Genomic DNA, 70,621 nt, shown 5'->3' with positions numbered 1-70,621 from the left:
ATATATATGACAAAATGAGATACTAACCAAAGTTTGCTCAACTAAATGGACCATACTCCCATTCACTTAAACAATTAAAACCCTAGAATTCTCGCTCATCATTATGTCAATACTCTTTCTTCTATAACTTGGCCCAAATTTTCATCCTTTTGAAGTTTATTTCACATAACTCAGTCTCTGGAAAATGATAATACTACATTTCTACATCCTTTCCACAGACTTTCTTTAATGACTTTGCATCATATTTGATCTAGTATTAATTAACTGTTAGAGCTCAGCATTCATGGTTGAGAGGTGGCAATTTTTGGCCAAGATCTAGTAAGAAGAGCATAACAGTACCTGCAATCTGATCATGTGAAACCAGTCATTAAATACAAGCAGTAACTCCAAATTGACAGAAAGTCACTTGTAATGAAATCAAAGCCCAAAAATACAATTCATCTCACAAAATCAACACAGTCAGGACAGTCTATAATGAGTGAACAAGAATTTTTTTCACCAGCTATTCTAACATTAACAATATTCATAAAGTACTGGTAGTTATGCCCACATAGAATAGCTTAAACCAACAATGACTAGACCTACATAGTACTAATACCCATTTTCTAAATCTGCCTAGCCATGTAATGCAACCTAATATTGTAATATTAAAAGCTTAAATGAGATGCAGCATTCTGGTCTTTAAACATCATGCTGGTCTTTAAATGTTCTCAGTAAACAGGCTACTGTTTACATGGACATCTAAAATTAGGCCTATCTGCTATGTAATCAACATAGGTTTCAAGCTATGACTGACTGAGGTTTTCTTATCAACAATCCTGTTTCTTCCACTCACAGGAAAATCAGAAAATTTGGGAAGATTTCATATTTAAAGTACCCACGACCATTTAATAAAATTTAAAGGGCACAAACACAAAGCAGACTTGCAAAAACAATGAAATAGCTCTAAGAGTGCCACCGAGTCTTCCTTCTATGATCAAAACAATGAAAACTTTCAGAAACTGATGACTGGAGCCACATATGTTCCTTCCTAAATACTCATCTTTGACATAAATTCCTGAGTTAAGTGAGACAAGTGGGTCGGAGGAGGAGGCTCACTGTGTTTACTCACCGAGGATGGCGGTGAGCTGCTCACGCTGGGCGATCTTTGCACAGTCACCAGCGCCATTATACTCTAGTTCACCTGTATACTCCACCACAAGTCTTGTATTTACTCTGCCTAGTTCATTATACCGACGGGAATCTATGCCAGGGGAGTTCTAAGCAGTGCCATATTTACAATAACAAACTCCAACAATATGACTAATGCATAACGAAACTTTACAAGAAATTAATAAAAATGTAAACATCATCCCCAAAATAGCCAGTTTCCTAATACAATGTAAATGCAAACTTCGAACAAACATGAAACATCCTTGTTATTGTAAATTTCGGATTTCTTATGATCGTTTCAGAAGAACTTGTCGTTGCATCATGAGCTCAAGTTTAGGAGAGCGCGGGGTTATTAAGAATATGTAGATAAATACACAGCTTTCTTTGTAGCAGTTGCATGTAACATCGACAGATATTCACTGAATCACTGGAAAATATTAGTAATTCTTTACTTTAGAAAAATTTTGCCATAGGATAAATTTATAGTGCCACCAAAAATTGACATTTAAGGGCACATTAATCACATTTCGGGAAATATGTGAGTGATAAGTAAAATAAAAGATTTTTTTTTTTCCTGACTCCTATGTAATTGAACTCACTAGTTTGTAAGAACGGAGACAGAAGTCCCTGAAAGTATTGCTCTCATTTTTACAATATACTCATTACTGAGAATATATTCCAAAAAGTCAAGTTTTCCATATCCTACTGTATTGACATATCAAAGAGATACTGGTATTGCATAGGGCACTATTACATTCTCAAAATACACAGTTTTCTATTGTTTGATATATCTTAAGTTGCTGTGGTCCATTATTATACCGTACTTACAAGGTACTGCACTTCCTATAAAATGGATGCTGTTTAATATTTACTCTGGCTTTCATCATTTAATTTTATTCATGTATGGCTTGAGATCCTCCATTTCAATTACAAAAGCATAAAAATAGCTGCAAAAGTTTATACTGTAATATCTAAAAATGTTGGCTTCAAAGTGTTCTGTGGAATTCTGGACCATTATTCTGATTAGACTATTATATACATATGAGGAATCTAAAATGGCATGTGTATGGAAATATTTATTAAAATGAAATAATTAGCTACAAATTATATGTAATACACTGTATTAAATTCTCTCAAGATAATGTACTCCTCAACAGCCAAACTCTGCCATTCTGCTGGTATTTAGCAAACTCCTACGGACTTAATCTACTTATTAATAACATTCTGTCTTTACTATTCACTGAAGAGTACTGAAAACCTCTACCTTTGAAAGTGCAGGTATCCCTGTTAACCATGTTATTATCTTGATTTAACATTAGCTAACAGCTTTTTGACATCCTTCTGAGTTGGAAGAAATGTGTTCTTTGACGCAGTAAAGAGAAAATGAGATAGTTATGTGCATAAAACAGCATCAATGGTGGAAGCATCTTAGCCTGGGAACTCATTACTGTCACATAATCTGAAGTCTATTGCCTGGTTTCCTTGCTTCCATTTTGCTTTATGATATTCATTAACAGCGGTCTATAGTGGTTGTATTACAAATGGTTTTTAGGTGATGTTGAACTCTTTGATTGGCTTTAGAAATGCTAAATAAAAATATCCCCCAGGAGGGCCAACCTTAGGACCTCTAGCAATATGCCCCCCACTGAACCAATATTATAAAGTTAACTGAAACCTCCAGAAGCATATGCCCACACAACCCAAGTTAATTACATCTCTGGTTCCTGTCAAATTGCATGACATTGAATATATGAGCAACAGAACTCCACCGAGAGGGATAGTTTTAGCTATTCCTGGTAAAGCAGCAATATACACTGATCTGCATACAGTTTTGCACCATCTCATCTTTACTATGGGGAAAGTTGAATGCAAGTTGCAACCAAGATCACCTCTGCAGATCAAGTGAATGTTACATTTGTCCTTGAACATGATTTCATTCCTTATCCTCTCAACTTTTAATTGTAGCTAAATCATCATCATCATCATTATCCGGACTCCTTTCCCACCCTAGGGCAGGGTGAGGAGTAGCAACATCTAGACAGCCCAAATTTGCCCAGTCCAATGGGTCATGCTTCCATTCACTCACCATACAAGCCTCCAGATTCCTGGCTCAATCTGATATGCCAAAAACATTCACCACGTACTGTAGCTTCATGTAAACATATCCAATACAACTACTTTCTTGGTAATCTCCTCCAACGGGGTTTAACAAGAATCTTTGAACAGAATATTCTGTGGTCATTTTTTTTCTTTTACCTAACACTGTAATAAAACTCCTGTGTACAGAATATTTGACAAATATAGTCATATTTTGAGTCATACTTTCTGATTTAGCACTTTAACTACACTATAAAGAACAAGGAACCACTGAACAACAAACAGCGTTCTAGCACTAAAACTAAACTACACATAACTTAAACAAAACCACTACAACATGCAGTACTAAATCAATATATAACTGTGAGTGAGAGGAACTACCAAATCAGCTTTATAGGTAGCAATGGAACTATGATAGAGCTTTTCTGCAATTTATGGTGGACTCAGAAGTGAAGCAAAGAATTAAAAAGACATGACAAGATTTTTTTCAAACAGTATCTAAAATATTACCAAATTAATGGTCAAGTGGAATGAAACATCAATGTCCTTACGAAAAATATTTTTATTGTCATGTATAATTAAAGTTACCTAAAAGTGCCTTCGTCGTCATCAGCGTCACCCTCCATTAATTTCAGTAGTTCCCTGATGTAACCCTCTTCTTCCTGTGGACAAGCAAGTTGGTCCAAGATTAATATTCTCTCTTAACAGCAATGTCAGGACCAACTGTCTAGCCCCGGGCTCCTACGCTCCTCATGGGGCAACGTAGGATTGGATGATGGATGGATGGATTTAGCAGCTAAATATGCATGGTTCGTAAGTACAGTATGCACAGTTAGAATACATACTTAAATACTAACCATGATTAACATACTGTTAAACGTAACAATGGATGCTTGGTGGTCTAGTGAGCTGAGGAAATCCAACCAGAACTGGGCACTTAAAGGTTTAGTTCAAAAGAAAGTTTGGAGCTTATTGCTAATACACTGTAATGCTGTTCAGAGTAAAGAAAAGGGTACCAGTAACTCTCTCATCTATGCCCCTACACTCTTGACGGGGATATAAAGGGCTGGATGATGGATGGGTTGATGGACAAGCACTGACAGACCAGACTTGTCAGAATCATTTATACTACTGTGTTGAAGAAGATCCTTCAGCACCTTCTGCTTCTGTAACAGGTCAACTGGACATTTTCAGTTATTATTTTTGTGTACTGCCTATGATTACTGTATTAATCATCTCAACCATGATCATCATCATCATCATCAAAAGTCTTGTAAAACATACTTACAGCTCTCGATATTTTAGCATAGTATTTCCACTATGTAACTGCAGTATTCTATTCCAGAACAAGGAAAAGACATCATCATACAATAATAGCTCTTACCCGCAGCCACACTAAGAGCAACTATGAAACCCAAATCTAAAAGGGAAAGCTAGTACGAATGAGTTCCAAAACATTAACTTTTCCCTAAATCTGCTACTGTAAATTAGCAGAAACTTGCAAATTGGCTTTATAAGTACCGGTACTGTAGCAAGGGAACTTTGTTCAGTAATGTTTCTGTAACATACTATGTACCTGGTGTGTGAGAGGGTTGCCTTATGTGGTGGCACCTCAACTTCATACCTATCCTCCAAGAGAGGGATGGTGGACTGAAGGAAGGTGGCAACTGCAGCTTGCAGTCCACCGGGTTCATATTCATACAACCCTATTGCCACAACAGTGGACTTCCATGGGAGAAAAATTTTGACTTTGTGAGCAAGTAAGGCTTATCCAATTTAAAGACACCACAGCTTAATAATAAAAAAATGGAAGTGGCAGACTCCATTATATGAAAACAAACAGACAAAAGTTTGAGTTGGAGCCAACTGCAGCAACCATGATACCAGCCCTGAATCTTCTATAACATCAAAAAGATTTCTTTAATATAAAGGAAGGAGACTGCTCACCTGCATTTCCTCTTTGCCTGTAACCTCCTGTAGTCTGTTGTTAAGCAGATGCGCAAAACCAAGCTCTGGCCTTAGACACTCAGCCAGGGCAGGTGGATGTGACGAAGCGAGGGTGAGCAGCGCCGCCGTACAATGCTCTCGGGTGCTGGGGTTGCTGTCTTCACTGCCCAGGATCGTTACTAACTGCTCTATGTACCCCATTGACACCAACAGAGCTGAGGAATGCAAATATCAAATTATCAATGTGTGTGTGGCCGAATGATCGTTCATAATGTGTAGTTATTTTAAACAATTCAGTTCTAATGCTACCCATGTTTCCTCTTAAAGCATCCCCATATTGAGGTTAGCCATAGTATAGCTGATGCCTTCTATGGACTGGAAGGTAAACTAAATGCCAAATCCAGCTAATTACTTCAACAGATGATGGAGGCAACTGAGAAAAAATGTGTCAGATGTGTAACAATGAGCCATTTCTGTAACAATTTTAGTCAGATCACTGTGTGTGTGTGTGTGTGTGTGTGTGTGTGTGTGTGTGTGTGTGTGTGTGTGTGTGTGTGTGTGTGTGTGTGTGTGTGTGTGTGTGTGTGTGTGTGTGTCAGCTCCTACCTAAAAATGATGGCTGTGTGGCTTTGTACCATACCTGTAGCCACATTTTACTCTTATGATGGTACATTCACCTCCACTTAATATGCACACACGATCAAAAAAGTATCGGTGCACAATTGGCCCCAAACAATTTGACGCCACAGACAATGGAGTCTGGAAATGTTTGATTTTGTCCCCCATGTTGTCAAACATGCTTACCTAAGTATGTCATAGACAGATTTCATATGACAATTTATAGTTGATATTGTTACTGAATGTATATTCAGATAATAATTAATTTACTTTCCAGGGACTACACAAGCTATATTGATCATTTCAGATATCATCGTACCCCTCCTGCGCGATACTTTTTTGATCGTGTACAGTACTACAGAAGGTGGTGTTCTGGGGGGATCTTTGTGCCACCAGAGTACAGTACAGTATTTGTTTATGTCTGTTGTCTACTGTGATCTGACCAATGCAAAAGAGTTCTTCCAACATGGTAGATGCAAGACATAAACTAATTCACCATACAGTACTGTTCTCACTTCTCCTTAACTTGGCCATCCTTTTGCAGCACATATCATGTAGCATTGTTGTAGTGTAAGACAATACCATGGCTCTACATTCTTTGCATAGCACTTCTTCGTGACTGGCATAATTTTCTAGTGTTAATCTACATTTACAACTCAGCATTCAAGATGGGAAGACAACATGCCACTCCCTGTAGTACTTATGAGTGGAGGCAGTTATGCCTTCCAGGGATGATGGTAATCAACCATACTACCTTAACATTTAATCAGATATTTAAGATACATACCTCTATGTGCTTCACTCTCTCGAACAAGGCTACTAAGGAGGAATGAAGCCTTAACTACAAGCTTCTCCACTCCTGACTGCATCACACGCATCAAGCATGAAAAACCATTGGCTTTAATGAACTCCTCTTCTCCCTTAGAGTAGTCCCGAACTAAGCCTGGAAAAGGCGCCAAAAAAAATTACTAGGAATCAATATACCGGTCCATTCACTTCAGTTATTACAATTTATTTTTGCTATTCACACAGTGTATTTAGCATATATAATCCCTTAAAATCTGGGGATGTACCGCTATCTGTTAAATATTTGCTGCCATTAAATTCTATTGCCTTATGATATGTTCCTTCAACTACAGGGGCTACAAACAGCCTTCTTTGGCCCTTTTACTAAAATGAACTAAATAAAACTGGAAGTAGCTACAGTACCAAGAATACAATCATTAAAGGCCTAATCACAATGAAGCAGTTATGGAAAAACTCCTATTTTGAAAGGGCTAAAGGAAACTGTCTTGAGTCCTGTGTTGAAAGACAATATGTGCTTTAGGAAAGATGGATTAGACACACAGAACACAGTACAGTATTTTAACCTTGCCTTTGTCCTGATTTTCGTTCTTTTGCAGTTTATTTCATGAAGCTCAGGGGAAGAAAAAACAGTGTTGTGGATCTACAGCTTTTTCACAGCACTTCTTCATGACTAGCATCAAAATCTAGTGGTAATCTAATTTCTATACCTCAGCAATCAAGACAGACAACAATTTTCTGCTACGGTATGTTAAAGTGAAAGGAGTATAATTCATTAAGGCACACAACTTACAAGAGAGAGCATAAAGGGCCTTAACTCTGGCCTGCATATCTTCATCTGTGTCAATCATATGAAGCAACATAGGGACAGTGTTCAAGGTCAACATGTGTTCCTGGCAGGCAGGATTATTCTGGCATACATCTCCTATAAGGCTGGCAGCTCCGACACGCAGGGAGATGTGTGGGGAATCCAGGCACCGTACTAACACAGGAAAGCCACCCATTTTCTGTAAATCTGGAACAAACACAAATATCAGTATACAGTAGGTGGATAGATGCAATATATGAGTAACAGTCACACGAGCTGGAGGGAAGGCAAAATGATGACAGAGGACTGGGTAACATGAAGGCAAATGTTTTTGGCCACCCATTCTGAGATTACAGTACAGTACATGGTTACAGACAGTCAGTATTAAACAAGGGAACACTGTCCCTTTTCTTTAAACCTGGAGGAAGAAAAAAATGCTCATGTGCAACAATAACTTCTATGTAGCTAAACCTCAAGCACAGTCCCTCTTTGATGAATGATCAATGTATTACAGTACGGTACCTTTATAGGTAATGATGATGATGATATAGGTGTGCAGCAGTCTTCATGCTATTCAAAAACTTTTTATACAGTACCATATATCACTCATTCATGCATGTATTATCCAGCCCATTACTTCCCCATCAGGAGTACAGGAATCCAGGTCCTGACTGCTTGGTTCAGTCATACAAGGTGAGACTGAACTGTTGCTGGCATGAGCGGTTTTATGTAACCCCAACCAACTCTCAGATATAAACTTGAATAAGATACACACCTGCCTGCGGTGCCTTAACCTGTTAGATCACCAGGTGAAGTAAATCCTACCACAGTATGGGAAGTTTTTTTAAAGTACAGAATTCCATTTTAACATGGGTGGTGATGTGTAAAAATTTCACAATGAAATATACTAACAAACAGCTGACACCCACCTTATCCCCAGCATCTTAAAATCACATGAGGGCAACATAACAATGTATTATGTAGTTATACATCAGTATATAGCACTAAGGCTACCCTTGATCTCCCTGTCCTATAAAGGAAGAAGTACCCAAGTGTAACAGGGGAAAGGTATTAAAACCTTACCTATTGCATGGTTTATATCATCCACATGTTCTTCAATGGCTTCTATTGCATTCTCCTGTTCTGTCACATCCTCCCCTGGCATGGTGACAGCTTCACTACAAAGAGTCTGCACACTTTCTGCCAGCTTTTTGGCAACATTTACTGTTAGGGAGTTAAGTGCTTGCTCTAAGAAAGCTCGTCTCTGTTGGGAAAAGACAGGATATCATACCTGAAATCATCTTAATACATAAATACATACAACTCATCAACCTTATAAAACAAAAGAAAAATGTGCCTACAAAAAAATGTTGCATCTGATATGTAATGTGAAACACACTCACACACACACACAAAAAGCAGATGGTTATGCCATGAGGCACAGTCAGAATTCTGGTGCTGCAATAGTGAATGAATTAATGTGTTGTTCATTTCACTGTGTATGCTACTGAGTGTTCACCTTCTATTAAGCATTCTCTTTTCATGCTTTCAGGACCCTGCATCACCTGACTTTAAATGGTAAAAAAAAAAGAAGTCAGGATGATAATGTACAGTTTTTCTTGGTATTGCCAGGTATTTCCATCCATCACAAGTGAGACCTCTCAGTATAGTGTTTGAAACAATATCTGTTAACCTATTCATTCTGCCAACATTTTCCACATTCAAGATGTAGTTTGATTATTTTACGGTATTGTTTTATATGCTGCCCATAATCTCTGGTGCCAGTGCTACTGCCTAATGGTCTTCCTAGGACTTGATGAGATTTTGAGGATCCACTACATGCTCCTGCTCAATGAGATTAGATCAGATTAGACAGGGTTAGGTTATGTCATGCTTAATTTAATTAGGTTTTGATTAAGGTCAGGATGCTTTAGGATACTTCTGGGCTATTAATATTGTTACAAACGATATGACACAACAGTAAATAAAAAAATCAAAATCAAATGAATCACATCCCCCACAGAACAAGTTTTATATACTGGTATTAAAAAAAAAAAGGTCATAGGCAACTTGCAAAAATTTACCCATTTAATTCTGTCTTAGAGACCTCTACAAGGTTATCGTACCTCTGGGTCAAGAACTCTGGTGGCTGTGGCTGTGGTGGGGTCTTCCCGAGCAGTTATTTCCGTGCAGAAGTTTAGGAGCCCTTGCAGGTTCCGTGGGGGTCTGCGCTCATTTCCATCCGGCTGATCAGACATACTGCTGGCTTATTGACCTGGGAAATGTTCAGAGACAATTAGTGAAAGTAAAAAGATGTAAGGATCGCTGGATATGTTATGTGGCTAAGCAACAATGTGAAGAACAAACTCTGAGGAAAAATAACACATGAAGGTCAGAATAATAAAAATAATAATAATAGTGGGTGACTCTACACTGAATGACAAGCCAAATGGTTTCCTGTGCACCAAGAAACCATTTGCTACAATGGGTGCTAACCATTTAACCAAATTTTGGCACTTGGTGGTTTAGTGGGTAATTACGGCACTCCAATCGGTCTGAGCCAGTGAAGGTTTATATCCGAGGGATGGTTGGGGTTTACTGCTCATGTGGTGCCACTCAGGGATGAGTGAGGCTGGTCACTTTCATCTCAAATGTCAGGACCAACTTGCCTAGCCCCGGGCTCCTATGCTTCTCATGGGGCAATGTAGGATTAGATGATGAATGAATGAATGAATAATACATAATTATAATAATCCATCCATCATCCAATCGTATGTTGCCCCATGAGGAACGTTGGGGCCCGGGGCTAGGCAACTTGGTCCTGACATTTAATAATAATAACTTTGTGAGAAACAGGGGGCATCATATGAATTAAGACAATGAGCCCTGGAACAACATATGCACAGAAATTATTATTATTATTATTTTTTTAAGCAAATACTGTACTGTTACATTTCCTGTCCTAACTACTATGTTCCCTCGTTAAAGTTACGATAACATGCAGCAAACATCTAAGGCAGCAAACTATTCATCAAGTTCGTCAAAGAGCCAGCGTATTTTTTAAAGAGCAACCTAAAACAGTTATAGAATGACGTCTATGAGGCACTAGCTTCAAACGACTGACATTACGCCCGTCAAAACTGTCATCCAGCCCCCCTTTACCTTGAACACTAAGTCAATTCACGCAGACCACTGTATCCTCGTTAGTTTCTCTTGATTATAAGTTAGAACTGGTTGTCTAGAGGTAACTAACAAAAAGTACTTGTTGCAATTAGTATACACTCTCCCCTCTCCGCAGCTTTGGCGATACAAGAACCGCTGGCTAACGTGAGCTCGTTGTGAGGTAATATATAAAAACAACACCCACTGGTCGGCAGCACTCGGGAACTTTCGACTCTTTCGAGCTGCTTCTACAACCATCTGGAAGTATGAACCGTAAATTGTCTCATCTGGCTTCCAATACATTTTATGAGGTAACTGTACTCTATTTAATATTGAATGATAGCCTTAAATTGGGCAAGTAGACTCTTATATTCAATATAAAGGCATTAATAACAGAGTTTTGTGAGCCCGTAAAATACTGTAATGCCTTCAGATGTAAATAAATGGTTTTGTTTTATTCATTTCGGCTAATAACTTTTACTGTTGATTCTAGACCAGTAAAGGGATAAAAATAAACACAACATACTTATGTTATTTTCAAACTAAAGTCTGGGATGCCTGCAGACTGCAACAGCATGTTCACAGACGGTCTCCCGGCCTCTGGAACCGGTTGGAGGTGTACGTTAAACATACTCGAATATGCACAATTTAAATGCACAGACGTGGCAAGTGCACCTGTGTTGTGTTTCTGTGCCGCCCTGTGTTGCTTCTCTCTCCTGTATGTGATATATCTCATGAATTCTTTCACATTTGAGAGCATATACTATACTATTTGCTAAAGGTTGTGTGATTACACTCACGAATCTATAACCATTGACTGTGTAAGTTGCTGAAGATGTGTGGCAAGACCCACCATCTTCTTTTGTTGTATAAGTACTCTGTACACCTTTACAACAATGTGTTTCAATCAGTCAATACACCCACGAATTTTTAACCAGTGACTGCAGGTGACCGCCTGGGAACACCAGATGCTGTTGGCATCCCTACGCATCAAGTGGGGTTGGTGGAGGATTAGTGCCCCTCCCTGTAAAACAATTAACTCTAAGCCCTTGGCCACCCCGTTTGGGATACATGGCGTCTGGCAATGAATGGATGGATGGATGGACTGCAGGTGTGTGCAGCCTCCGTTTGCTCTGAGTTCTGTTAGTTGATGATTTGGTCATCAGATGTCACAATCTTATGGGGAAAAGCCTTCCGTCACTGATATTGGTTGAAGATTTGCACCAAGATATACCCTTGCAGGAACAAGTTTTCCGTCAGTAGCTGATGAACTTGATTTGACCACCTGTCAGCCCCTTTTGGGTAAAAAAGCCTTCTGTGACTGGCGTTAACTGAGACTGAGTCATTGGATGACGCATCCTTAGGGGAAAATATATGGTCTTTTTTTTTTTTCCATAAAGGTGTGATCATCAGTCAAAATTACCTCACGGGAGACGCTGGGGACAAAATGCTATCGCTTCATGCGGTGCAGAAGGGGGAAGAACAAGAATCTGAAGCTGTTCGATTTTATTTGCCTTTTCACGGCTGTGAATTCGACTGTTGGTTTAACAACATGCATCCTTCTAACGTAATCTGTAACATGGTCAGATTATTTGAAAGGCGCGCCAAAACTAAAACTTGCGTTAGAAGCGTTTAGAAGTAAGCTGTTGCGAATTTTTTCACAGACGAAGTTGTAAAAGAGTATCGACAAAATAAACAATGGGTGACGGTACGTAAAATAGTTGAATTATTTTGCTTATTGTACCTTAATATCCTAATAGGTTCCCATGATACAGTATCAGCATTAGAATAGGGTAAATAGCTTACAGAGTAAGGTGTAATACGTAAAGTAAATGGCTTAAGGTAGGAGGAAGTGCTACGATGCCTTCTATGCCAAAGAGAATATTGGAAGGGTAAAAGATCAAAGGGAGTGAAACAGTATGGGAAAAATTACTGACAAAAAGTATGAGGAGTGCATGTGCATGGAAGAGAGAGAGAGAGGGGAGGGAAATAAGATTATATCAGATGGTAGTGTGAAACATCTCATTTTGTAGTTTTCAAGGTTTCAGTGTCGTGATACAGATGCACCTTTTATCATCTCATGGACTTCACTTTTAGTGATCCCCCTAAGTATATAGTGTTTTCCATCCTGCTCACCCCCTGGAAGCAAACATTGGCTGATTTTTTAAAAATTAACTAACCTAACCTAAATACCGCATTGCAGAGGAAATCATCAGACGGAGGTTGATGATTGATGGAGATGGCACAGGAGATGCCCGGGTGATGATGATGTTCATGAAGCAGTTCATTAAGTGGTGCTCCACAGATGATACTCCTCAAGAAAGGTACAGTAAATGGGATGGTTATTCCTCATCTTAATTACCCGATATGGTGAGTTGCAGTGGCAGCTCAGTTAGTGGTAGCAGCATCTACCCTACAAAATTTGTACTTCCTATAATCCATTTCATTGTTTATACAGTAATGTCAGTTTCATTACATTCCCTGACTGCATCATTGGTAAGTAATTTCACAGGGTGGTGTAAATGTCTGTGTTCCTGACACAGAATGAGCCATCCCTGCATTACATCAGTGGTACTTAAGATTGGATGGCACAATTATAGGCTGCCCTGTACATTAATGTACGGAGCTTTGGGATGTCTTTCATTTTATTGTGTGCATTTCCTGACAGTATTATTCAGCTTAGGATGGACTTTCTGAGTACCTTCAGTATAAAGGGGCTTTCCCAAGTTGAATAAAATCAGATGGGAGTAACAGGACTTTAATACAAATGAAGGATGAGGGGATGACCAAGGATGGGGTGGAGAAGTATATGAGGAAGAGAGATGTGAGTTAGAGGGAGGGAAGCCTGATGGTAGAGGACAGGGTGACATGGAGGCATTTGTCTGTGGCTTCTTCCAATAGTAAGGCATCTGGCTGTAGATAGATAGATTGATATCACCAAGATTCAGGGGGTTAATACTGACCGCTGTGCTGTTTACAACTAACTCTGTGTATATGCATCATCTCAGTTTTGTTCTTGCTATTACCAGACAGTTTTGCACAACTTAGGATAGAACTCTTGGACTGAAAGGGTAATTGGAGGCTGTATCTAACTCATCCAGTTGGTAAAGCCTATCCATTGTTGAATTCAGTCATCAGGAGATAGCAGGAAGAAGATGAAAAAGACATCCCTGGGTGTTGATTAATTAATCACGGAGGTTTAGCACACTGGAATATTACAGAAACCTTCGATGTGAGTCTTTGGTATTATGTATTTGTAGCCAGTGTTACTTGAAATTTTATTGTACATTGCTATGATGTGTACTGTATTATACTGCACTCTTTAAGTATTGGTAGCTATGCAAAGTATTGATAATTTTTTGCCCTTCCACATTACAGTCAAAATCAGTATGATCGTCTCCAGACTCAGCTTGCTGCCATAGAACATTCTTCTCTCAAGTGGAAATCTATTGTGGATATGAACAATGAAGAAATCAAGAATTATGAAATTCTGAGGTAATATTGACACACTGTAGTGTCTGAGCTTCTGACAGTCTTCCAGAAGTAGTTATTTTTTTCTGATAACCTTATACTCTATAATTATATACAGCTCTGTACATTTTTATTTCATAGGTTTAGTTCCATTGTGTTTTGCCAAGCTCTGATATATGTTAGTATAGCAACATAATATTAAAAATCTGTAGTGATATACCAGCATTGGTGTATAGTTTGTGCTCTTGTTATTTAAACTGTAAGTCATGGAAGCCTCAATGTGTCATAAACTATACAACTACTATATTGTCATTTTCCCATAAAGAGATGAGACAAGCAACAACGTAGATAAGGCATGTGTGGCTATCGAGGCAGCCAAGCAGGAGCTGGAGGAGGCACGGCAGGTGCGACGCAACCGTCTTGAGTATGATGCCCTGGCCAGACTTATCAAGGAGCATCCACCTCGCTCAGACACTGCAAATAAGCTAGCCCACCTCACACACCAGCTACATTCACTGAAGGTACAGGCAGTCATCATAATGGGTAGCCCTTTATAATGCCTTATTGTGTCTTCTCACACAGCAGCTACACTGTCTCACCCCCCCCCCCCCTTTTTTTTATATAATGTCTATAAATTAAAGAAAATACCTCTCATAGCATCTGTGCTCCTTCAGTGTTACCTGAATCACATTATTTGCTATCCTTGTTGGGATAGGTGGCCCTTTTTATTTCATTATTTATTTGTCGCCTCACACAGTAGGTACAGTACACTGCATCAAGGTAACCTGAATCACAGCATAGGGAGTCAGTTGCTGTAGTTTATTTCATTCATTCATTCTGAAATGAAGTACAGTATTACAGCATATCATTTAATTTTGCTATTGAAAAAATAAAAATATCCATGTAGGCTACTAATAATGAAAGGTAGACACCCTTTTTGTAACATGATACCTGGTGGTTGACAAATGAACTCTTTGGCAGGTAATGTGAAGCTTATCTATAAATAAAATACCCCCCCTCCTCCCCCAAAGAAAAGTATGCTAAAGTTGTTAGTTAGGTTTGTGAGGTAGTCAGGTTTCTGTGGGCTGGAGTGATGAATGAAAAAAATGGGTGTTTGATCCATTTCACTGCATATGTTGTTGATTAGTTCGTCCTCTGACAAGTTTTTTTTTTCCTTCCTTGCTGGATTGTATCTCACCTCAACCGTAGTTGCCTGTGTAATCCTCATAATCATGATGAGGAGCTCATTTATGCCCCTTACATAATAATGAACATCTTCAATTGTTTACTGTTAGGCCTATATATCTTCCAGCTATCAGTTGTTGTTTGTGGTCCCAGAGAGATCAGTTGGTTGAAAAACAGCCTACAGTGGAAACATCTTAACATGTTGAGGACTTCACTGATACTGATTATCCATATATTCACCCTATTGTACATATTTGTATCACTCTTGTATGGAAGGCAGCTCGTTTCATTGGCCGTACTGTTGCTTATTTCTCTCTTTCTTGTGTTTTCCTTTTCTGTGCTTTCTGACCCTGCCTTTCCCCATCCTTAAGTGGGAAAAGGTGATGATAATGGCAGTGATGAATACGTTTATGTCCTTTACACAGTAATGAACATTGATAATATCTTCACCTTATCATAAATCTTATTACTGTACCATCATGTGTTGTTCTTTTCAGTCCAAGAGAGATCAGTTGGATGAAAAGCTCAGCCTGCGACGCAAACAGCTTCATGTGTTGGTGACGTCACTACACCAACTGAGGCAGACGCTACAGCACGATGCCTCGCTCCCTCGTGCCGACCAGCCTGTTATTTTGGATGAGCTTATTGACCTCACCGCATCTGTACCCACCATTGACCTCACTAACTCTGCCATGGACACAACATAATGCCTTCACTGCCATGTTTTTTATTTTTTATTTTTTTTTATTTATTTTTATTTTTTTAAGATAATTCCTGCTACCTTTAGTTGATGGTATTTTTAGGTTGTTATATTTTCATTGTACTACATTATTATGATGTTATTGTATTTTATATGATAACCCATTCAGTGAAGAGGCATCTTTTTCATTTAATTCTTGCAGTCTTCTGATGATTTTCTTCAGGTCAGGATGGATTTTTCAAACAGGGAGGTTGAGGAGAACGGAGAATGAGATTGACTGTGAGAATGTATGTGAATGAAGAGGAGGGTAATAATGAGGATGAAATGGAAGGATTGGGTGGAGAGGTATTTGAGGGGAAGGGGTATGAGTTGGAGCTCTAGAGGACATCTTAATGGCAGAGGACAGGGTGACATGGAGTAAGTTCATGTGAGGCCAATCCTTTTGGAGTGAAAGTACTTGTCTTGAGGTAAATTATAATTGTCTGGTAGCAGTAAGATTAAAGGATAATGGATATCACTTGGGTTAAATGGATTGATTTTGTCAGTGCAGTACTGGTATGAGATATTCTTTTGCTTAAGTTAAGTGATATGATGGATATACAGTAAATCTCTTTCACCCTGCATTGGCATGATGGGTATACAGTAAATCTCTTTCACTCTGCATTTTTTCGCCAGGGATGACGACCTGCACATAAGGAAATTAGCCCCTTTGTTTTGATAACTTTTTTTATCGTTATTATTGCTGTTTACAGATAATTTTGTCCAACCTAGGACCACCCTGTAGTAGTGAAGAGTTAATGAAGGCAGTTTGTAACCCCTGCACTTCAAAATGTCAATCCTGAGCTGAATCATATCACAGTTACATGAAAGTAATAAGGGACTGGAGGGGTTAAGGTTTGTGTGTTATATGAGGAGTTAGATTTACAAACTTATGATCAAACCCCAGTCATAAATCTGACTTTTGCAGGAAAGGCAAGGAGAGGAGAGTACAAAGTCTTCTCATTACTCTTGTACTTCCTGGAAAATAAACTCAGACTTACAACACAGAGCTGAGCAAAAGCTTTTTGTGAATCCTGGCCATGGAATACAAGGTGGCTGTAAGGTTTGGAAATAGAAAAGTAGGCTTCAAAAATGTCATGTATGCCAGTATGTACAATAAGTGTTGTATTTTGATGTAGACACTGACACAGTTATCTTCTGTGCAGGATGAAATCAATGTGTTTAGTTGCTTCATTTTGTAATATTTAATGTTTTGTATTATATACAGTGCATGAAGTACATGGAAATTACCTAATGTTTTTAATAATTGGTTATTAGAGTCCAGTAGAGGATTTTGTTCCTGTGGGAGAGGAGACACTTGATGATGAGTGTAGTTGTTTTGGATCCATACTCGTCTGGATGTGAACCTGGTGGACTCCTGGCTCAAATTGCCCTTTTGCAGTCCACCATCCTTCTTTCAGAGGATAGGGAGGGAGGTGAGGGATGATGTCATTACAGGAAGACATCCCTCTCCAGCACTGTGGTGGAGTGAAGATAGTGAAGTGCTGTAACTTCACATTCATTCACAGATTCATTCAAGCAGTTCAGCTACTGTACTTCATCAGTTTCACTTTTGTATTGACTGAGAAATGTAGCACAGGGCTCCTGTGCTTCTGATGCATAAATAAAAGAGTGAATAATTATTGGATGGTTATTTGTTTTGCATGATTGACTACAAGACAGTTGGCTTCATCAGGGACTTCATTAGCTCCTTGTCTATGCTGATTCCCTTTTTATGTATATTTGTCATCTCTTCAGCTTTGGAGAGACCTGTTGTAGTGAAAGGATTACTGGAAATAAGTTCAGACTTGCTTTCAAAGGGCCCTCCATTATTGTCTAATGGTGGCAAGAAACTAAAAAAAAAAAAAAAAAAAAGTACTGGAATTGGAAACTGATCTGCCAAAAGACCATGACACTTGCTATTGAACCCAGCAAGTATTCTTAGACTATTAATTCCAGTTCTAACAATTTCTCTCTCTCTCTCTCTCTCTCTCTCTCTCTCTCTCTCTCTCTCATCTTGGGTGGTGATAACCCACATCCTATAATACGTTCCTGTGCATATGCAGGAACCGAATTCTGGCAGTCGTCCATATTTCTCCGGATATGTTCTTTTTCTTGATATATCCGTCCAAGGGGAATGCCTGAATAATTAAAATCATCCGTGATTTTGCCCAGTGACAAAATGAACATCAGAGAGAGAGAATTTATATGTTCAGTTTTCGTCCTGTATGAATTTATTCCTTTCTTAATATGTATATATATCCAGTATCAAAGACAAATAAAGAATATCAGACAGTAATGTTCCATACATTATGACTGTACTATACTCCATTTCGGGAATAAAGTGCAGTCCTATTAGTTTATTTTGTGGAGGAAGAAATTAATTATAGTTCAATTAATTACCTTTCCTACATCTAATATTAATTTATAAATATAATGGTTACAAATTTTCTGATACGTTGCCTTAGGTATGAGTTTAATGATTTGTAGGTGTTATACTTTCTCGACTGAATCACATCCAGCAGCGGTAGTGGAGGTAACAGCTGGGAGAGATAGTCCACTACTTACTCTACCTGTTGATGGCAAATACCCATGGCCTAGACCTCAGACTCGAACAGAAAGCCCAAAGGGTCACGCAACAAAGCACCATGACTTAAGGGATACCCGTCTCTCTGGAGTTTGTGAATGTTAGTGTAAGAAAAAGCGAGACATCTGTGCGGGTGGCGTAGTGAGTGAGGCTGTGACGCTGAAGTGAACCTTGGTAGAGGCTGCTGTACCCCGGGGTCCTTGTATGCCACACTTTCTCTGGTACTTATCACCCTGTTTTAGGTTAAGGCAGCACGGGAGTAATATGCTTAGCGCCAATACTTCTTGTTTGAACGCAAGGATATTATATCGTCCACCATGGATTTTGTATTTGGGTATCACGGCAATATAGTTGAACCTCTTATTTCAGACATGTTAGCATTCAGTATATTGCATTTTCAAGACCAAAATACCACGATAGTGTTGATTCACGTGGTTAATTCAGTGATACAGAAGGTGTTTTTATTGTTAGCATGTACCACTAGATGACTAAGGGTTGTAGAAGGCTAGAAGCTATGTTAACGTTTCCGTAGGTATAGTAAATAGTGTAATGGATTTTGAGTTTTATGCCATTATTAATATTCTGGAGATTTTTGAGTGGTGATTTAAATGCAATGGATGGCAAATATTTTATTTGGAACTGTTCCAAGTCGGTAGAGATGTGGAGAATAAGGCTATAACTGTAGGATTTGTAGTTGCAAACCCAGACTCATATGTGTGCAAACCCATTGGACTGTAGACTTAAGTTGTCCCCCTCCAGCAGTCCACCATTCTTTTGGAGGGACAGGGAGTGAGTTGATGGATGTGTGTATGACAGGGCAGCTCCACTGCCCAGTTAATATCGGTATCACTGCATGAAATCATCCCCCTCCCAGCACCAGAATATAGATATAATGCCACCTAGTTATTTTTGTGTTTTAATTATTGTTCATAATCAGCAATGATGACTTCAGTATATCAGTTGAAGAAGTCCTTGTCGTTTTGTTTTATGTCGGTGATACAGTACTATAGTTCTTTTACGCAGTCTTCCCTCAGGTTATAATCCTATTGCAGTCTACAGTACATCATGTAACCAGTGGCAGAATGAAACAATGCTGTGGCTCTACCCTCTTTCCTGAACACCTTGGTGATTAGCACCATGCTCTAGTGTTAATCTTTGTTACAACTCATCATTGAAGATTGCAAAGTTAGAATAAACATAATTACAACCCCAGGCTCATCTAGATGTGAATCTGGTGGACTGCAGGTTGAAGTTGCTCATCTGCTGAAACCCACCCTTCCCCCCTCCCCCCCCACTTTCTTTTTTATGCAAGGAAGAAGGAACCAAAGGCCAGAAGCCCGTAAGATTGTTGTCTCCAAGAAAAAACAAAAACAAGATAACAGAGAGCCAAATTCAAGATCTGTTCATTTTGAGAGAGAGAGATAGGCTAGGGAAGTATTACTGATGAGGATATATGATTTAATAACTTCTGATAATGCATTTCAGGAAGGTTTTAAGTATTTGATATATTACAGTATTTAGGTTATATTTGATAAAGGAAAAATACAGTACAGGTACCTTAGGGCATTATATGAAAAGAAGGTGCCTTAGATTTTCAGTTCATATGGTGGTTTATAGTATCTCTTTTTTATTGCAGTTGACCATGGCAGACAAGCTTGGGCTGGATGGGCAGGTGAAAGAACTGAGACTGGGAGAAACATTCAACAAGAACTACAAGGATGGAGCCTTTCACACAATCCGGTGTAAGTAACATAATGCTTAGTCATTGTTGGTGTGGCCTCAGGCTTATCTAAATGTAAAACCAGTGGACTGCAGGGTGAAGTTGTCTTTTTGCTGCAGTTCACCATCTTCCTCTTGGTGATATGAAGGGAATTTAAAGACATTTGTATAACTGGTAGTGGAGCCACCTGCTTATATCAATGGCACCACATGAAGGCATCCTTCTCCAGCACTGTACCTTACAGTAAGCTCTCATTATGCCTGTATGCAGTAATCTCTTGATTATCTGGAGGGTGATTACCAGGACACTGTGATCTGGCTGTTCGAAACCATTGTTCTTACATTTTTTCTCAATATCCGGACAAAATGCACACGTCTAGGTGGAAATTATGGCTGCGAGAACATTTTTGCATCCGGCCGGGTGGGAATAGCCTGGTGGCACCGCCCTGTCTGGCTAGGTAGTTCACTCAGTGTCTTTTAGAGACCCCTTCAGTCATTCCCAGTTCCCACCTGGCAACAGTATGGTATAGTAAACAGTGCCTCTGAAAGTTGTTATGGCAGTGCACATGGTAGTTTTTGAGGTTGTTCCCTACTTTCATCAGGCCATACTATTCCTTACATGCCTCTTCCTAGGATGTTTGATAATAGCCCCACCACCAGGGAAAAGGAAGAGGGTAATGCTGACTCTTTAGAAGTGGGAAATCCTGGGTAAGATTGATGTGGGATGGTCAAATCCTGAGTGTTGACATTGTATTCTAGCTTTGTGGACTGTACTATGATTTTATTCTATTTTATCTTGATTTTATTCCATTTTACCATTATGTTTTATGTGTCCACTGCATTTTTCTTGCATAGTCATTTTTTTTTCATGTTTTCATGTCACTGCAGGGTGTGGCCCTGTAGTGGTGATTGCTTGTCTATGGTTGATGGGTCTGCTTGACAATGGTAATTGTTTGGCTGTGATTTATAGGTCTGCTTGACCAAATAAGTAGTGTTAACAGGAACAAGCATTGTACGATGTACTGTAGTGGCCTTTTACACTGGCTTTCAAAGTTAGGTTATGTACGAATAGGGGCCAGGGGAGAAATCCATTATCCAGATGGATCCATTACCCGGACATGTCTTTAGCTCTGTTACATCGGATAATTGAGGGATTACTGTATTGGTAATGTGTTCCAAAATGTCATAGTTTCATCTTTGATATTGGTTGTTTTTCAGATAACTTCAAACCAGAAAGTGTCAACATGATAAAGGTCAGCATAGTGGAGGTGGAGGATTGTTTTACCACTTTTCTGACGTTGTTGGTTCCCATTTTGCAGATGACTTCAAACCAGCAAGTGTTGACAAGCAGAAGATGGGTACAGTTGAGATAGAAGGTAATCACCAGGTGTCGGTCACAGTACCACGTGTGGAGGGTTCCGGCACCAGCCAGACGGTGTTCAAGGGCAACCACAAGCCTGTTGCCAAGGAGTGCATCCTCATCATTGACCACTGCACGGGGGAGATTGTGTTGGAGCGCATCTCTCAAGCCATCAGTGTCAAAACTACCAGGTAGTATCCCCTTAGTCATAAATCAAAATGTTTCACTTCAAGCAGCACTTCAGCAATGCACATCCTAGACATAATGACAATACAATAAAACCTCTACAACTCGGCATAAAACATGTCCAAGCCTTGCCGAGTTAGCCTATTAGCCGAGTTGTAGGGATGAACATTAAGTTCCCCCCCAGCACACACACACCAAAAAGAAAAAAATGGAAAATAATTACAAGTTTTTACAACAGACACTTAAAGCTGCCTTACCATGATTCCATGCAGTTGTAGGGTGTATTCCAAGCGTGGAGGAGGACTTTTGGTAGTGTTTGGAGGTGTTAGGAGGGCTTAAGATCACTTTTGGGCACACCTTTAATGTACTGTACTTGACACTGTACACTATATAATGCACAATTAACACTATAAAGGCCATTACTGTAATGTACTTATCACATGTACTACACGGCGCTGGGGAACTAAACACTAAACACTTAAACATTACTGTACAACTCGGCATCTTACTGAGTTGGGGAAATTTTTGCCGACTCTCTTCCTCTCATGTGTGCATTTTGGGAATTTTTGAATTTTGATTTTTTTAATGAATATTTTGGAGCCTTCCCGAGTTGTAAAGGTTTTCAACTTGAAGGATGACGAATTGTAGAGATTTTACTGTATTGATTTTATATTTATTTCTTGTAGTTGATACTGTATTCTTCATCGTAGGGAAGACATCTTGTTGTGAAGGGTAAATTAAGGTTATACTGTATCTGATCACTCCAATCCAAGAATCCTGACTGTTTCTGAATGAAGCTTTCTTGAGATAGCAAGAACAAAATAAAAAATGCATCATTGGATTGAAGAGATTAAGTGAGACTGTCTTAAATTAAAATGTCTCCCACTCCACAGGCCTGAAGGAAGCAGCCGGATACCCAACCAGCAGCGTCCCACCACTCCTCTTGATCCTCCTCTACGCAAAAATTCTCCACCACAAAAGTGCTCCCCCTCGCACCCCCTGTCTCGAGGCCCAGCCAACTCCCTCTCCAGACCCTCGCCCTCACATGGCAAGCTGTCACCTTCATCCAAAACCTCGCCCCATGCTAGATCTCCCATTCCAAGCAAAAGTCCCAACAGTGGCCATTGCTCGGCACCCAACTCCATGCCTATGTTGAGCATGGATGATGGATTTGCTGTGGATAAGGTTAGCTGTAGTGTGTTTGTTCTAATGTGACAAAGATCAAGAAAACCTTTCAGCTTAGTTGATGGTCAAGTGTAGCTAGGTGGAGAATTGTTTAGACTACTAAGCAGGGAGACTCATTGTTACCTTGTAACTTAGGCTCATCAGATTTCTTGCAACCACTATTTAGTATTCAGGTTGTGTGTGGCCCAGTTCTATCAATGAAAACAAACTGATTTTATTTCATTATTTCATATCAACCATGAATTAGACAGATTATTTATGCCAACACTTTCATAGATGTGGGCATAATACTTCCAGTGTTTGCATTATATTATGGTATTGTACTGTCACGGACAGTACTTTACCAAATATTCCACCTTATGCTCTTCCCAACTCTGTGCTGACTGATATTCCTAATCTGAGAGAGGATAATGATTATTATCTTTGGTATGATGGATTAGGGAGGAAATTGATGGACTTGACCTGAGTAGTGAGGCAGATAAGTGGGATATTAAAAAACCCAGATCCCTGAGTGTGCATTGTTACATAAATTTCTCACAGTAGCTAAGTCACATTTTTAATGGTCTTTGATATCAGGTCCACAGCAGTTTATTAAACTATTTGCTTCTTGTCAAGCTAATAAGCCAATTTTCCCCAATTTACAGTACCATTTACTTGGGAAAATCTGTGATATTTTTTAAATTTCACTAACAATCAAGAACATATTGTATTCCATTATGTCTACGATATTTCACACTTTAAGCATATTGATCATTTTTCTGCATGATATATCTAATAGTCATCTGTGGTCAGAAAAATATGCTAGGCCTTATCTGCTGTGGAATATTAGCCAGCGGAGGAAAGTGAGAGGTAGAAATGTAAGTGAAGTTCTGATCAGTTGTCATGGAAAATTCCAATACTGTAGGATGATGAATACTGTATTATTATTTGTGATGTTAATGATGATAGACTGTATAATAAGAAAGTTATTTTTCAGTCACAGGAAATGTCTGACTCCTCAAGTGACTCTGACAGCAACAGCAGTTCATCTTCTGGCAGTGATTCTGACTCAGACTCAGAACCTGAACAAGAAGCACCAACAGCAAAGAAAGCAAATGGTCATAGTAAGATTCCTTTACTTTATGTAGTTTATGATACAGTGGGAGTTTATCCAACCCTAATCTTAATGCTAGCACTTCTTCCTCACTGGTTACAGTTAGTTTGCCTATGCTTATCATGTTTATTCTCAATCCAACCGGTAGATTTGTTTGGTGCTATTTGATGTCCTACCAAAACTGAATACTGTATGTAATTTACTTAGGCTACATGAAGTTGGGGGGAAAAAAAAATGGAGACATCATGCTGGGTGGACTTCTTTCAGTATGATTATGTCCTTCTGTTGTTTTTCCTTGCTTTCGCCACATGGTTTTTAATAAACTTAAGGAAATCGTTTGTAGTGAAAGGTAAACTGAAGGCTTTAATTAGCCTTTTGAGTGTGGAAAATTCGCTCCCAAGCTGGGTAATGTTATATGATGGTGTATGTAGCCCTTTTCAGTGGGCATGTTGTTAATTAGTTCTCCTGCTGTTGTGTCTTCTCATTCCTTGCCTTCTGGATCATGCTTCACCCTGTCCATAGGTGGGAAAAAATAGGATGGGATGATGATGGTGATGAAAGAAAGAGAATATGATTGGCAGTAATATTAAATGTAAAAGCTATTATAGTAGCCAAGGAATTAAATGTATACCATAATCTTCTTACAGGAGGACCTGGTGGGAACATGCCTAATGGAGCCGACCTCATAGAAGACCTGGAACTGTCCTCAGTGTCAGAGGACAGTGATTGAGCTACTAACTCAGGTTGTCTCCCATGTATTTAGGATTAGTGTTTATGGAGCATCATGGTCATAAAGTCACTATTGATTATAATAAAGTAAGAAGCTTCCCATGTATTCTTTTTATCCTGAACTATGTTTGAAGAAGTACCCTTAGATGGTTTAGCTGTGTGGAGAGAATGGAGAATGAGATACTGACTAGGAGAATGTAGTTGATTGAGGCTTAAGGGGAGAGGGAGAGGGGAAACAGGGTGAGGTGGAGGGATGGGATGGAGAGGTAGCTATATGAGTGAGGGTGGTGAGAGTTGAAGGGTGAATTGCCTGATGGTGAAGGACAGTGACACAGTTGGGTTTTATTTGTGGCCAGCCCCTGGAATCAAGGCCCCTAGCATTAGATAGGTAAAAAGACTGCTTTCACATCACTAGAAAACAGAAAAGATGAATTGTGCTGTAAGTCCTTTGTGTCACCTTTTTTTTTCCCCCCCACAGTAAATTTCAGATGTTTCATTACAGTCCATAAAGCTGATAAGCCAGTAGCCCAAGTTTTAAAAAAAATCTGTTGTGTGGGAAGTACCATGATATTTTGAAATACATCCGTAACATAATGGGAAGTGGAGCAAGAGGGGCATCTTCATGTGATGGCACTTCCTGGTTGTACAAATGCCCCTGAATTCCCTCTGCATCCCCTGACAGGAGGCTTGTGGACTATAAGAGAAGGATAATTTCTGCCTGCACTCCACTTGGCTGATGTCCGAATGAGCATGGGTCCACAGCAACACCAATACTGAGGACTGCTGTAGTGCTTATCTGCACTATCTGAAGGTGAAAGCTCAAAAGTATGAAAACTATCAAGCAGTATGATGAGTGTAATGGGCCACACTATCCAAGTCCTGGCTTTGTACATATATCTGTTCATAAAGCTAGTAAATTTAATCCTGTAGCAGGTGGTTGGTTACTATTCACCCTTGGAGGTACTACCATGAGAATGAAGTGTGGGTGATTCTTCATTGCTGGTGAAGAGTCTGTTCATGCAACAAACTATCTTTGTAATTCTGTCACCATGAGATACCTCTAATGACCTGAAAGAAATTAGCAGTGACAAGAGGAAAAAAATAAACTATCCTTTGGACTTATTGTACTAAAGGGGTTTAGGTTTCATTTTTTCCTGATGTACAGAACTGCACATACTGCTTAGAACAGGGGAGTGGAAGCTGTCATAGTAAACAGGAAGGATATAGATTGTATCTTGCCCTGGGAATCTATCAAATCCAACTTATGAACAGTTACTGAAGTGTGAGTACAGCACAAGGTACCTCAAGAGAGAGAAAAGGCAACATGGGTCATTGATCTGTAGGCTACTTAAACGTGACTTCATTACAGTAAGTATCTCAGCCTATTACCCAAAAATATTGGATAACTAAAATGACTCAGAAATCCTTTTTTCCAATTTGTCTCCGGTTTGATGGGAAGCCATTAACAGTATATCAGTCTAAATTTGGTCTTTTTGACTGATTACATGTATAAAGTTTTCTGCTGGGACTAGGCTCACCTTCTTTGAACCCGTTTTCCACATGAAATGCACAAATCATAATAATCATTTGCTGATAGGATATGGTGTTTCTTTACAGTGAACATTTTGCTAAGAAGTCTTTTGGATTATATATCTGTATCTGTCTCTGCGAATCTGTCTGTCTACCTTTCTCTATGATAGCATCATATGCTGCTAAAGAATGTAGCAACCTATTAATCAACTAACTTCCCCGTCGTATATTACAATGTGTTCGATATTGTATTTGACTGTGGCTTCGTCTGGGATGTATTCACTGTTCCTTCATCAGCTTATGTTACTCTGCCCATAAACTATCATTCAATAAAAAGTAATTAAGAAAATTTAAAATAAAAGGGATAGGATAGATTTTAAGATGAAAGTGAAAAAAGATGTGAGGTTAAAAGTTGACAGTGTTTCGAATTCATTAAAGGTCCAGATGTAAACAAACAACAAGCAGCTGGGGTCTAACCAGGACTGGAGTTTAGGTTACTAGAGGTACTTTCGATTTTCGTGTTTGCTTTTTTAGGGAAGTAACACAATAGTTTTGCATTTTAAAGTATGCTGTATGACATTCTTTGCCTTACTATGTAAAAAACAAATGTCTAAAGCTATGTACGGTAACTTACTGGATTTCAGGGAGATTGGGTTTTTATGCATTATATGTATAACCAGGTTTGACAGAGCAAGAAGGGTCATAATTTAGTTATTCTGGATTTCCGAAACCTTCATCAGCACCACATTTTTAAGCACAGGTTACAGCACAGTTGTTGTGGCCCCAGGTTCATCAGAAGTATGAAATTGGTGGACTTCAGAGTGAAGTTCTTCTTATGCAGTCCATGTCATCCTTTCAGGGTACAGGAGAGGAGCTGAGGGACGCTTGTATAACCGAACAGTGGAGCTGTAGGTGTCCTTTCCAGTGTTAGACTGAATATTAAACTACGAAAAACCTTTGTCCAGATTATGTATTTATGATATTATTCAGCTTAGGAAAGACATCCACTATTGAACAGGTTAATGGGGGCTGTGGCTAACCCCTGCAGTGTGAAGTCTTACTTGAGCTGAATATAATCATCAGGCAGTCGCCAGAATACAAGAATGTGATGTCTTTAGGCCAAAGAGGTTAAATTTGTATCTAATATTGGAAGACCTGGATTATTATTATTATTATCATTATTATCATTAACATTGTTATTTTTATTATTATTTATGATGATAGGTGGCAGTGACCACCATCCACTCACCTGATGTACTGCCAACTTCTTCTCTCACGTACCGGTATATCATTCTTTTTCTGTATCTGCCCTCCTCTCTTCATGTTTCTACCATCATTCCTGTCACTCTTTATTCTTCTTCTTTCATTTTCAGGTGGCTTTACAATTATTGACAAGCCTAATGGTTTCCTGTTAGCCAAGAAACTACAGTATATACAGTTCTGGGTGGTAACCATATAACCAAAACATACATGTTCCCTATGTGTTAACAAGTGGGTTGGCAGAGGGTTAGTGCCCCTCCCCATAAAATAACTAACTCAAACAAATGACCACCCCTTATGGGATTATGGCGTCTGAGTATAGGTAGTTAGATAACCAGTATTATTTTTTTCATCATTACTGTTATTTATTACTATTGTTACCACTTATTCTTTGTACTACAGAGATGTCAGCTCCATCCCTGAAAGTACAGACATTGCGAAGCCTCATCAGGGAGCTACGCAGAAGTGTTGGCCAGCATGAAAAAATACATCATTCTCCCACGTTTTCCTACCTGATGTCACAGTACAGGCGGAACTCAGTGACTGACATGCAGCATTGCCACGAGCAGGAAGCAATGGCGTACCTTGCTCAGACATGTTCTACTTATTTAGAATCCATCAGAAGGTCAGTATTGGTACTTAACTTTTACCTTTACAAAACAGTCATTCCTCATTTGACCTCTTCAGTTTGATGATGCATTTCCTGTCTGTCTATCTGGTGCCAGACACCTTAATCCTGTAAAGGCTAGCCACGGACAGATTGCCTCCAGATTGCCCCATTGTCTGCCCTCCTGCCAACTCACTCCCCTGTCTTTCATATATCTCTCCACCCCATCCCTCCATCTGATCTGTGGTCTTCCCCTCGTCTCCTCTTCCACCTCGCTCACATACACTTCTTGTCAGTCCTTATTTCTCCATCTGTTATATTATATTTAGTCAGTCACCAAACAGTTTTATTCTTCCCAAGAAGTACGTCATGTATATTTGAGGTTAATGAAAGCTAAATTTAACCCCTTGTGTTACAAATAGAAAATCTCAGCACAGTAAAATTTCTGGAGATGAAATGACAAATCAGCCAATAAAACCGATTTTTTGTTTCATACAGTTTACTGTAGCCGTCCCTTGGAAGAAGATGTGATGTTTTAGTAGATCTTTATTCTGATGGAGCAATACTGAATTTCGTGATGGATGGAGAGATAGATTAATTCCATCAGTTCAATCAGGTCTTTTCATATAGGGGAAATTTTTTGTGGAGAAGGAGTTAATAATGTGTACATCAATCCTCCACCCTCTCCAGTTTAGGAAGTCTCTCCTAAGCATCATACGTTTGCCCAGAGCTAGCAAGAATGAACTAAACAGGTCATTCAGGTTCAAGGGTTAATATCACATTTCTTGTTACAGATATCAGGAGCTCCACGATGAATACCGCGGCCGTGGTGAGAGATCTGTGAAGGAGACTGCCAGTATAGTTGGATTTAAGCTTCCAAATGAGCACTGATGTATAGCATAACGTTTTACATATATCTTCTATCGTATATTTACCGATAGTTTCTACATGTATTATGTGTAAATACTAATAACAATAATTGATTAGTGAGAATATGGAATTTTTTACTATTCCTTTACATTTGTACTTGACACACTAACCTCCACACTACATTTTTTTTTTTCTATTCCCTTCATTCTTTCATCTTCCTTCTGCCTATGGGTGACTCTACACTGAGTGACAATCCAAATGGTTTCTTGTACGCCAGGAAACCATTTACTATACTGGGTGGTAACCATATAACCAAATTTTGGTGCCTGGTGGTTTAGTGGGTAATTACAGTGCTCCAATGGGATTGAACAGGTGAAGGTTTATATCCAAGGGGTGGTTGGGGTTTATTGCTCAAGTAATGCCTTAGAGGGATGAGTGAGGCTGGTCACTCTCATCTTAAATGTCAGGACCAACTTACCTAGCCCTGGGCTCCTACATTCCTTATGGGCTGACGTACTGTAGAATTGGATGATGAATGAATGAATGATACATTTTTTTCTTGCATTTTATTTTACTGAGGAGAGACTTTGGAACTAGAGGGATGAGATATAGCCTTCATTAACCTCATTATTAATGGAATCTTCATTTTCTTGGGTTAGGTGCATTTTCTGGTGTTAATTTATTGTTGCAACACAGGAGTTATGATGGGGAGATGGCAGTTATTAGACTTAGTTAGAGCGAGATGTAAAGGAATAAGGGAAGGTGGGAAGGAAGAAGGGTGGGAAGGAGGCAGAGAGTAAGGAAGGAAGAAGGGTGGGAAGGAGGCAGAGAGTAAGGAAGGAAGAAGGGTGGGAAGGAGGCAGAGAGTAAGGAAGGAAGAAGGGTGGGAAGGAGGCAGAGAGTAAGGAAGGAAGAAGGGTGGGAAGGAGGCAGAGAGTAAGGAAGGAAGAAAAGAAAAGAAGGAAGGAGGCAGAGATGAGAAGGAGGGAGGGAGAGTTAAGAAGGAAGGAGGAAGAGATAAGAAGAAAGGAGGAGGTAAGGAAGAAGGAGGAAGAGGAAAGGAAGTAATGGGAGAGCCATAAGGAATGGAAAAGGAAGAGATAAAGAATAAGGAAGGAAGGAAGGAGGGAGAGAGAAGAGAGCTCGGGAAGCAATGAAGAAAGACCGGTAAGGAAATAGGAAGAGAATAGTTGTGTGTGTGTGTGTGTGTGTAATTCACAGGATCGGTCAGGATCACTTGATGGTAGTGATCGTCAGCTTTTACCCTCCCGGAAGGGAGCTGAGAGCTCATATAGTCCGATCTAAGGGCAAAGCTGTGACCTTCACACACGCACACACCCCGTCCCCTTGCTCAAGGGGGACAGTAACCACCCACTTCGTCAGTGAAACTTTTCGCAACCTGAGCGAGGCGCGAACTCCCGTCCACCAGTTGGCAAGCGAGAACGTTACCACTGCACCAGCGAACGGTGTGTGTGTGTGTGTGTGTGTGTGTGTGTGTGTGTGTGTGAAAATAAAAAAAAGTGTAAGCGTCAAAGACTAATGCAAGGAGATTACTAATAATATAAAGTACAAAAAAAAGAAAGGACAGTTTTGATTCCACATTTTCCCTCCTGCTAATAAAACACACACACACGCACACACACAGAGTTCCCCGACTGAAGTGAACGTTCACAGACCATGGACTTCCCCTGTGACATCATGCTTTATCAACTTGTTTATTACTGTGTGTTTGAGGTCACTGAGATGGAGGGGGAAACCGAGGATGAGGTGGAAGGATGGGGTGGGGAGTTATATGACTGAGAGTGGTGAGTTGGAGGAAGGGCAGTCTGACGGTGCTGGACAGGGTGGCAATAGGTGTTTTGCTTGTAGCCACTATTTCCTGGATTAAGACGTCTGGCCACAAATACTTGTACATATGTATGTATATACATGTATACTTCGTTGATGAGGTGGAACACCAACGGATTTTACTGAACAGATAGAAATCCTTGCAGTCAAAGGTATTGTGAGGATGGAGGTGGGGTTTCCTAGATAGGGAAGAGAGGAGAGGGGTGTTCTGGGGAGGGGGAGAGAGGAGAATAGTGTTCTGGGAAAGGGGAGAGAGGGAGAGGTGTCCTGGGGAGGGGGAGATAGTAGAGGTGTGTACGGGGGAGGAGGAATGAGGGAGGGTGTTCTGGGGAGGAGGAATGAGGGAGGGGTGTTCTGAGGGAGGGGAGAGAGGGGTGGGATGAGGAAGTCAGAAGTTATGCCCCTTGTACAAACAGACAAGCAGCATGTGCGTCTCCGTGGTAATCCCGTTGTTGCCTCTTAATCTGGGTCAGATTCTGTACCATCTATACGTCAGTCAACGATGCATTCACGTGTGCAGTGCACCTCCTAGTTCCTACACATGCATTCGCATACATAAAATAATGTACACCTCACAGAGACACCCGTAAACATTTATTTGTAATTCTATAGACAGGATACAGTCTAAGTTATGGAGGAAGAGTGGTACTCAAATAACAGATACATTATGTTTGGATGTAACAAACCGTAACCAGTAAAATGTCTTTTATGCACTGCAGTGAGTTCCACGACCCCCGTAAATGTAGCTACGTGAATCCTGTGGTGGGGCAATGTGAAGGTGACACTGCCTGCCCTCCAAGCACACACACACACACACACACACACACACACACACACGCACACACGCACGCACGCACACACTGGTAATGGTGGTGGTGGTGTTGCTGTTGGTGTTGCTAGGCCGTATAATCCCAACTCTGAATAGCTTAAAATATTTAGTATCGTCTTTTCATCACCGATCTATGCACCTTTATTTTATTCTTTACGTTACTGGTGCAAACTAGGTCGACCTAGAAATTAGTAAATTTGTAGATAAATAAATAAATAAATAAATGAGTTACATATGGGAATCCTAACTCTCAGCCCTTGGGGAGTTCCCAGTGTCAAGTTTATATGATGTCTGTTGAGATTTTAAAGAGAGTAATTTATACAATAAATCGCTGAAGCAGAGTCGATAAGAAACCTGTCTTACCCAAGAGGCGTACGGCTGCTGAGTATGTGTGTGTGTGTGGGGGGGGGGAGCTGTCAGACAAGGTGCTGACTGAGTACAAATATAGCGCTGACTGGGTTACAACAGATGCCATACAGTCACTTTTCTTGCATTCAGCAGTCCTTCTATCATCCAGTCCTTTGTCCCAACAAGACAGTAGGGGCCCGGGGGTAGGCTCCTCAGTCTTGACATTGAGGCGAGGGTGTCCAGCCTCACTCTTCCCTGCGTGGTATTACGTGGGTAATAAATTTCACCACTCCTTGGATATAAAACTTTACGAGCCCTATCCAGTTGGAGCATCTTTACCCAATAAACCACCAGGCGTCACTTGGTTATGGTTACCAAAAAACGTTGTAAATGGTATACACACACACACACACACACACACACACACACACACACACACACACACACACACACACACAGTCATCTTAAGGTTGTGCTTCATTGGGTAAGTGGATGGTGAGCGATCCCACTTACCTCACATATCAACGTCTGTATAACCAATGAGATGAAAAGATGCTGGCAATGAAGGTCTGGAAAAAAATCTATAAACAAATAAATCTCTGATACCAGGCAACGTTTAGTGGGGTGAGAGGAGGCAGGGACAATTGGACGCATTGTTCGTTAATAAGTGACGATTGACTGACAAGCCGCATCAACACGATGTGCAGTTGACCACATATGAACCTATAGGACAGTATCCGTGTGAGGCGGAGCTCTGTCTACACCTTTTTGATATTCGTGCATCATAGTCACTTGGCCATTTCGTCTAATATTTGACAACCCTGATAATTCATGTTACTGTCCCCATTAATCATGTGAATACGTCAAACCTGTCAAGTGCACCAGCTGCCAGACCTCAACTTTACATGGATGCTGTCCCAGGTTCATATGTGGCCAACTGTACGTGTGGTTTGCTTCTGCCAAATTTAATCACTTCAGTCTGATAAAGTTTTTTCATTCTTGCTACCATCGTATGATCATAGCTTTGACGATACTCTCCTAACTGTGGGGGTTAGATATGGGCATCATTAACCCGTTCATGTAGATAAATCTTTCCTGAGTTGTTAAAAATCGACTGGAGGAAGCAAGAATAAAATGTAAAAGTTCTCCATCGTATTGAAGAGGTTTATTTACTATGAAGGCACTTGCTATAGCCCGTTTGTTCTACACTAATGAATATCCCAGACCCCTTGCAAGTCAGTTGATGGCCCAATGTATTTAGACTGGAGGGCTGATTTGACCAATAACCGAAGTCATTCTATCTCTTCCCCATAGCTCATCGAATTTCATGCAACTGCGAATTCAAGCTGTTGGATAGACCAGTTCCGTCAGATGAAAACAAAAAAAAGCTATGGATAATTCTTGTTATTCCACACAGTTGTAATCAGCTCAGGAGGCACCTTTCGAAAGGGAAAGGGTTAGCTGAAACCTTCATTAATCTCTTCTTACCACCACCCCTACCACTCTTCTAACCTGAAATGAACTTGTCTAGCGACACACACACACACACACACACACACACACACCATACGATTTAATTCCCTGTCGCAACATTTTTTTTTTTTCCTCCTCGATGAACCGAACATGAGAAGGTTGTGCATTCTCCTTTACTTGTCTTTCCTGCAAAAGCTACAATAGCTGACAAAACCAGTGACGTATTTTTTTTTAGTTTACTCTTGCTACCACTACACGATTTTTACAAATTTTAGGAAGGCTATCTCTTTGCGATGGGGTTAATGAAGAATATGTCTAACCCCTTCAGCTAAAAAAAAAAAAAAATCCTACGTTGAATAAAGCCGTGCTGAATTTGAAGAACAAACTGTAACACACGTCAATGAAGCAGTGATTGTAGATGCAAGTTGATAGTAGTTGTAACTGCAGATTCATAGTAGTTGCAGTTGGTGACATGTGGAGGTGTACGGTATGCAGAAGGACTACTGGGCCTTGGGGAACAGGCTGTGAAGCCTACGCCCAGAGTCGGACACAGAAAAAAAAAAAAAAAATGCAGGTTCTTAGTAGTTGTAGCTGCAGGTTCATAGCATTTATAGCTGCCGGTTCATAGCAGTTGTAGCTGCAGGTTCATAATAGTTGTAGCTGTCGGTTCATCAGAAACGTGAACCTGGTGGGCTACAGGTTATAACTGCCCCTCTGCTCCAGTCCGCAATCCCTATTTCGGTGGATAAGGACGGAGTTGAGAGACGTTTGTATAACTGGGCAGCAGAGCAGGCCGGTTATATGGACGCCATTCTAATCCCTTCAATACGATGGCGTCTATTTTGCTTCACTGCTGTTCCCGCAAGCCGATATTTTTCAGCTTAGTGGAGGTCTCTCGTACTGCAGGGGTAAAAACATGTGCAGGAGAGAATCATCGTGCATGAGGCTTCACAACCGGTACATGAAATCTGGACGAGCTTCTCCAACATTCGCCTATATCTGGTAAGATCTGATAGCTCAGGACTACGTAAGGTGGACAGAGAAAGTGGGCATGGCGGGCTGGGATGGAGATGGGTGGCCTATTCGCTGTGAAGGTGGACGATGTAGGTAAAGGTAGTAGGAGCTGCAACCCTAGCCTCTTCTGATCGTGAATTCGGTAGCCTACAGTTTGGTTGTCTTCCTCCAGCAATACACCATCCACCTTTCAGAGGATGTGAAGGGAGTTTCGAGGGAGTTGAGAGGCGTTTAGATAACCGAGCAGCGGAGCCGACCGGTTATATCGGTGCCACTGCGAGGAGGCGTCCCTCTCCAGCATCGGTGTTGTAGGTAAGGCGGTAATGCACAGGTCAAACGTGGGGGAAAAATAAAAATAATAGGAGGGAAAATACGTATCGCGGTACTGAAGAAGTTCAGGGTTAATCCTTCCAACATCCTAACACGTATCAAGAGCGCACCTCTTAATGATTGATTGGCGGCAGCAACAAACACTAATATCCTGTTCCGAGAAAACTCTAGTTACGTAATCAAGACGTTCGGCAGATGCAATCAGTCCGGGAACTCCACCATCCACCACCACCACCACCACTCGCACTACCCCCCACTGCTACCACTACCAGAACCACCCTCCATCACCCACTATCAACCATACTACATCACTGCAATTACTACCATCCCCTTGTCATTACTACCACCATTCTCGCCATGCCCATCCCCACCACACCACCACCCCTGCCACTCTCACCACCACCACCACCACCATCCTTACTAGTTATTACCACTCCCATCAACAAAAACCCCACCACTCCCACCATCCGCTCTCACTACCACCCCCACCCCCACCACTCTCACTCTCACCCTCTGTACCCCAACACCACACCCCCATACCCCACCGACGTCCGGCCAGCCACCACACCGGCTGTCACTGCGCCACAGGACACGGTTGGTGGAGGTCCTGCCGCTCCCACTCCCACAGCTACACCGGTGAGTGGCCTTGGACCGTATTGTTAAGCAGGCTTCCACCATTTCTCCCATGACTGTTACAACTTGTTATTTCCTTTTGTGTTATTAAGATCATTCTAATATGTGTGTACCTGTATTTTCCACAAAGAATGTATCAAAGGATGTTTGTTGTTGTGACCCGTCTTATCTGGGCGAGAATCTGACGGACTGTAGGCTGCATTTCCCTTTCTCCTGCTGTTCACCAACTCCCTTTAGGCGGAAAGAGGAGGAGATGAGTAATGTTTGTATAACAGGGAAGAGGAACTGCCTGGCTATATCGGTGCCACCGCGTAAAGGCGTCCCTATCCAGCACCCGTCCTCTGTTTGGAGAGGTTAAGTATGCCTGTGATCTCAGACTTTCTCTTTAGCTACCAAGGAATTGTTTTGCCTAGATAAAATCAAAGGTCATAGAGAAAGTATTATCATGACATCTTTTAACTCCTTCAAGCCTGAGAAAGTATTTAAAGGCCAAGGTCAATCATTTCAGTGTAAGGGTAAGCTGCACAAATTAACTAGCATGTACAGTTAAATAGTTAGAAATTATATCTCTTTGATGTCACCTTCCTTTTTCAGAGGTATGGAGCGTCAGAGAGGAGGTGTTATGGTGTGGTGGAGTGTGGGTGTTGTGGTGGTGCTGGTGCTGCTGCTTGTTCACCCACCACACGTCGCATCCTTAGAGGCAGACCCAGGTGATGCTTATGCAACACACAGCAACGACCTGCATGATAACACCTGAATAATATAAAGAAATAGGTAGGTAGGTAGGTAGGGAGAGAGAGAGAGAGAGAGAGAGATCTAATGCACTCTTCACCCAGCAGGTCGGCTATGTGTAAAAGAGGGTGTGGATTGTTCCCGTCTTGGCCAGGTGTCAGGGAGTCTCCTTGGCTGCACGTTCGTCACGGACAGGTGAGAGTGTGGCCCGAGCACCTTTTCCTTAGCGATTTATTTTTGGATTTTTCATGCAACCACGACTTAATATTAAAAGTTCTGATAATGACCCGCTTCCCTCAGATTAAAACAAATCGCCTAAAATAATTTTTTTTTTTTTTTTTTTTTTTTGTCTTTTCACTTCCAAGGTTGGACTGTCTGAAGAAAATTCGGGACGGTCAGGCAGACATCGGATATTTTGAGGCCGAAGACGTCAATGTAGCCGCTCTCTCCTTCAAGGGCGACTTTGAGGCTGTTATACAAGCTGGTGAGTTCATATACCTATCTATCTACCTATTTATTTATCTATCTGCCTATCTGTCTATCTATCTATCTAGTTATCTATCTACCTACCTATCTGTCTGTTTATCTATAGCCAGATGACTGAAAGTTTTAAGAGAAATGCTTTGAGATGGTTTGGCCATGTGGAGAGGATGGTGAATGAGGTGGAGGGAGAGAGGAGGAGGTGAAGACTGAAGATGAGATGGAGGGATGGGGTGGAGAGAAATATGAGAGAGAGAGAGAGAGAGAGAGAGAGAGAGAGAGAGAGAGAGAGAGATGGGGCCTGGGGGGTGGAGGCAGAGTTGGAGAGAGGGCAGTCTGATGGTGGAGGACAGCGTTACATGAAGATTAATCGTTTGTGGCCACTCCTTCCGTGATTAAGGCGTCTGGCTATAGATAGATAGAGAGATAAGTAGACATATAGATACACAGACAGATAGATGAATTTATTTTTGAGACTTGGAAACTCTTTGCTTTGTTTAGGATAGGGTTCATGTATGTGTATGATTAGTATATAAAAGCCGTGTGTAGTCTGGAATACTTTGGTCGATCAGTTACGTGGCGGACTGATATCTCGCACGTCCCGGGGTCGATTCCGGTCTAGAAGATAAGTGACATGAAGCTTGTGAGTGAGGATGTTTGTGCCTGTGGGGTGAAGTCAGGCTTCTGGGGGCTTGAGTGGTGAGTGAATGCGAGCGTGACCCACTTACCTGGGTAGACATTTTATTAGTTTATCCTGCTATCGGGGTTTTTCTTGCTGTCTGGACCCTGCATCACCCCAGATTTAGATGGGAAAAGAGGTCTGCTTGATGTTGATGATGATGATGATGATGATAATGGTGATCTATCTACCAGTCTACCTACACATAGATGGCAGAATTAACATACGAGATATAGTAACATCCCAGATACAAAGATAAACTGGTAAGGAAGAGGTGCCGGAAATTATGTTAAACCTACGAGAATGCGATCTGTACTGTATTATTCTGAACAGCGCGGGGTGATGAGGTGCAGAAGGTGTTCCTACTGGTGAACAATGCCTCCAACCCCAACCCCAGCAGCCTGTGTCACCCCGGCTTCAACCCACACCAGTACTACCCCATCGCCCTCCACAGACCCACCACCACAGCCTCACACGTCCCACCCCAGGACATAAAGGTGGGTTGGAGCCATGTGTATGATTACGTTTATAACACCAGTGGTCATGTTAGCATGTAAATAACAGGTGGAAGGATGTCACTTTTTGGCCAAGTTAAAGTGAACAGAGTATTACCCTGACTTACATCCTGTGTGTACATTAAAGTGAGTTGCAGCCATGTATGTGTTAAGTTTGAAACATCAGTGGTAGCGTTAGTATGTATACAGTAGGTGGAGGGATACCAGTTTTAGGCCAAGTTAAGGTGAATAAAGTATACATCTGACTTAATCTTGTGCATGACTGCCTTCAGAGCCATATAGAGGAACTGAGCCAGATGTGGTCGTCTGCCTGCATCCCCGGTGCCTGGTCACAGGATCCCGTCACTGACCGCCAGCTCAGTAAGTTCATCATGTGCACAGTTTAAGGTATTCTTATGATGCATGATAATAGGCCAAATGAGATTTGTAGTTTGTTCTGATTTAGTTTTCATAAGCAAAGAAAAACCTAGCTCATATATGTACAGTATATATATATATATATATATATATATATATATATATATATGTGTGTGTGTGTGTGTGTGTGTGTGTGTGTGTGTGTGTGTATTAACTAACTAATGTATCCTTACTAACGCACAGTGTGATGTTTCAGAGCAGCAGTATCCACAGTTGTGCAGTAACTGTCTGCGTCAGAGCTGCAGCAGTGATGACCCTTACACTGGCTCCGGTGCCCTCCAGTGCCTCCTGGACCACGCTGCTGACGCCGCTATTGTCTCCGATGTCGACCTCAAGAACAGCAGGACAAAGGTGGGCACAGAACAGACATGGAATAGATACTGGCCATTAAAAAAAATAAGCAAGGAATAGATATCAGCCTCAAGGAGGATAGAGGTGGGTATAAGAGTAGGAAAAGAAGATATCGTCCTCAAGAACAGCAAGACGAAGGCTAGCAAAGAATATGAAAGGAACAGACATTACCCCCAAGGATACCAAAACAAAGCTAAGCAATAAGCCGTAACAGAATACCAGGGGCTTCCTATGGCACAGTCAGAGGGGAGGCGGCCTTCTTTTTCCTCTGACTCATGTTCCCAGTAAGATCATAGAGATGTGGTTTGCGATATATCTTCTTTGCCTCTTGTGAACCATCAAAATTGGGTTTGGAAGCTGGTGATAAATTTCCTGACCAACAGATATCAAACTGCTGGAGAGGCCACAGAATATGATTTTCCTCTTATGATTCTAGTTACCTGTATTTAGTTTTTTTTTTTTTTAATGTGTTCGAATCTGGGCATAGGCTTCACAGCCTGCTCCCAAGGCCCAGTAGTCCTCCTACATATCATACACCTCTACATGTCACCACTTCGGCGCTAACACCCACCGTCCATATTGAATACATGCTAGGGCTGTCTCATACATGACTGGTGTATTGATATTAGCGGGAGTATTTTTACGACATGTCGGCGGGTCTTCTCGTAGATCGGTAAAGTCTGCATTACATGAAATTCAAATCCTTAAACTGTTCCCTGCCCCAGTGGGGATTTGAACTTGGGTTCGGTAGAATCACAGGCCACCTCTCTACCTATTGAGCCACAGCCTCCCCTATTCAGTGCCTTGTTAGGGTAGTGTAGTAATATTGTCAACAGAATACCGAGATAGAAAAACTTTACCATTACTGTGATGTTGTAGGTGGTAAACTACAGAAACACATCATCATAGTGAATATATAACAAATGATTATCACAGAGACCTAGTGCTGGTCACGAAGAAATGCCCTTTTGCCAACAGAATCCCGAGGTAGAGAAGCTCTACCATTACTGCGGAGATATTGGTGAGGGGGGACCCATTCGTCCCTTAGCTGACAGGACCAGTGGAGAGGAGGAGCCTTGTGACTGGGGCAGGAGACCTCTACCTGTCCTTATGTTTCCCCCATGTAACAACACCGATTGTTTGTGAGTATTTGACTCAGAGCGACTAAACATTGTGTACTGCTCCACTGCATTTAATTAACCTGTCTCCTAATTTGTGCTTATACCTTTAAACCTTGTTCCTAGTTCCTTGTTCCACCCTGTTCTGTCTCCTAGCACACACTCGCACAGTTGCACCTAATTCCATCTTAATCGTCTCATAGCACATACTCACACCTCACCATCTTGTTCCTCGTACATCTCAGTTCGCTACGAGAGCTGTGGGTGCGCGCCGTCACCTCCCACGCCAAGACCGTGTTGGAAACTTTGGAACTCCCGCCAGACACCAAGCTGACGACTCTGTCCCAGCCAAAGACCCCTTCGGAGATTATCAAGCAAGGTAGGAGCTTCCCAGGAAATTTTACTTTTTGTTTCTCACCCCAGCAGTTCTGGTTCTCCTCACTGCAAAACATGAAGTTAGAAGGAAAAGAAGAAGATGCAAATAAGCGTTTCAAGGCTGCCAATTAGGCTGACTTACCGGTTCCTTAGTTTTACAGTAGCGGTTTTTATGGAGGTCTTTACCAGATTTTAGTTTATTTACTAGCAATACTCCAGGGATTTTTTGCTCTTAGCATCTTCCTAGCTGCTTTTGAGAGCAACTTCAGTGACCTTTGTGAATCTAGCCTGACAGCTCAGTCCTGACTCCCATAACTTCCTCTGCCCATTTGTTTATCTATCAGTCATTCAGTCAATCAATCTATCTATCTGTCTATTTATTTGTCTTTCTATCTGCTTGTTTATCTGTCTATAACCGGACGCCTTAACTTGCTTCCATGTCACCTTGTACCCTCCCATCAGGGTGTCCTTCCTCCAACTAGCACCATCCTCATTCATATATCTCTCCTCAGCCGGGCATAAGCTGCGTGTGACACCGACCAAGAAGCCAGTGAAGTTCTGCGCCCACAACCAGGAGGAGCTAGAGAAGTGTGAGGGACTGGTGATGGCCGCCAGAGGGTACGGGGCCGAGGCAGGGGTGGGGCTGGGATGCCACCTAACACACAACGCATCACACTGCTTCGCCAACCTGTACTTCGGCAAGGCAGACGTGGTGACACTGGACGGAGGCGACGTTTATCAGGTTACAAAGTGAGTTACATGACTTAAGTTTCTACCGTTTTAACTGGACTGTTTGTCTGCAGTCCAGTGGCTTCTTGTCAGAGTATTTTACAGTGATAATAGTAATAATAATTGTAATACTAATTTCAGCAATTGTAGATGCATATAATTATTTAACAATCATTAAACCTTAGGAGCATGGCTAAAAATATGCTCTCAGTTATACCACAGTATGCTTTAATTTCCCCGGCTGTACTGTTCACTGTAACTAGGCGAAAAATTACCATCTCTCCATCTTAATTTTCTAACTGTAACGATTGATTAGCACAAGAATATAATGTTATTCACAAAGAATTGCCACGACTGTAAAACCGTACTATTGTCTCATTCTGCCGTTGAGCCCCAGAAAATAAGTTGCCATAGGTCGAAAATCTTTGCCTAGTTAGTGAATGAACTGTAGAGCATAATAGACTTATTTATTTATTTATTTAATTCAGGGACTATGGGTTTGAACGTGTGCTGAGTGAAGTGTATGATACCCAGTCAGCGGCACCCACCTCCTCCTACTACGCTGTGGCTGTGGTGCACGCTGACTCAAACATCACATCATTCAGCCAACTCAAAGGGCTCAAGTCTTGTCACACTGGCATTGGCAAAACTGCAGGTAAGGATTAATGAGCACAGTACCAACAGTCCTTATCAAGCTCTAATCTGCCATTTTTCCTGCCCCTGATAATTTTACCCTTTTTAACTATTCTTATTTATTATCTCCTATTGCTCTGGTGCAGTGATAACCAGAGGAGAAAAGGATGGGAGAAGAAGCGGGGAAACAGTGTAAGTTAATCGTGTAAGGTTATAAACTACTGTGAGATGGAGAATGGAAGCCAACCAGACCTGATATATTACCAACAGGGGTGAAAATCGCCTATCATTACATTTTTCAAGGGCCTTTAGATGTTTTTAACAAAAGGAGGACATTGTTGTAATTCAGACCTGTTGTGCTGGCGAAAGTTCCAACCAAATGTACTATACAGGCAGCTGGGCAGAGTTTTTCACCGAGGGGAGGATAAATATGCTATACATTAATATTGGAGGCTGGAAGCTAACCATCTGAGGAATATTGCCTGCAGGGTGGAAGTTGCCCGTCGCCACGCTTCTACAGCTCGGTCTCATCAACCCCCAACACTGCAACTACGTGAGGGCCATGGGGGAGTTCTTCACAGGGGGGTCCTGTGCTCCTGGTGCCAAGATCCCGCGCTACAACAAGCAGAACAATTACGTGACGCGCCTGTGCAGTCTGTGCGTGGGTGCTGGGCAGGATAACTGTGCCAGGAGCAGCGACGAGCCCTTCTACTCCTACACTGGGGCGTTTAGGTGTCTAGTTCATGGAGGGGGAGATGTGGCCTTCATTAAACACACCACCGTGCCTGACAACACAGGTGATTATACGTGTGTGTGTGTGTGTGTGTGTGTGTGTGCGTACGATTTCTTTGTTATTTAAAGCAGTGGAACTTGCGAATCAGTTTCATAATATTACAATGTCCTGTGGAAATGCTTTAAAGTAACAAGGTACCGTGAGGGCTTGGTATGGTGTATCATCTGCTCATTATTTTCAGTCTCGCAAAAACTAGTGTTACTCTGATACTAAATGCATCATCACCATCATCACCACCACCACCCTCATCGTCCCCAGTATCATCATCATCATCATCACCATCAATACCATCATCATTTAACCCCCCCCTCTCTCGCTCTCTCTCACCTGAAATTGGATCCAGCTTCCTCGTATTTCAATCCACGTTCCTCCCATCCACGCCACAGACGGATCGAATACAGAGGCTTGGGCAGCAGATCTAAGGTCGGAGGATTACAAGCTGCTGTGTCCTTCTTACGGCGGGGCCAGTACAGCAGCCGTTACAGAATACGCCACATGTAACCTGGCTCTTGTACCCGCGCATGAGGTGAGATTTTTGCGATCCTGCATCTTGACTCTCTCTCGATCGGGACGACTTTTGTGTTTTAGTCCAGTTGATGCGATATGGTTTTTAGGTTATGTAAGTTTACGTTGGGTTAAGTGGGTAAATTTGCGTAAGGTTAGGTGAAGTGAGGTTAGCTTTGGTTAGGTTGGGTTGGGTCGAAGTAGGTTAGGTTAGGTTAGGTTGATTGGTTGGGTTGGATTAGGTTAGGTAAGGTAAGGTAAGGTTAAGTTAGGTTAGACTGAGTTAAGTTTAGTTAGATTAGATTAATTTTAGTTAGAATTCACCTGAGAGTGGATCATAAGCCAGTCACACAGCACACCACATGCAGTCTGGCTCTTGTACCCGCAGATGAGGTGAAACTTTTACTGTTTTCCTTTTCCTGGTTGGGATGCTGACGATAGTTATATTTATTATTTCTTTTGCTGTAGATTAGTTATTTATTTTGGGACGTTATAATTCAGGATTCTGGGAGCTTGAATGGTGAGTGAATGAGAGGGTAACTCAATTTGTCTGGTCAGACTTATGATTACTCTCTTCCTCTGTCAGGATTTTTCTTTCTCTGAACCCTACCTCACCCAATCCTTAGGTGGGAAAAGAGGTCTGGATGATGATGATGATGATGAAGAAAATGATGATGATGATGATAAAAAAAAGTGTGTGTTGAAACAGGTGGTGGTGGCTGGCGGGATGTCTGAGATCCGCAAGAGGCAGATACGTCAAGTGTTGCTGGGAGTGGCCGAGGTGTTTAAGCCAGGCACGCCAGGCAGCAACACATTCAGGTAAGGACACAGTTATCATTGTTTGAAACGCAGCCGTGATTTATAATGATTTTTGTTGTTGCTGTTGCCTCAGGCTTATCTGGACGTGAACCCGATGGACCGCAAGCTGAAGTTACCCGTATCAGACAATTTATTATCCTCTTTTGTGGGGGCAGGGAGGGAGTTGAGAGACAGTTGTTTAACCAGACATCAGTGTTGTCCTGTTATATAGTACCATTATTATATTATTATTATTATATTTTCCTCTCCTCTAGAGAGGACCGGGCCCTTGTTTGGCCCAGTCAGTGATATGGGGCTTAACACTAGGGGTGATTGAATAACCTACTTTGGGGGGGGTGCACACTGCTCAACATTAGAGAGGATGTTAAAGGGTGTAGTTGCGACAACACAGGCTGCTGCATTACGTAGTGAAAAGTACGAGTGGGCAATGGGTAGATGGCGAGGTATGTCGGGATTAGGATATGGGTTGGCAACTCGAAGGCGTGCCGTGGCTGGGCACTGTAGGAGGTAGTGCAGGAGGGGGAACGGCGTATTGGAGTTGCAGTGTGCACAAGTAGAGGTAGGTTCATCTCCACTTCCCACGATCTGGCTACGACACTTGTAGCCCAGGCGCAGGCGACGAATACCTTGAAGAATATTGTTGGGGATGAATCTTGGTATTGAAAGAGGCTCATATTGGGTTGCCATAGCAAACCAAGTGGCAGAAGAAGAGCCTTGGAGGACATAGGATTCATGGTCGTCTCGGTTGAGAATAGGACATATAGCACGTAAAGCCTGCTTTAGTCGAGAGAGGCTGACCAAGACGGTAACGTCAACCTGGGGATGCTCCGTGACGAATCTTGCAGCAGCGTCTGCTTTCTCGTTCCCTGTTAAGCCAACATGACTGGGGATCCAGTGAAGAGTGATGGAGCGGTTGCCACTGCTAAGCTGTTGGGCTGTGTTGAGAATGTCGGTTATCAGCCGTACATTGTCAGTGTGATAAGGCTGTAGGAGTGTTTGAAGTGCCGATAGGGAGTCTGTGTGGATGATAACTTTCGGAGCCGACGTAGCAACCTGCGCATCCCTAAGGGCTTCAGCGATGGCAATTAGCTCAGTCTGTAGCGTTGAGGAGCCATCAGTGACTCGAACACCAAAGGTCCGATCACCACATATGAATGCAGCTCCGGCTTTGGACGCGATGACTGAGCCATCCGTATAATAAGAAACTGAGTCAGGGGTGGTGAGTGAATGAATTCGTTGGAGACCCTCTTGGCGCAGCTGCTGTATAGGGGTATGTGCTTTAGGAGAGGAAGGACTGATGACAAACTTGAATAATGAGGACCATGGTGGTGGTTGCTGGAAAGAGGGAAGAGGCACATCAGGGGCTTGTTGCATAAAGTAAGCCACATTGAATGTGTGGATGGCCTGTGCCACACTGTGAGTCCAGCTGCGAGTGAGGAGGTCAGGGTGCAGATTCACTGCGGCTACTATTTTGGGTAAAAGTGGGAGTGGAGACCTATTGTGGGCCAGTTTAGCAGCAAGCCCTGCAACTCTCGCCTGAATATGGTGGTACAGGGACTCCATATTGCATTCAAGGCGAAGATTGCAAAGGCGAGTCCACATTGGGGAGCCAGTCATTATTCGTAGAGCCTCATTTTGAATAACCTCAAGCCTACTAAGCAGCGATGTTTGTAACATTGGTAGAACAGGGGCGCTATAATCAATGAGAGAGCGGATAGCCTGTATATAAAACAAGCGAAGGACACGGTAGGTTGCTCCTCCGCCCTTCCCTGCAAGAGCTCGGAGCGCACTGAGCCGTAGTTTGGTTCGCTCTCTCAGGTAGGTTACTTCGGTCTGGAATGTGAGCTTGGAATCGAGCCATACTCCTAGGTACTGATGGGTGGTGACGTACTGAATTGGTGTGGTACCAAGATAGAGTTGCTCTGTGGGGATGGCAATACCAAACGGTAAGGCTTTTGTTTTATTTTAATTTATTTTGAAGCCAAGTTCTGCACACTCGTGGTATAGACGAGACAGGGCTCTTTGGGCTTTGAAATAGTATGGCCCACCATGGACGACAATAGCTAGGTCGTCGGCGTAACAGAGGAGGCGTACACCGGTGTCAAGGTCTACACGTAAGAGGCATTCAACAAGTGTGTTAAATAGGGTCGGGCTGATGACACTGCCCTGAGGAGTGCCGTTGATGTGCCTGTGTGTGGAGGAGACATGGTCCCGTCCCTCGCGAATGGTGAATGTAAGGTTGGGGTGTTCTTCCTCCAATGCCATCACGATCTCGTAGGTCGATGGAAACGAGTCGTGAGGTGGAAGAAGGAAGGCTGGGTGTTTGGAGACTGGGGAGGCCTGAGACCTGACTGACACAGCCGGTGCCCGAACTTTGGAGGAGTTCCGTGCAGGACGGAGTGGTCGGCTGGTAACGGAGGGGTTTCCGTTTCCCTGCATAGCAGAGGGTCGGGAGAGAGCGGTAGCATCAGTTGAGGAGGACTTGGCAGGGGTGTTGGTGCGTGTCCTCCTGGAGACGACTGTGAAGCCGTCAATATCTCCTTCAGCTGCAGCTGATGATGGATCAGTTGCGGTGTCTGGTGCAACGGGAGGGTGAGCTGCCTTATCTGCAGCAGCAGAAGAGGCCTTGCTGCTGGCGGTGTTAGGAGGAGGAGGAGGAGCCGAAACTTCCTCGTCTATCGCCTCATGAACACGTGCAACCTTGGTTGCACGTGCTACGGTGGAAGGGGGAGATGAGGCTGCAGCTCGTGCACTGGGAGGTCCTGGGGATGAGGCAGAAGCCTCGCCAGCTGTCGACGAGTGAGAGCTAGCGTCAGATAGGCGCCGCTCTCGCTTCGCACCTGGCTGGGTAGAAGGGGGTGGGCAAAAGGCCTCACCAGACGTCGACGAGCGAGAGCTGCCGTCAGAAAGACGGCGCTCTCGCTTCGCGCCTGACACAACAGCAGGGCGGGAAGGCCTCAGCTTGGGAGGCGAGCGTACTGGCCCTGTAGGCCTAGGGGTCTGGGTCCCCTTCATAGTCCCTGGGACTGAGAAGCAGACACTCACTGACACCACTCACACTGTCACACAGTCCGACACACTGACACTCACTCACAAACAATAAACAAGAAAAAAGCCGGCAAGGTCCCTACAGTGACGGGCTGCCTATGCTCCCTGCCCTCTAAAGGGCAACGTAGGAGGCCCCGCCACTGCCCCTTTCGGGTCTTCCCTATTCTATCAGAGCCGCTCTCTGCGCTTCCTATAACCAGCCCCTAATGGGCCCCCCTCATGGAAGTGCCCTAACGGCACCCCTTCAGGGTTCGGTTTCGTACCACGCAGAGAGACACTAACGGCGGCCGGAAAAAAAAAAACACACAAAAAAAAAACAAGCACAAACTCAAACACACACACACACACACACACACACACTCTCAGTCACACCCAGGCAATCTGAGACAGAGTCCCAGAAAAACCTGGAAAAACGTTCAAAAATCTTCCTCAGTACCAGAGACTAAGTCCCCAAACTGGCAAAAGTTAGTAAACTGGACGAAATTCTTCAAGAGTAAATCGAACAGAGTCGAAATCTCGAGACAGAACGGCCAGACCTCCACACCCGACAACGTCTGAGCTAGGAGTGTATACTACCAAGTAAAGGCACCCCTCGCCAGCACCATTTTTAATGCCAGCACCTTTTGTGAGTTGCTAGGTACGGTAAAATGAGTACCTTGGGTAGCTCCAAGGGAAGGAGACTGGTAACCTGGATGATGCAGTAACCTTGTATCCCATGACAATAGCTTAATAACCCGTCACAGGCTCAAAAGCCTAAGGTAAGAAAATGAGCACCGTTGGTAGGCACCTCCAAAGCGCACCTCCTGACGTCTGTCCCATCACTACCGTTTGTACCAGCAGTTATGAGGATTTCATATGCTTCATTTTCAGGTTTTTTGTTAAACATAAATGATGCTATTATGATGATGATGATAATGATGGCGACGATGATGATGATGATGATGATGATGGCTATTACGAATATTTCACATGCTTCCACTTTTCAGGCTGTTTGGCAGATACAAAGGCAAGTCAGACCTGCTGTTCAAAGATTCCGCTAAGGGTCTGAAAGCCCTGACTGAGGACACGCGACAAGAGATGCAACGCAAGGTAGCCTATTACAACAAGCTGGATGAACTGCATAGTTGTGAAGGTTAGTGATGACAGAATGTAGGAATTTTTAAAAATGATAATTAATGGTGTATTTGTTAAATATGCTCTTTATACCTCTGCTTTATTTTATTACCTGGAGATAGCAATGGGTAGGTATAATAATGCCTGTGTTGTTCATGCCACCGCCAGACCATTTTATTTAGCTTGAGGGACTTCGGGATGGGAGTTTGACAAGAGAAATGGCTCAAGACTGCGACGCATGGAGAACTTCCATTATCCACATAGATTTAAGCATCCTATAATTTTTTCGTCTTAACTTGGCCAAGATTTTCGTCCTTTTGAAGCTTACTTCACGTAGCTCAGAAGCAGAAAAAGGGTGTGCTATGGCTCTGCATCCATTCTATAGCACATCGTGACTGGCATCATATTCTAGCGTAAATTTCTTGTTACAGGTCAGTATTCAAGACGGGGAGATGGCACTTATAGGCCAAATTACCGTAAACAGAGTATAATTATTTTTGTGTGTGTTTCAGTGCGAGTGTGCGCGTTGGAGGGGCAGGAGAGCCAGTGTGAGGAGATGGCGGAGATGATGAGTGAGATGGGCCAGCGCTTTGTGTGTATCAGCGCCAGGGACAGGTGCGTGGGTGGATCTCATTTTGTTATCATTATATTGTTTAGTATTTTATTTATTTATTCTTCCTCTTTTTTGATAATGTAATACATCTGCTACTCTCGTGGGTTAAAGCACGCACACGGATTGGGCCCACAGGGGTTTGCATTCAAGAGGAGGTTGGTGGGTATTGCTCTCATAATGTCAATCAAGAGCGAGTGAGGCTGGTCACTCTCCTTAAATGCTAGGACTGAGTAGCCTAACCTTGAGCCACTACGCTTCTGATGGTGGAAAGAGGAGTAGATAGCTGGCCGCCATTGACCCTAGGAGTCACTACCATGAGACTGAAGTATGGCAAAAGCTCGGTAGCTAGACACACAGTCATCAGTGTTAGGCAGTTAATTCAGCTACAACTAAGCAGGCTTTATCCTAAGATTCTCACATTATTACAGACATTATTACACGTCTGATATTTCTTCCTCAGGATTTTCCAGCAGCAGTTTGGATGTAACTAGTTGGATTTGGCACGTAGTTTAGCTTAGGGTCAATAGAAAATATCAGCTGTACCATAGTCAACCTCAGTACAGGGAGTCCAAACACCTTCTGCTTTAGTTTTCGTTTTCGTTTTTAAAGGCTCCAACATGCTTGCATAAATAAATAAATATAAAGGAAAATCAACTTTTAGCTCCCACAATAAAACTAATAAATGAAGGTAGACTGGGATATGGACTCACTATTTTTCATATTTATTTCCAAAGTAAGATAAAAAATATATATATATTGAATGCAGGTACCAGTAATTGCCATATTGTTTTATTACTGATTGGTTTAACAGATGGATAATAATAAATATCACTGTTTCACATGTCAGAGCTGCAAAAAATAGTTCTAAATATCACCAGTCAATGGAAATTTATATAACAGACTGTTTATGTCCTGTCAGCTTGTGGAAGTGTAACAGGATGATAGTGAAGAAAATGTTCTCCCTCTAATGTGCTTTCTCTTTTATTATTATTATTATTATTATTATTATTATTTTTTGACCCTGCTTCACACTATGCAATGGTGAAGAAGAGGGTGTGATGATAATGATGATGATGATGGTGAAGTATTATTTTCTTTACAGGCTGGACTGTGTGCGTCGTGTGGTGAAGGGCCAGGTAGACATGACATCACTGCCAGGGAACTATCTGCAAGTCAACCCCGACCTCCGCATCATCGCCTACAGCAGAGACCCTTACTACTCTGAGGGTAAGTCTTAACACACCCTCTTAACCCACTGAGGCCGGGGATGTATATTTCATCTTACTCGTCGTCATTTTGGAAAGCTCTCACATGATGCCACCGATATAACTGGGCGGTGGAGCTGCCCAGTTATACAAATGTACCCTGGTTCTCTCCCTGTCTCGCGAAAGGAGAGTTGTGATCTGTTGGAGGAGGGCCGTTTCAGCCTGCAGTCCACCAGGTTCACGTTGAAATGAGGCTGGGGTTGCATCCACTACGACTGCTGTTGCCATATCCTGACGATTTTATTCAGCTTCGGATACACTCTCCGAAGTGAAGAGGCTATAAATAAACTTATAAAAAATCATTACGAGAGTCCTTTCCTAAATTGCGTGAATTCGCAACAGCAAGAATAAACTCAAAATGATGCCACCAGGTTTTAAGGAATTGACCACTTCAATCCACTGACGTATTTCTTTATTCATACTTCCTCCAGACGATTTCATACTTCCTCCAGACGATTTTATTCAACTCATGAAAGAGTTTTTGAACAAGAGGGATTGGATATAGACATCATTAATCCCTTCAATATTAGATATTTTTGAAAATCATCTGAGGGTGACCTGAGAAAAGAAAAACTCATCGAAGTGAGTTAAACCTTTTGAATCAAATGTTATTTTTTCATTTTGATCAGGTCTACCACATCCGATTTTATTCATCTCCTGTTCGGATAAAATTGGTGCCACAAGAAGACGTCCCTCTCCAGTTTGTATCAGTACCGGTGTGTTATGAAAAGCTACGTTAGAGTGAGGACTTGGTGTATCGTTTGTGACCCGTATTTTGTATCGGAAATGAAACAGAGAAGAGATGATGTTATGAGAAGCCTGTGATCAGAACCCCATTGCCAGCTGACTCCTTGCTTGGTAACCTCCACAGACTACTTCCGGTACCGTGCCGTGATGGTGGTGAGGCGGGCCACTGTGAGTCGGCTGTTGGACCTGCGGGGGAAGAAGGCGTGTCACACTGGGTACGGCAGGACCACTGGATGGCGCATACCAGTTGCATTGGTGAGTTACGTGATGGATTAAAGTCTGTTTATACTTGGGTGAAAAGATTTTTATACTGGGTTTAGTGAGGTGTAATCAAAGGGTACATTAACATCAGTGCCTTCACACAATTTTATTGGCACGCTGTGGTTAGGGAACTCCAACCAGATATGGGCCATAGGAGTCTATTTCCTCCCTGAAGCAAGTGATAGCTCGGTTAGAATGATGGTGATGGTGATGAATGACAGCTCCTTTAACCTGTGACAGCTGAAGAGAGAGGGCGTGATCCAGCCCATCTGCGACCCACACCAGTCCTCCCTGGAACACGAGATTGCCAGCGTCGCCACCACCTTCAACAGGGCCTGCGTGCCGGGCGAGTGGGCCACTGTCAACGACACAGATTTAGCTCTCAGTAAGTTCCTAAGGCACTGTTTCCGTAGCTTCCTTGCACTTCCGCCATACCTCTTAACGTCAGTGCTAGAGAGGGACGTCTTCATGTGGTGATACTCAATATGGCCGGCCGATGGAGCTGGCTGATTATACATATGTCCCTTGATTCCCTCCCAGTCCTCCGAAAGGAGGATGGTGGACCGCGTAAGAAGGACAACATAGACTTGCAGGGCTTCATATTGGGTTTGGGGTTGCATCTGCTACTAATACTACTACTACAATAGTACTACCACCACCACTATTACTATTACTACTACTACTACTACTACCGGAACTACTACTACTACTACTACTATTGGGTTTGGGGTTGCATCTGCTACTAATACTACTACTACAATAGTACTACCACCACCACTATTACTATTACTACTACTACTACTACTACCGGAACTACTACTACTACTACTTCATCATTTCCCCCCCGCAGAGAGACGATTCAGCGCAATGTGTTCTATGTGCAACAGCGGTACGTGTGACAGGAGCGATGCCTACGCCGGGTACGAGGGTGTCCTACGGTGCCTCACGCAGAAGGGAGGGGACGTGGCCTTTACCAAGCTGACTGTGGCGCAGGACTTCTTTGTGGTGAGTTGGTGTCGCGTGGTGTTACAGGTTACGGTATGCCTGTTCATAGCTGGTTTATTTGTTGGTGGGAATAGGGCTAGGATGATGCTGATGGTGGTGTAGATGATGATGATAATAATGATGATGCCATATAACAGAATTTTAATCCAGCTGCATATCCTGTGATCAACTCTTCCAGGACAACCGCGCAGTGAACACGAGCGAGTACGGTTTTCTGTGTCGCGATGGCAGGATAGTGGATGTCACCTCCCCTGCGGCTCTGAACTGTTACTGGGCAGCAAGACCATGGAATACATTTGTTACTCATGGAGGAGCGAGGTTGGTTATAGAGTGTCTTGTTACCCTACTCTTCAGTAATTGTTCTTGGTGGAAAGTAGGTCATAGTGTGGCTTATTACTCCTCTCATTAGAATACAGTTTTCAGAACACAGTACAGAGAAGTAACTTGGGCTCAGAATCGTATTACAGGGATTCAAAAGACAATACTCTCTGATTCCCTATACATCGTTAATGGGGTGAATCGGTACTTATGTCCACAGCCATACGGAAAATAATAAGTAGTTTGATATTTGATTTTGATCTTCAGTGATGCGAAGGTTCAGAAGCTGCTGTGGGCACTGACGCAAGCGAAATGGAAAGCTGAAGAAGACCTGGACAATAGACCGTGGTACTACAACACACTGGGCATAGATGACTCCTTCAATGATCTTCTCCCAGACCTGGAAAACAAGACAACTGGAGAATATTATGCAGAAAGTATGTATGAATGAGAATCCTTTAGTCCCTCAAAGTATAAAGCCTTGTAACATGAGCATTCGATTCAGTGTTGAGAATAATGAGGTAATTTTCCTGCTGTCCAGTTCAGTCCAGTCTAATCTACTTCAGTCAGACCCAGTCAAAAGACGGTATGCAGCTGATGTTTTCTATGAACTGGGAGCTGAAGCAAATGTAAGAACCAGCTAAATGCACTATATTACCTCCAGGTGTTGGTGATTATCCTGTAACAACATATTTATCTAAATTTTCCAGGTCGGATGAATATTGTGGAAGCTGAGAGGATGTGTTCTGACGAGGTAGAGGTGCCAGTGAGGTTCTGTGTGACCAGCGATGATGAGTACAGGTAATGTCTTTTTCCTTCTTTCTTTTATTTGCAAATTCATTTTTACAGAAGACTCGAATTTTCATGCTCTCTAAAAATTGCAAATCAGAATACCTATTGTTCCTCTGGACAATTTTTTCCTCTACATTCTCTTTAATTCAGAGTCGGTTTTACGTTTTTTTTTTTTTTTTAATATAAACATGAAGGAGGACGTATGTTGGGTTATAAATATGTTAGCGCCATTTTTATCTTTTTTTTAAGGTTTTTCCAATTAACACATTTTTTACAAAAACTCCAAATTACACAAAAATCCGTTTAACATTTTGATAAATCCAACCTATATTTATGTTGGGTAACTACCCCTACAGAAAATGCAGCGACCTGAGCACCATGTTACGACTCAGGGGCGTGGCACCGGACCTTAGCTGTGAGAGGAAGAATGACGTCAACCAATGCGTCACCAGTATCGCCAATGACTACGCCGATGTCATCACACTGAATGATAGTCAGCGGTTCAAGACAGGGGCGTAAGTTTGGGAAGTAGTTTTATGAAGGCGATGGAGACACGTAGTGTGGGGCCACTACTTCTTGGATTAGGGCATCTGGTTCTAGATAAATGGATAGACAGACAGATAGACAGACAGACAGATAGATAGATAGATAGATAGACATATAGACAGACCGATAGACAGGTAGACAGGTTTAGTGATAGATAGACAGATTGATAGACTGAGATATATAGGCAGATAGATTTTTTGATAGATATATAGATAGACAGTTCCCTTCACTGCAAGACATACCCCCTAAGCTGAATAAAACTGTCGGCTGGTAGCAAGATTAGGGGGAAAATGCGTCGTTGGTGTCAAGGGGTTAAGTTGCATATTAAGGTAAAGTAGTACAATATCCTGTTCAGTTCCTTCGTTCCTCTTTTTTTTTTTTTTTTACAATTCCTGGCAATAAACATACATATATCTGTTTTCACTCATCGATCTATCTATATATCTATTGCCACACTCTTTAAACATATCCCTCCACGTCTCCTTGTCCTATTTGGCTGCCCTCCCTCCAACTCACCCCCCCTTCTCTCATGTATCTCTCTCCACTCCATCCCTCCATCTCATCCACCAAACACCTAAGAGTCAATTTAACGTGAGTATTTAAATGACCTAATACGAACAACACAACTATATAATCTTTGTTAACATTGTCTCATTTATCGTGGAAGTTGGTTAGTATCATCCATAAATACGGCGGCAGTTTCATCATCTTTGTTTCACTCTTCCAGACAGCATAACCTGGCCGATCTATTAGTGGAAACGTACGCTTCCTCTGAGGCCAATCGCTATTACCTGGTGGGAGTTATTAAGAAGAACTCAAGCATCGCCAGCATCCAGGACCTTAAGGGAAAGACTACCTGCAACGTGCCACAGAGTAAGCGTGATATTAAGGACCAATGCTATTCCGATTATATTAGGTCTGGAACCCAAGAAAGACTTAGGATATCATAGAAAGTCTTTGAAAGTGAGACTGATTTTAAGTGGTTTGGAAGAAGAGAGTGGGACAGTATGTCGATGAGAGATGGAAGGAGAGGAGGCGTGTTTGAGAGAGAAAGAGGTATATGAGGACAAAGTAGCCTTGAGGTATTCTCTCATGTACATCTACTGTCAGGGGATTCCCGGGAGGCTGCAAGGCATCGGGGATAATGATGGTGATGTGTGGCACTGAGCATTCCATTGGCATCATATTCTAGTGTTAATTAATTTTTACAGCTCAGCATTCAAGGTGAAGAGATGGCAGTTTTAGGCTAGGTTAGAGTAAAAGCAGCATAATATTGAGTAACTTTCCCTCACACAGGTAGCACGAGTGTCAGTACAAATACCACCATCGACAGTGAGCTGACAAACTGCCTTGGTGTGTCGAGCAATTTCTTCCACACCTACAAAGAAGCCTTCATCTGCCTCCTGGGTGCCAATAAAGACATAGCATTCGTTAAGCATGATATAAGCAATGATGGAGGTGAGTGTTTTGTGTGTATTATTATTTACTTTTTTTTAAACATTATACTTGCTATTTCTTTTCCACACATACAAAAAAGCCTTCATCTCTCTTCTAGGTGCTAATAAAGACATGTCATTTGTCAAGCATGATATAAACACATTTTTTTTTTACATCGTTCTTGGTACTTGGGGAATGGTCAAATACAGAAAAATTAACTGTTGCAGTTGTGTTGCTGCTTATAAAGCTGGTTTGGCAGTTTTCCCTAATGTATAGTACCAGTTGCATGGAACAGTTGGTGGAATTTACAGTAGATGATGACGATGACGATGACGACGACGATGACGACGACGACGACGATGATGATGATGATGATGATGGTAACGGTGACCAAATAGATGATGATGGTGGCCAAATAGATAATGATAATACTAATGATGATGATGATGATGGTATATCCTCGTTTCAGGGCTGAACCTGCTAAAAACTCGGTACCTGAACCCCGACGACTTTGAGCTGCTGTGTGAGGACCGAACCATGCCAGTGTCCAACTTCAATGTGAGGGAATGTAACCTTGGCAGAGTGCCCGCCGATATGGTGAGTATGGTGACGTGTGGAGGGGGACAGGTGGAGCCGGGTGGAGAAACAGACAGGTGTGGAGCTAGGTGGAGAAACAGACAGGTGTGGAGCTACGTGGAGAGACAGGCAGTACCCGCCGATATGGTGATTACGCTGATATGTGGAGGAGGACAGGTGGAGCTAGGTGGAGAGATAGGTTGATGTCAGGTTAGATGGGGAGACAGGCACATGTGGAACAGATGAGGAAGTTGAGGGAAGTAGTGTGGTGTTGATGTGGATGTGCTGGAAGCCGTTAGGAGATGGACTCTAAGATGGTTTGGCCAGGCGGAGAGAATAAAGAAAGGGAGATTGACGAGGAATATATGTAAATGAAGTGGAAAGGGAGAGGGGGAAGGGGAGGCTGGTGATGAGGTGGAGGGGAGGGGTGATGTGAGTTAGAGGGAAGGCAGCATGATGGCTGAGGCCAGGGTGACATGGAAACATTTTGTCTGTGGCCACCCTTTCTGCGATTAGCTAAGGCATGTGGCTATAGATAAATAGATAGATAGATAGCTGTAGTGTGATTACTCTAACCTGACAAAGATACCTAACCCCCTTTCAGTTCATATGATGGCCAAGTGACGTCAGACTGAAGGATTATTTTAACTAGTATCCAAAGAGTCTCATTCTCACCTCATAGCAACCTCAACTTAGTATTAAAGTTATGAAAGAAGCAACGACTACAGTTACGTGAATTCTGATTCTTACAGGTGGTGACGCGACAGAGTGAGTCAGGCGCAAGGAAGGAAGACATGCGGCACGTCCTGCTCAAAGCCACGCAGTACTTTGGCAAGGCTAACTCCTTCTTCAGGCTCTTCTATGACTACTTCTCCAACCCCAACCTCCTTTTTAGAGTAAGTAGTATGGTAGATAGTTTGTGTTTCATCTGTAGTAGGTTGCTTCATCATCTTCATCGTCAATGTCATCATCATCATCATCATCATCATCATAATCACCATCGTCAGTGTCATTGTCATCATAACCCACATATTTTCGTGTTTTCTCCCTCTTTGTTTGTGGAATCTACTTCACCCTGTCTCTTAGGTGGGAATGAAGGCTTCAGTGATACCAGTACTGATGATAATTCAATGCTGATGGTAAAATTACTATTCCTCCATGTCCTCAGAAATATTATCTGAAGCATACAGACACTTTTACAGCACATTACTTCATCTACAGACAACAGTATCACAAAAATAAATATCGTTTATCAGAGAAAATGAGAAGATGATTCAGTAACAAATGCAGCACTGAGGATGCTGTAGATACTTAGGGCTAGCCAGAGTAAGATAAAAGAATACACCTTTATGCAGGGTAACTTATAAACAGTATGAGGACTTATGACCCTGTTATTAAAATTGAGTGCGGAAGGGAGGAAACAGAAACTTAATTTGTATCAATCATTTATGGAACACTGTAATTACTGAAAGTGTTTAGCCTGCATCCCACATTATAGATAACGTTCTATTATCACGAAGTGCTTCACAAATCATCGTCTCATCTTAGCCCTCTCAGTTTTGATTATAGGACTCTTAGTAGCCTTTCTATTACTTTTCTTGCAGGATGACACAGTTAAGCTGACCCCTGTTACTGACCACCACCAGTCCAAGTTCATTCAGTCCTGTCTTGACCTCGAGACTGAAGTAACCTTTCTTTTTCTTGCAGGATGACACAATGAAGCTGACCCCTGTTACTGACGACCACCACTCTACTTTCATTGAAGGCATGATGGGCCAGGCGTGTGACCTGTACATGCATCACATACGAGCCACCAACTGGAATAATTGATGCACCAAACACCATTTCTATTTTTACTTATGCAAACCCAGTCTCCATTCGAAATCCAAGACGACTGGAATAATTGATGATCCAAACGCTTTTTTTTTTTTTTTTTTAATTTATGCAAATCCAATATCCGTTCGAACCTAAGTGGTGACTAGAGGGTTTTCAATCACAGAATGCCACCAAGGGGACTAGGCTGGTCATCTACCCTTAAATGTACTGGATTACGTTAGCTTAGCCCCGGGACCCTGCACCTGGAATGGGTAAGTGGGATGAGCTTCTTTCCCTTCTTCTTTTTCTTTGTCTTCTTCTTTTAGTAGTAGTAGTTGTAGTAGTAGTAGTAGTAGTAGTAGTAGTAGCAGCAGTAGTAGTAGATGTAGTAATTGTATCAGCAGTAGTAATAGTAGTAGTAGTAGTGGTGGTAGTAACCTTAACACCAGACTTATCTGAACGTGAACCCAGTGTACTGCAGGCCAAAGTTGTCCATTATCTGTAGTTCATCATCCTTCATTTGGGGGAGGGGGGGTTGTGGAGTTAAGGAACGCTTGTATAACTGGTCAATGGAGCCGACTGGTTATATCCGTGACACCACCTGAAGGCGTCCCTCTTCAGCACTGAATTCGATTAAAACATGTAGTCACCTCTTGGGAATCGAACCTATGGAAGGCTTTCACACCGACTGGGGTGCCGTAATCACTAAACCACAAGGCGTTACCGGACTGAAAGACTTAAAACATTCCCTTGTAAATGAAAAATGAATAAATGATGTGTATTTTAAAGTGTTTTATTCTCCCCTCACGTCTCTCTTCCTTGACTCTCCTCATGCATTTTGAGTTTGTCTGTATATTCTGTGACCTCTGTTTCATGCAGCCCACAGGGTTCACGTCCGGATGAGCTTGAGGGTGCATAACAACAGCTCATCTGACATTAGTACTTGCGGTGTTGTTGTCGTGGCCCCAGGTTCATCTGAAGCGATTCCAGTTGTTTGCAGGCAAAAACCGCCAACCCACCATCCTCTTTTCGGGAAACAGGCTGGGGTTAAGGGACGTTTATAAAATGGGGAATGGAGCCACCACGTGAAGGCACCTGAGATGAATCAGTATAGGAAGACCTCTCAATAGTACTGAAGTACAAAGAATTAACTAAAAGACGTCATCGGATTGAAGGGATTAGCACTTGCATAGAATGTCGTTTTAAGTATATATATATATATATATATATATATATATATATATATATATATATATATATATATATATATATATATATATATATTGTGATCTGGTTAAAACATGGCTGAAAACAATATCGATAATTAGAAAATGGGGAAATATGCTTCCTACGTTTTTTTTTTTCTCCCCAATAGGGGGCATCATTAAAAACCTGAAAAATGGCAGATACCGCTCTGACGTATCGGTATTAAATCCATTGGTTCATAAACTCTGGCTTCATGGAGACAGTTTCGAGTCATTAGTGGACAGTTTGAGACCTACGATTCGTAGTACAATCCAAGTGTCTGTGATATAACTAATCCTTATAACCGTAGCATATTAAAAGTTTCTCCCCAAGGAAGCATCTATGATAGTTTAGCCAGTATTTACAGGTTAAGGAATTGCTTATATTATATTAAACGAAATATGTTGTGGTCGACATGGCTTAGTTGTCGAGATAGTGGGTTCGTATTCTCGTGTGCTGAAGGTTCCATTGCCATAATGCTTCCAGAAAATAAATAATAATAAAAATCAACGCAAAAGAATAAATGTTTGAAAAGTGCGGAAACTCTTTAAACGTTAGTAAACTGGAATATATCAGATGTTTTTATTGTGTAACACTGAACCACATCGGCTTTGGAAGTTTCGTAATACATCTTCCTGAGCGATTTATTCTGCACATTGTACCTCAGTAACCTTTTATAAGGTATTCATGCAAACTTTGTCGGTACTGAAATGATAAGTAATACAGAGGTGATTATAAAAGTGTAATATGCAAAATAAATCACAAAAAAGAGGTGATTCGAAACCTCAGATGCCACTGGTAGTTGCATGCGTTGGGTGCAGATGGCTCATGGGTTGGGAATGCCAGGTGTTGACTTAAGGAAGGTAGAAGCCGCCCTTAGTTTTGCTCCTGACGTCGGACCGGTTACTCTCTTCTCTTCGTTCATGGTAATTTTTTTTTTTTTTTTTCGTTATTGTTCTTTGTGTCTAAATGTTTATCGAACTGTGCTATAAACAGGCTGACAGAACTCGTGCCCAGGGAGTTCAGTGGCTTTAATGATGGTTTATAATTCCAGATTCGGTGCCTGTTCCGTGGCCGACTAAGGTGTTGGAAAGTGTCCCTGTGACGGAAAAGGATGGAAAGTGGGAAGGGTTCCCGATGCTGTGGGCAGTGTTGGCTGGTGGAAAAGGTTTCGGCTGCAATGGGTAATGGTGGAAAGTGGAGAGAATACCGATTGCTGTGGGTGATGGTTGTGGAGTGTGGAAAAAATACCATTTGCCGTGGGTGATGGTGGAAAGTGGAAAGTGTCCCGGTTGCCGTGGGTGGTGTTGGTTGAAAATGAAAAGGGTACCAATCGTTGTGGGTGGGGGTGGTGGAAAGCGGAAAGTGTTAGGTTGCTGTGGGTGGTGGTAGTGGAAAGTGGAAAGTGCTAGGGTTGCTGTGGGTGGTGGTGGTGGAAAGTGGAAAGTGCTAGGGTTGCTGTGGGTGGTGGTGGTGGAAAGTGGAAAGTGCTAGGGTTGCTGTGGTTGGTGGTGGTGGTGGTGGAAAGTGGAAAGTGCTAGGGTTGCCGTGGGTGGTGGTGGTGGTGGAAAGTGCTAGGGTTGCTGTGGGTGATGGTGATGGAAAATGGAGAGTGCTAAGAGTTGTTGTGGGTGGTGGTGGTGGAAAGTGGAAAGTGCTAGGGTTGCTGTGGGTGGTGGTGGTGGAAAGTGGAAAGTGCTAGGGTTGCTGTGGGTGGTGGTGGTGGAAAGTGGAAAGTGCTAGGGTTGCTGTGGGTGGTGGTGGGGGTGGAAAGTGGAAAGTGTTAGGGTTGCTATGGGTGGTGGGGATGGAAAGTGGAAAGTGTTAGGGTTGCTGTGGGTGGTGGTGGGGGTGGAAAGTGGAAAGTGTTAGGGTTGCTATGGGTGGTGGGGGTGGAAAGTGGAAAGTGTTAGGGTTGCTGTGGATGGTGGGGCTGGAAAGTGGAAAGAGTTAGGGTTGCTGTGGATGGTGGGGCTGGAAAGTGGAAAGTGCTAGGGTTGCTGTGGATGGTGGGGCTGGAAAGTGGAAAGTGCTAGGGTTGCTGTGGGTGGTGGTGGGGCTGGAAAGTGGAAAGTGCTAGGGTTGCTGTGGATGGTGGGGGTGGAAAGTGGAAAGTGTCCCGGTTGCTGTGGGTGTTGGGGGTGGAAAGCGGAAAGTGTCTCCGTGGCCGTAGGTGGTGATGGTGGAAAGTGGAAAGTGTCCCCTTGGCCGTGATTGGTGTGGGAACGTGGTGTGTTCCCATGGAAGTTACCGCTGCTAAATCAGGCAAGTATCTTTTGCTGTTAATCTTTCAACCAAAAGGCCTGCTACATATACAGGGTGGTTCTTAGTTTTATTCCTTCTACCTCTCCTCGCTTTATTTTTATCTGTTGCATGGACAATTTACTAGTTTAATGAGGCAGAGTAGACATAAGTAGTTGATGAAACAGTTCCGCAACATAGATTCAGAATGGAAAAGTGGAGGGCAATCTATGGACCACCCTGTGTACTGTGGACCTCTTTTAGTGAAGAACAGGGAGGCTTTAGGAAGGGAAGAGGTTGTGTAGATCAGATATTCATTCTTAGATCTTTAGTGGAAAAGTTTCTAGAGAAGGGAAAGAAGTTGTATGCGGCTTTCATGGATTTGGAGAAAGCATATGACAGGGTGGATAGACAAGGATTGTGGAAAGTGTTAAGAATATATGGAGTAGATGGGAAGTTGTTGAATGCTGTGAAGAGTATGTACGATGGTGCGAAGGCTGCAGTGCGTGTGGATGGTGAACCAAGTGAATTTTTCTCTTTGAAAGTTGGTTTGAAACAGGGATGTGTCATGTCTCCATGGTTGTTCAATCTGTACATGGATGGAGTAATAAAAGAGGTACAAGGTAGGGTAGTGGATGTTGGAGTGGCCCTGGTGAGAGAGGATAGTGTTTGGAAACTCCCTGTACTGTTGTTTGCAGATGATACTGTGTTGTTGAGTGAAGACGAAGGGGAGCTGCAAGGCTTGGTGGATGAGTTTGAGAGTGTGTGCAAGAAACTGAATCTAAAGGTGAAGGTAGGGAAGAGTAAAGTGATGGTCTTTGAGAAAGGTGAAGTTAGTGAATGTACAGCGAGGTTGGATGGTGAAGAATTGGAAAATGTGAGTACGTTTAAGTACTTGGGTAGTGTGATGAGTAAGGATGGAGGTTTGGAGGGTGAAGTGCTTGAAAGGGTACAGCAGGGAAGAAAGGTTGCTGGTTCTTTGAAAGCAGTGATAAGAAACAGGGAAGTGAGCATGGAAGTGAAAAAGTTACTACATGAGAGTACTGTGATACCAACTCTAACGTACGGAAGTGAAGCTTGAACATTGTTGGAAGGAAGTCAAGAGGGAGAGCAGTGGAAATGAGTTAGAGGAGCCTGTGGAGTCACGTGGAGAGACAGGCTGACGAATGAGGATATAAAGGAGCGTTGTGGTGTGGATGTGGATGTGATAGGAAGCGTTATGAGAAACACACTGAGGTGGTTTGGCCATGTGGAGAGGATGGAGGGTGAAAGACTGACGAAGAGAGTGTATGTGAGTGAGGTGGAGGGGGGAAGAGGGAGGGGGAGGCCGAGGATGAGATGGAGGGATGGGGTGGAGAGGTATATGAGAGAGGGGGGTGTGAGTTGGGAGCAGGGCAGTGAAATGGCGGGGGACAGGGCGACTTGGAGGCGATTTGTTTGTGGCCACCCCAAACGGGATTGAGGCGTCTGGCAATAGATAGATAGATAGATAGATAGATATAGATAAAAACTAATTGTTAATCCCTGCATTCCGATAATTTATTAGTCATACTACAAAACTGTGCATAATATGGGAGATTTCAAATTTTACGGGTTACATAAGGCTTTAAATATCCTCACCGTAAGTTGTATTAGTCTTGTGGATACCTGATTAAAACTAAATACGGTCTGGCTGAAAAGATAAAAAAAAATAAATGCTTTTGATTACTCTTAACTGCATTAGTCTAGTTTTTACTTGTGTATCTTTAACGTGTTAGTTTGGTTAATTCTATAAATAATTTGTGCTTTGGCTCAGGTACGTCTCCCCTGAGGAGCCGCTGCTGTAGAGTGCCTAGTGTCCAGGGCCACTGTGGAGCCGCCTGCCTCGTGGTGCTTGCTATTGTTTGTCCAGGTGAGGTACTTGGAGCTCACATTCGTACAACAGAATTCATGATTAACAATGAAACAGGCATAACGTTGCGAAAAGATTAACTTCACTGAATTTAATCAAAGTCTGATTAAAAGAACCATTCTTTGGTCCAGCGCCCGTCATAAGCGAATTTCACAAAAGCTTGCTTTAAAATATCTCTGGATGGGAGCTCACCAGATTGAGCCTGTACACCCACTTTATGCTTAATTTGGGCATCTTTGTATTCTTAAACCATAGTTTTTTCACCCAACTGATCTGGGCCACTGGAATTAGTCGTGGCACCATGGAGTTTAAGAAAAGGAAAGAATTAAAAAGCAATTCCTAAAACTATTGGTCAGACTATCTCTAAAGCTACACTTGGACGTAAACGAAGCTGAAAGGGGTTATGGCTCGGCTTCAGATTGTAATAGCCTGTACTTACCTCACTTATTGGCTAGATCTGAAATACCTTGGATCACTACTTAATTTACTCTATTTATACTTGGGTTGAGTAATTTTGAAAGGGCAATTTTGTAACAAATCTTTTATTAGTCGGCCTTGAGCACAAAATGAATTATATAACTATTTTAATATTTTAAATTTTGAACTGCATATACTGAGTTAGGGCTGAACTAATATACATATTCTTGGCAGGTTTTGGTGCAGTCTGCCGCTGGCCTTCCTCTACTGATGCCTCTGCCGTCCTGACTACACCCGTGACAGCCACTCGCAGTCTACACCAGTGCCCTCCTGTCGGGTCCTCTGGTGCTCCTGCCAAGAGTGATGGACGGCCTCCTGTTGTGTCCTGCGCTTCCCCTGCCAGAGTGATGGACGGCCTCCTGTTGTGTCCTGCGCTTCCCCTGCCAGAGTGATGGACGGCCTCCTGTCGTGTCCTGGGGTGCCCCTGCCAGAGTGATGGACGGCCTCCTGTAGTGTCCTCTGCACCCCTTGTCGTGTCCTGTGGTGCCTCTGCCAGAGTGATGGACGGCCTCCTGTCGGGTCCACTGCTGCCTCTCCTGCAATAATTTTCATTTGATGTAATGGAACATTTTCGGAATAAAATCTGAAATATTTTGACTTGTTTTACTTTATCTTTTTGCCCTGTATTTTTTCTCACTGAACTGACTCCAGCATAATTGTGTACAATGTTTCGATAGACTTATATAAACTTACTCTGAAAAAAATAAACAAGGTATGAAAAGTTTATACCATAACCTATAACATAATTTAAAGAAATGGAATTTAAACAACAATTAGTATCAATTTTATGAAAATATAAACTGCTAAAAACGAAATAGCAAAATATATATATATATATAAAAAAAATTGAAAAATAAAAAAAATAACAATTTTATGAAAAAATAGCAGAAATTCAGCAAAAATACGGAAAAAAATACGATTTTGACCGAAAAAATCGGGATTTTGGGCGCAAAAAAAAATGTACTAAGTCGATTGCAGAGATTAAGGTGACCAGGTCCTGCGTTGTAACTTTATGCTCTGAAGAGCGTCCGGAGAAAATCTGAAACGAGAGAAACCTGTTAATGAAAACGGATCACACCAAAAGATCCCCCCACCCCCGTTTCCCCTCCCCTCCCCTACTACAACTGCTGTAGTGGGGGTGAGGGAGAGAAAACGGGGGTGGGGGGCGTGGAGGGGGGGCTGTAGTGGGAGAGGGTGTATATAAACTTTTGTCCCAAACTGTACCAGCAGCACCCACAGCCCTAACACACATGGACGGCCATCTTGCTTTTGAGTTGCCAGTTAGTATTTTATTGGTCGAATTTTTGGACTTTGTATAATTTTGAGACGCCACGAGTTGCCAATTAGTATTTTATTGGTCGAATTTTTGGACTTAGTATATTTTTGGCACATTTTTTTTGGACTTAGAACAATTATGAAATACCAGGAGCTGCCACTTAGCTATGAAAAATTTTTTGGACTTGGCAAAAATATGAGTATGGCAAGAATGCTTCGAGTTACCAAAAACCTTGTATTCTGAGCGATTTTTGGACTTCCATAATTCTGAGAAAAAAATCAATTATTGCAAAATGACTCATGTCTTCTTTGGGAGGGGGGAGGGAGTTGTAAAAATTACGAGACTGCAACAGAGCTTTGAATTACGAAATAGTATTTTATATGATCGTCAGGTAATGAATGACAGGTCTAACATTTAGGCATAAAAAATAGGCAAAATATCAAAAACACTGTCTATAATTCGACCATTTTCAAAGTAACATAATCAGTACTGGCTTTTATATAATGCAAGAGGCCGTAAGTGTGTGGTGCCGAGATGAGCGTTGGATCACAAACAAAATTACCATTAACTAAGATTTATTTTACAGGAAGGACAAGGAAGCAAGGGCGCACACTCTTCCCATGCTTCTTGTCCTTCTTGCAAAAATTATCTTAGTTACGAGAAGAGTGTTATCGTAAGTTCTTTTGTGAATCTCAACGAACATGTCAGCGGGTGTCAGCGCTCCGGGTACAGAAAGACACAAGGTTACATGAAACTACTACACATCAGCCTTTATACCACAGTTACGGCATATCTGGCCTGCATAGTTGCCCTTATAAACGGCATAATCATCTAACATATTCATCATATTACTGGATATAGTAACTTTATATAATGCATCTCTAATCATGTTAATTTGACTTCATTTTTTTTTTTTAATGCAAGAAAGAAGGAACCAAAGGCCAGTTAGCTGGCATGACTGAGGACTGAACCTGCTACTGATGTTGTAACAACTGACAGGTGATACAGAGGGGTGCCTTCACGTGGTGGCAACAATACAGCCGCACGACTCCACTGCCCGGTTTATAAAAAAAAGTCTCTCAACACCCTCCTTATCCACGAAAGGAGAATGGTGACCTGAGAGAAATTTGCTGTTTCGATTTGCATTCCACAGGGTTTACGTTCAGATGAGACTGCACCACCACCACCACTGCCACAACCACCACAACCATCAACAGCAAGAACAGCAACAACAGCAAGTCCTGGAGACGCCAACTTAGGCAGACTTCCGTGCCATCAAAAGGAACAGGAGGAGAACCAGCTCACTATTACGGTGTACCAGATGTCAGGGGGAGAACCTGCTCACTGTTACGGTGTGCTAGGTGGACTACTGAATCTCGAGAACAGGCAAACTAGCTCGTGTTCAGAGCCGGATGCATTAAAAACACGTAAGATAGTGGAAATACTCGGCATCGGCTCTCGCGAACAAAAATCAGCTGAACTTCTACTGCCAAACACATCCAACCAGCCACCCACATCTCCACCTTCCACACCCCTAGCCCATTCTCCACACCACTCTATAACCATCATTCTCCACACCCCACCATCACCATCCACACCATCAGTCCACCATTCCCCACACCATACACATCACTATACCATCCTACATCACCATAACTAACCAAGCATCAACACACACCACCACATAGCTTCTTATCCTTCCACACCACCCACACCACCACTCCATCGCCCCACATCACTTGTACCACCACTCCATCACCCCACACCACCACCACGGCACACCATCCTCACAACACCACCTACAGTAGACAGACTACGATGTGGCTTCAGTACCAACAAAAAAATACAGCTCACAGACAGTCCATTATGTCCTCACTGTAATGCATCGCCACACACCACAACACTCTTACCCAAGCACAACACCGTGACAGTACAACCAGTCCTTAAACATAGCCTTAACAAAACATCTCTGGGATCGTCTTGTGGTCCATTGTGTTCACTTGCAGATGAACATGGGATTGCAACAACAACAACAACAACAACACGGTTCAGCCAACAAACATAACAGGTGCTGACTATTACTGTAGCAGATTCAGTCCTTGTGATGCTCATTTTCCACATCTAGTATTATTGTTATTCTTTTAGTCACATCAAGAAAATGAATTGCACATGTGTAGTATATTCCATGTCACCTTGTAATACACCCATCACCCACCTATACTTCTTTAACCTTAACCTGGCTCAGATTTTCGTCCTTTTGTAGCTTAATTTTACAGAGTTCAATGTCAGATAAAGAAAATGCGACTCAAAATCCTCTTCATTGTACGTTTTCGTGACAAGCATCATATTCTAGAGTTAATTTTCTTTTAAAACTCACCATTCATGATGGAGGGACGGCCAGGTTAAAGCGAATGAAGTATATAAATAATGAATACACAGACTTAAATAATACACACAAAGACATAGAAATTCCAGTGATGAAATCTGTCCAGCCTAGTGTCTATTAATAAATATCTGCTCGAAAAAATCTCTTGAAAATTCGTACAACAGGGTGATTGGAAAAACGTTGTCACTTATATGTGTCCTGCTTCTAGACATGTAGCAAGGTGGGGGTAGGGTAGGGTTGAGTAGGGTAGAGCCACGTAGGTTTGATTAGGTATGGTAGTGTAGGACTGGTTAGGTTAAGGTGGGTAGGGTATGGTACGGTAGGGTAGGATATGGTAGGGCGGAGTAGGGCAGAGTCAGATTGGATAATGCAGGCTAGCTTATGTTGGGCAGCGGTAGGTAGGTTAGGTAGAGTTGGAAGTGGTAGGATCAGAAGGTGTGGTATGGAATGGTAGAGGAGGTTAATAAGCTGAGTTGGTTAGAGTAGGGTAGGGTAAAGAAAATAAGGTATGGTAAGGCAGGGTAGGGTAGGGTAACTTTCGATAGGGTAATGAAGGGTGGGTCAGCGTAAGGGTGGATAGGACTGGTGAGAATAGTTTAAGGTTGTGTGGGCTAAGTTAGATTTGGGTAGGGTAAGGGAGGGGAGGTTAAGGCAGGATCGGGTAGGGCAGGAGAGAATAGGGCAGACTCATTGGGATAGGATAGGGTAGGTTAGGTTAGTACAGGTGCCTCACAAATTAGTGCTTACAAACATACTGTATCGGCCGGCCTGCACACGGCTAACGAGGGAGTGCAGCTTTACTGAACAGGTCGAGTTTTATGGGTCCTGAAAGCCAAGTAACACGTAGGGCCAAGGAACACCACTTTACTGGAGAACTGACCCGACCCCATCCAGTCCTTCATGCATGGGTGTAGGTGTGCAAGGCTTTTGGTGTGTAGGTGTGCAAAGCTCTTGGTATGTACAGTAAGTGTGAAAGGTTTGGGGGGTGTAGGTGTGCAAGGACTTTGGAGCGTAGGTATGGAACACTTTGGTGTGTAGGTGTGGAAGACTTGGTGTGTAGATGTGGAGGGTTTTGGGGTGTAGGTGAGAAGTGCATTTGGTACTGTGTTGAAGTGGTTGTGTTTGTGAGAATGTCTGTATATTGTATATAATCTTGGGAAACTCTACAGGATGCAAACATGACGTGACAGCAAAGGAACGGACATATTACCGCACCCTCGGGTGGGTCTGAACCCAACCCAGGAGGCCTGGTAGGTGTGCGCTCTACCAATTGGACAACAGGAGGCTCTATGCTTACGATTCAACCGGAGATATAAAATATAGACCACATAATTGATAACATCTTTCGATCACCCTGTAAGGCTATATATTTTTTCCTGATCGATGAAAAAAAAATAAAGACAAAGGGTTCTATGAAGTTACTTTAATATCAAAATCTGGACTGATTTCACTATTTAAAAAAATTATATTTATATATTCCAATAGTTTTCTCCATTTGCTCGACCAACACACAAATATTTAGGTAAGTTTCCTTTAGCTTTTAGAATACTGAGTACTCATTCTTTGCAGTAGCAGCTAAAATTGTACGTAATTTTAGATAACTTATTTTGTGTGTCAGTTGAGCTCAGAGCAATATGAAATGATGCTGAATGACCCTAAATACCTCTAGCCTTCCATTGCAGCATCCTGTCTATCTGTTTAAGTACCTATCTACCTACCTACCTATCTATTTATCTGTCTATATCCCCTTTTATCTATCTATCTGTCTATACACCCACCTATCTATCTATCTGTTTATACACCCATCTATCTATCTATCTGCTTACCACCTATCTTTCTAGCAATCTTTATCCATGTGTATATATCCATCTATTTGCTTAGCTGAGTCTATTTATCTGTCTGTCTGTCTGTCTGTCTACTTACCTGCCTACCTACTTACCTACCTATCTCTGTCTGTGTGTGTCTGCCACAAATATTTAAGTTCCATGTCACTCTGTCCTCAGCGATCAGGCTTCCTTCCCTCCACCTTACACCACGCTCACTGATATTCCTTTCCACCTCATACTCTGTCTCTCCCTCCCCTCTCCCAGTCCACTACACTCACATACACTCTCCTAGTCAGTCTCTCATTCTTCATTCTCTCCATATGACCAATGCATCTCGTGGTACTTCTCCTAATACTTTCCAGCACATCCACATCAACGCCGTAACACTCCTTTAACTTCCTCATTTGTCTGGTTCCACATCAGTTTCTCTCTCCACCTAACTGAACATCTGTCTGTCTCTCCACTGAACTCCATATCAGTCCGTCACTCCATCTAACTCCACATTTGTCTTTCTCTCCAATTCCAAGTTAGATTACCTCCCTCTCCACCTGACTCCCCATCAGTCTGTTTCTCCACCTAACTCCACACTTGCCCCTCTCTCCTCCTAACTCCACATCAGTCTGTCTCTCCAATTAACTCCACCTGAGTCTTTCTCTCCATCCAATCCCACATCTGTCTGCTTCTTCATTTAACTTCACATTTGTCCCTCCACATTTGTCTGTCTCTCCACTTTTCCACATCTGTCTCTCGAACCTAACTCCACAGATGTCTTTCTCTCCATTTAACGCCACATCTGTCTGTCTCTCCACCTACATCCACATCTCTCTCTCTCTCTAATCTAACTCCACAATTGTCTGTCTCTCCACCTAACTCCACAGATGAGGCTAGATGTAATTACAGTCCACAATTCTCTCTCTCATCACCTAACTCCACACTAGTTTTTTTTTCTCCACCTCACTCCACATCTGTCTGTCTTTCTCTCCACCTAACTCCACATCTGTCTGCTTTTCCACTTAACCTTCACAACTTTCTGTCTCTCCACGTCACTCCACATCTCTCCATCTAATTCCACATGTCCGTCTCTCCATTTAATTCAGCATGTGTCTACCTCTCCACCCAAGTCCACATCAGTCTGTTTTCCCATCTAACTCCACATCAGTCTATCTCTCCACCTAACTCTATACATGTCCCTCTCTCCACCTAGCTTCACAACATACCTGTCTCTCCACTTAACTCCACATCTAACCCTCCCTCTCTCCATCTACCTCAACATCTGACCCTCCCCTCTCTCCACCTAGATCCACATCTGCCTGTCTGTCAATCTAACTCCCTGTCTGTCCCTCTCTCTAAGTAACTCCACACCTGTCCCTTTCTCCAAGTAACTCCACACCTGTCCCTCTCCCTCCCTAACTCTACATCAGTCCATCTCTTCACCTAACTCCACACCTGTCTGTCTCTCCACCTAACTCCATATCAGTCTGTCTCTCTACAAGACTCCACATCCGTCTTTCCACTTAACTCCACCTGCCCCTCTCAAAAAAAAACAACATCAGCCTGTCCCACCACCTAACTGCACACCTGCCTGTCTCTCCACCTGGCTCCACACTTGCCTGTCTCTCCACCTAGCTCCATACCTTCATGTCTGCACCTAGCTCCACACCTGCCTATCTCTCCATCTAGTTCCACATCTTTCTGTCTCTTCACCTAGCTCCACACCTGCCTGTCTTTCCACCTAGATCCACACCTTCCTGTCTACACCTAGCTCCACACCTGTCTGTCTCTCCCCCTAGCTCCACATCTTTTGTCATCACTATCTGCTGCCTCTTCTTATTGCTCTTTATCATCACCATCATCTTAATCTCACCATCATAATCATCACCATCACCATAGTCATCCTACCCCATTCTTACTACTGAGTGTGGCAGATAGACAAATTCAGCTGGTTATCATACTCACTCATTACTGGGACCAAAACTGGATGCGCCAAGGTACTGGATGGTGTACTGGGGCAGAT

General features: G+C 42.4%; 6 protein-coding genes across 8 annotated transcripts in view; 4 read left to right on the top strand and 2 right to left on the bottom strand.

Moving 5' to 3' along the window:
- The window catches only part of ssh (Protein phosphatase Slingshot), a 148,824-nt gene extending 147,656 nt beyond the window's left edge, over positions 1-1,168 (bottom strand). Inside the window, exon 1 of the mRNA XM_080277460.1 lies at positions 1,112-1,168. Within this exon, the coding sequence (XP_080133586.1) occupies positions 1,112-1,168 (57 nt within the window). The remainder of the gene's footprint in view (positions 1-1,111) is intronic.
- A 2,626-nt stretch (positions 1,169-3,794) lies between these two features.
- Positions 3,795-10,739, bottom strand: LOC145406311 (hsp70-binding protein 1). The gene is made up of 7 exons (XM_080277475.1): positions 10,589-10,739; positions 9,553-9,701; positions 8,510-8,690; positions 7,412-7,633; positions 6,602-6,757; positions 5,197-5,411; positions 3,795-3,911 (listed from the first exon to the last, which is right to left on the bottom strand). The coding sequence occupies exons 2-7, from the start codon at positions 9,682-9,684 to the stop codon at positions 3,834-3,836; spliced, it is 984 nt and encodes a 327-aa protein (XP_080133601.1). The 5' UTR covers positions 9,685-9,701; positions 10,589-10,739; the 3' UTR covers positions 3,795-3,833.
- A 1,534-nt stretch (positions 10,740-12,273) lies between these two features.
- Positions 12,274-17,608, top strand: thoc7 (THO complex subunit 7). Its single transcript, XM_080277450.1, has 5 exons — positions 12,274-12,296; positions 12,792-12,912; positions 13,967-14,083; positions 14,385-14,580; positions 15,742-17,608. The coding sequence occupies exons 1-5, from the start codon at positions 12,287-12,289 to the stop codon at positions 15,949-15,951; spliced, it is 654 nt and encodes a 217-aa protein (XP_080133576.1). The 5' UTR covers positions 12,274-12,286; the 3' UTR covers positions 15,952-17,608.
- A 906-nt stretch (positions 17,609-18,514) lies between these two features.
- LOC145406305 (ELL-associated factor 2-like) lies at positions 18,515-24,935 on the top strand. Of its 2 annotated transcripts, none has more exons than XM_080277466.1 (6): positions 18,515-18,791; positions 20,207-20,312; positions 21,609-21,840; positions 22,729-23,020; positions 23,997-24,117; positions 24,761-24,935. In XM_080277466.1, exons 2-6 carry the CDS (start codon positions 20,213-20,215, stop codon positions 24,841-24,843), a joined length of 828 nt encoding a protein of 275 aa, XP_080133592.1. In that variant the 5' UTR covers positions 18,515-18,791; positions 20,207-20,212; the 3' UTR covers positions 24,844-24,935. The 2 variants fall into 2 exon arrangements, with proteins under 2 accessions (XP_080133592.1, XP_080133591.1); XM_080277465.1 differs by having other exon boundaries at positions 23,997-24,123.
- A 1,881-nt stretch (positions 24,936-26,816) lies between these two features.
- On the top strand, positions 26,817-29,226 carry LOC145406365 (protein FMC1 homolog). Of its 2 annotated transcripts, XM_080277525.1 has the most exons (4): positions 26,821-26,875; positions 27,232-27,280; positions 28,035-28,257; positions 29,034-29,226. In XM_080277525.1, the coding sequence occupies exons 3-4, from the start codon at positions 28,037-28,039 to the stop codon at positions 29,128-29,130; spliced, it is 318 nt and encodes a 105-aa protein (XP_080133651.1). In that variant the 5' UTR covers positions 26,821-26,875; positions 27,232-27,280; positions 28,035-28,036; the 3' UTR covers positions 29,131-29,226. The 2 variants fall into 2 exon arrangements, with proteins under 2 accessions (XP_080133650.1, XP_080133651.1); XM_080277524.1 differs by lacking the exon at positions 27,232-27,280 and having other exon boundaries at positions 26,817-26,875.
- A 6,310-nt stretch (positions 29,227-35,536) lies between these two features.
- Positions 35,537-58,029, top strand: LOC145406467 (uncharacterized). The gene is made up of 29 exons (XM_080277623.1): positions 35,537-35,587; positions 36,179-36,294; positions 36,424-36,511; positions 36,682-36,800; positions 37,809-37,972; positions 38,263-38,350; positions 38,604-38,758; positions 39,737-39,900; positions 40,122-40,255; positions 40,764-41,001; positions 41,469-41,635; positions 42,102-42,410; positions 42,793-42,932; positions 43,620-43,729; positions 47,764-47,909; positions 48,403-48,505; positions 49,606-49,730; positions 50,640-50,770; positions 51,017-51,161; positions 51,627-51,781; positions 51,960-52,099; positions 52,367-52,536; positions 52,810-52,900; positions 53,248-53,406; positions 54,165-54,310; positions 54,734-54,895; positions 55,344-55,471; positions 56,203-56,346; positions 57,158-58,029. The coding sequence occupies exons 2-29, from the start codon at positions 36,183-36,185 to the stop codon at positions 57,278-57,280; spliced, it is 4,056 nt and encodes a 1,351-aa protein (XP_080133749.1). The 5' UTR covers positions 35,537-35,587; positions 36,179-36,182; the 3' UTR covers positions 57,281-58,029.
- Positions 58,030-70,621: the final 12,592 nt, after the last annotated feature.

Source organism: Coenobita brevimanus, chromosome 70 (genome assembly GCF_032717465.1).
Source record: "Coenobita brevimanus isolate Jiangsu-jjx chromosome 70, ASM3271746v2, whole genome shotgun sequence".
Lineage (NCBI taxonomy): Eukaryota > Metazoa > Arthropoda > Malacostraca > Decapoda > Coenobitidae > Coenobita > Coenobita brevimanus.
This window is presented reverse-complemented; position numbering and strand designations above follow the sequence as displayed.

Coding starts and splice junctions, on each gene's coding strand:
- thoc7 (XM_080277450.1), top strand. Junction 14,084..14,384: donor AAGAATTATGAAATTCTGAG/GTAATATTGACA, acceptor TTTCCCATAAAG/AGATGAGACAAGCAACAACG. Junction 14,581..15,741: donor ACCAGCTACATTCACTGAAG/GTACAGGCAGTC, acceptor TGTTCTTTTCAG/TCCAAGAGAGATCAGTTGGA.
- LOC145406305 (XM_080277465.1), top strand. CDS start 20,213: ATGGCAGACAAGCTTGGGCTGGATGGGCAGGTGAAAGAACTGAGACTG. Junction 20,313..21,608: donor AGCCTTTCACACAATCCGGT/GTAAGTAACATA, acceptor CCCATTTTGCAG/ATGACTTCAAACCAGCAAGT. Junction 23,021..23,996: donor ATGGATTTGCTGTGGATAAG/GTTAGCTGTAGT, acceptor GTTATTTTTCAG/TCACAGGAAATGTCTGACTC.
- LOC145406365 (XM_080277524.1), top strand. CDS start 28,037: ATGTCAGCTCCATCCCTGAAAGTACAGACATTGCGAAGCCTCATCAGG. Junction 28,258..29,033: donor TATTTAGAATCCATCAGAAG/GTCAGTATTGGT, acceptor TTCTTGTTACAG/ATATCAGGAGCTCCACGATG.
- LOC145406311 (XM_080277475.1), bottom strand. CDS start 9,684: ATGTCTGATCAGCCGGATGGAAATGAGCGCAGACCCCCACGGAACCTG. Junction 8,691..9,552: donor CCAGAGTTCTTGACCCAGAG/GTACGATAACCT, acceptor TTTTCCCAACAG/AGACGAGCTTTCTTAGAGCA. Junction 5,412..6,601: donor AGAGAGTGAAGCACATAGAG/GTATGTATCTTA, acceptor TGCATTCCTCAG/CTCTGTTGGTGTCAATGGGG.
- LOC145406467 (XM_080277623.1), top strand. CDS start 36,183: ATGGAGCGTCAGAGAGGAGGTGTTATGGTGTGGTGGAGTGTGGGTGTT. Junction 36,801..37,808: donor TGAGGCTGTTATACAAGCTG/GTGAGTTCATAT, acceptor TATTCTGAACAG/CGCGGGGTGATGAGGTGCAG. Junction 50,771..51,016: donor GGCGCATACCAGTTGCATTG/GTGAGTTACGTG, acceptor AACCTGTGACAG/CTGAAGAGAGAGGGCGTGAT.